Consider the following 72,089-nt stretch of genomic DNA (forward strand, 5'->3'; position numbering starts at 1 on the left):
AACAAAATGCAAATAATGAATGTAAAACAGACAAATTTTACAGCAACAGTGTCAGGCTACTACCTTGTTCAGGAATGTATCCATCAATATCCACGTAAAAGAAATCGTATTCCATTCATCTGCAGCTGGTAAATAATCCTGCTCTGTGTCGCGTGTCTTACAACTGTCTCATTTGCGAAAAAGTAACACATCGTTTCACGTCTTTCTTTGGTGAAAACTAGTTAAACCTCTCATTGGTCTCCCAAGATAGAACACCTGGCAACTAATTGTATGATGTCCACTATTCTAAGTAATTTAGTTAACCACTATTGAGCAATCAATCAATCAACGCAAGGGTGGTTAATTCTTTGAAGGGAGGATGTTGTATTTGCACTCACACTTTACGACAGGGTGTAGTCATCTACACACACTGCCTTTTGGCAAATCCGCTAGAAGATAAAAGTAATTAAACAATCATTGTGTTATCGATTAATCCTTTGATCGATGTTTGTTTTTGTAACTCAGCTGATAAACCCTCTTGCATCACTTACATGCACATATTACATAAGATACAATACATTTGCCATTACAGACCTTAATTTATAATGTTGAGTATTTACTCCAGACAGGAGAAATGCCAAATGGGAACCTTTGTTGAGTAACCGAAGTGGTGTTGCTACTAATTATACCTGTTTTAAATTCATGAATTGACCATCAAGAGAATGATGACAAATAACACGTGTAGGTTTACAGCAAGGAAGATCTAATCTCTGTGTCGCATGCAGCCTGAAAACACTTATGGGCCGAAACTGTTTTGAGGATACCAACGGAATTTCGTTACATAAGGAATACATACAGGCATTTGATGTGTACTTGGGTAAATAGGTGAAATAAGTTGTTTTTTTTACGTAAGACAATTTTCAGATTTCTCTACCAAAGGCAAAGTCATCGTATTTGTTCAAATAATTCAAATAAATCAACTGTGTGTTTTATTATCATAAATAATAAACCATTGTAGTTACTATAGCTACCCAAATTTACGTATGCTATTTGCTATCACAGCTCAACCAACACTCAAAACTACCTAAATATAAAGCTTTGCAATCATCCGTACTGAAACAAATGGCTTGCTACCTGCCTGTAAACATCACATTTGCATGTAACATGATTAAATATCGAGGTTAAAAACACAGAAATAGGATCAAATTGGATCAGTAAGTATACCATCCAAGCATCCGAAAAGAACTACACTGCTGGGATATTTGGTTACGATCAGACAAGGAATATCATGGATATTTTAAACAAATGGCATGTGATGGGCATCCGGCCTCCTGACTGTTTAGGTGAATAAATTGTGCTAATATGGACAGGAGCCCAGTTCCTTTGTCCGTCACGGTCGAAGGAGTGGGCACTGACCAATTTGCGGTCTGCTTTCGTAATTAGACCGTTGGCGAGAAGCATTATTCGCTCCGCATCAGTGCCCCTTTAAATTGTCCAGAAAGTGGGTTGTCGTCCAGTCCTAACGAATGCGTGTAGCTTCGCTTGTTCTGACACAATGTCATGCTTTGTCCTTGTGATTAAATGATAAGCTGAGGGTCCAACACATGTTTTTTCTTATTAATCTTCATAAACCCGTTACACTGCCATGTTTTTCTTTAGCGCCAAGCTCGTACCAGGGGAGACAACTCCTTCATATTCAAAAGTGTTCACTTTTATGAAACGAAAAAAATCATGTAACATGACAAACGCTACAGTTGTTACGGATTATCCCGCTCGTCACCACTCGCCTCTTTCTGTAGCCTCTAAGAAGACTCGTCTCGTCTTTCAATAGAAACCAACTAAAATGCACGTAATTATAGAGGTACTTTGATAGAAATAGTCCATGGCACTTTGTCTTTGTTTAGAAAATCATGAAAAATATATATAGTCTCATTAAATTTACAAAGTATGCAGCTAACAAACTTGTGCTGCCTCATCTGATGTTTATAATAAGGATAATACCATGGATCGTGCGTTCGTTAACGTGACGGCTCACGAGTTCCTTTTTTAAGATTCTACGTGCGCTTCAGATATTGTTTAGTTAATGCAATCATAACAAGCCATGAGCTGCAAAGCAATACATTTTCATAGCACTAACGAACTTAAAACACAACCACTGCGCTTCCATTTCATTTCATTGATATATTTTAAGTTTCCTGGATCCTTCATACTTTGCATAAATTCTATCTGGGGTTTTACTGCAAGGTCAATTACACGTTCAACCGTTTGACACCTCTTAGGTTAATTCAAGAAAAAAATCTCTAAAGATTTTCCAGTTCGAGATATATTTTTAAAGATTTTTAAGTGAACAGCTGGTAATAATTACATAACAACATAATTGTCTTATTTATTTAAAAATCTTTTAATTCTTTAAAACCTTCATTTTTTTTACTGCTTCTGTGTTTGCCACTGATTGAATTGAGATATGGTCCTTGAGAAGTCCTTCCATACATTCGCCACCACTCGCCACTTTCCGTAACCTAAAAGAAGACTCTTCCATCACTCGATGCTTGTGTGAAAATGCAACAAACGCGTAATCGATGCAGTGCTTTGATAAACATAATCCTGACTACTTAAGTCGTTTTTCTGCATTATGTCATTGTTTAAAAAATCATGAAACATACATCGTCATTGTGAAAGTACTAAGAATTTGCCTAAGAGAGTTGTGCTGTCTAATGTGAAGCATTTGATAATGATTAAGCGACTGAAGGTGAGATTCAAATACACCAACGTGTGTTTGTTGACATAACGGTTTTTACTAAACCGTGTATTTCTGACGATCCTGTGGGCTTGTAGTGATTCTACGATTCTTTTTAATTCTGACAATGTTACATATGTGCTTTTGTAGTTTTTTTTTAACGATTTACTGCTGACCTCACATTTTAAGCGAAGCTTTGAGCTGCACGCCAGTTTGATTGGGAGGCATTTTACATTGTGCGTCAGCGTAACATTGCCCTAATTTCATACATAGGTCTTATAGTCGTAATTTCTGACACGTTGATAACACCCACCCAGCGTGGAATTAGTACAAATCATATATAAGAGTGTTAAATGTTCCTCGCTGAAAGTCCCGTATTATCTCGTCCCGAATCAAAATTGTGGAGACTTTACACCAGTCTAACCGATGTACACACAAGCTGCTCCATTGATCAGATTATGAAAGAGCACGACTTCGAGTTACCTCCCTTAGACCACAGATCGTTGAACGTCATCGAACGACATCTTGACCAAATGAGGAGCAGATTTCATCCTCCATTCCCGTATATCCTTCTCACTGATCATTATTGTGTAACTATTTCTCTTAATATTTATGCGATGAAAGATTGACACAGAATATCGCTTTTGTTTGTATTTATCAAAATATATATATAGTCCGGTACCAAATGAGACTATGGATCGAATGGCTTTGCATTCTTTGGTACAATACCTGCAGAAAAAGAATTCACAGTTTGACATCCTGTCATCATCTAAAGTTTGTAAATATAAATTGATTATGTTATATAGGAAACACGGCAAATGTGTCGTTTCGTTTTCACTGCAAACAAGAGAAGAAGTCAGAAATACCGATAATGACATTGTTTTTCTGCATGCGTGAAAATTCAGCAGCACGGACAATTACAAACTTCGTTTTAATTTATTAAACTCGGGTATAGTGTGTACATTAGGTTTTGGTTTCCTATTTCTTGCTACAATACTCTTTCTACGTACATAATGCATAACGATGCAGACAGACAGGGTACGTTAGAAAACAAGAAAACACTACATTATGTAAAATCACATCTTTTTATATCTCAAACAAGAGCACAACCTTCGTTTTCAGTGATGAATTTGTCATAGCTGAATGTGAAATATATCTGATGTAATAGACGTCCGGTGTGCGCGAAACGAGATTTTGTAAACACAACCCATTAGAGTGTTCATATATATATATATATACATACATATATTCCAAGAAGATTCGTGATTTTGTAAACACAACCCATTAGAGTGTTCATATATATATATATATATATATATACATATATTCCAAGAAGATTCAAAGATATCACAGCACGCGCGCGCATCTGATGATATTGATATCATCCATTATCATCGAAGACAAAGGAAAGGTGCTGGCATCGTAACTATTTTATACATATTTGACTGATATTTGATACCCGGGGGACTGAATTTTAAAATGGTATCTTTTATAAAAAATAAAAGACGTCCGGTGTGCGCGAAACGTGATTTTGTAAACACAACCCATTAGAGTGTTCATATATATATATATATATATATGTATATATTCCAAGAATATTCGTGATTTTGTAAACACAACCCATTAGAGTGTTCATATATATATATATATACACACATATATTCCAAGAAGATTCAAAGATATCACAGCACGAATTCGAAGAGAAGGTTAATGCGGCGAATCATGCATGTCCCTCTGGCTTCTGACACGTTGATAACACCCACCCAGCGTGGAATTAGTACAAATCATATATAAGAGTGTTAAATGTTCCTCGCTGAAAGTCCCGTATTATCTCGTCCCGAATCAAAATTGTGGAGACTTTACACCAGTCTAACCGATGTACACACAAGCTGCTCCATTGATCAGATTATGAAAGAGCACGACTTCGAGTTACCTCCCTTAGACCACAGATCGTTGAACGTCATCGAACGACATCTTGACCAAATGAGGAGCAGATTTCATCCTCCATTCCCGTATATCCTTTTCACTGATCATTATTGTGTAACTATTTCTCTTAATATTTTTGCGATGAAAGATTGACACAGAATATCGCTTTTGTTTGTATTTATCAAAATATATATATAGTCCGGTACCAAATGAGACTATGGATCGAATGGCTTTGCATTCTTTGGTACAATACCTGCAGAAAAAGAATTCACAGTTTGACATCCTGTCATCATCTAAAGTTTGTAAATATAAATTGATTATGTTATATAGGAAACACGGCAAATGTGTCGTTTCGTTTTCACTGCAAACAAGAGAAGAAGTCAGAAATACCGATAATGACATTGTTTTTCTGCATGCGTGAAAATTCAGCAGCACGGACAATTACAAACTTCGTTTTAATTTATTAAACTCGGGTATAGTGTGTACATTAGGTTTTGGTTTCCTATTTCTTGCTACAATACTCTTTCTACGTACATAATGCATAACGATGCAGACAGACAGGGTACGTTAGAAAACAAGAAAACACTACATTATGTAAAATCACATCTTTTTATATCTCAAACAAGAGCACAACCTTCGTTTTCAGTGATGAATTTGTCATAGCTGAATGTGAAATATATCTGATGTAATAGACGTCCGGTGTGCGCGAAACGAGATTTTGTAAACACAACCCATTAGAGTGTTCATATATATATATATATACATACATATATTCCAAGAAGATTCGTGATTTTGTAAACACAACCCATTAGAGTGTTCATATATATATATATATATATATATATATATATATATATATATATATATATATATATATATATATATATATATATATATATATATTCCAAGAAGATTCAAAGATATCACAGCACGCGCGCGCATCTGATGATATTGATATCATCCATTATCATCGAAGACAAAGGAAAGGTGCTGGCATCGTAACTATTTTATACATATTTGACTGATATTTGATACCTGGGGGACTGAATTTTAAAATGGTATCTTTTATAAAAAATAAAAGACGTCCGGTGTGCGCGAAACGTGATTTTGTAAACACAACCCATTAGAGTGTTCATATATATATATATATATATATATATATATATATATATATATATATATATATATATATTCCAAGAAGATTCGTGATTTTGTAAACACAACCCATTAGAGTGTTCATATATATATATATATATATATATATATATATATATATATATATATATATATATATATATATATATATATATATACACACACACACACACATATATTCCAAGAAGATTCAAAGATATCACAGCACGAATTCGAAGAGAAGGTTAATGCGGCGAATCATGCATGTCCCTCTGGCATCCGAGAAGTTAAAACCTCTTCTAATGGCTGTAGTCCATTGGGATAAGCGAGAAAGCTTATCACATTTGCCTGCTACCCTAATTCCTTGCACAGCGAGTGAGTACGGCTTTACGCCACTCTTAGCAACATCTCAGTATTATCACCACGGAGGACACCCATAATGTGCTTCACACATTGTTCCCTTATGGGGAGTCGAACCTGGGTCTTTGGCGTGACGAGCTATAACATATCAACCAGTCGGTTTCCCCACTTGCCCAGCTTTAACATAGCCGGACAATAGTAACTCCGCCCATTGTGTTGAATTCAGAAAGTGTGAGTTAATATGGTAAGACCATCGGCTATTTCACGGTGTCATTTGAATTGTTCAATACCTTAACGTCAGCATTTTACTGAGCTCATTTGTAACATTGGTAGTATTAACTCGTTAGTGGAATAGTATGAACGGCGTTGGTGCTTGGCTCTATAAACACTATGAAGTGCTTCAGATAACGTTTTATTTTTGTTTCACCCACATCTAACCCACATCTGTGGTGTAGTGGCACTCGGAGAGCAGGTCACGGATTCGATCCCTGGCCGCATCACACCAAACGACATTAGAAAATGGTACTTGTTGTTCCCTGCCTGGCGCTCGACATTAATGTGTAAACAAGGACCAGTCGCCACCTAGTCAGTATAATGTGTCTAAGTAGAGTATTTGTGCTCAGCTGATATCTCAAAGAGTTAGTACTATAAACCAGCTTAAGTTGGGCTGTACAGGCAGGCACACGCGCGCGCACGCACACACACACACACGTCGTCATATGAGCGAACTATTCTGAAGTATGGCGTAAACCCCATGACACCTCACCTCACATGTTAACCTCATCGTATTTATAGAACATGGATCTTATTAACCACCTGGAAATTTGAGGCATATCGACGACTGTTTTATGGCCAGAAAGAGTCACACCATATCCGTCATATGGATAGTATTAAGCGTATCGGCCACGTGGATAGTACGAAACACTTCGTTTGGGTGATGTGTGTCATAACTGTGTGACTTTACGTCAGTTGGATATCCACATCAATGTTGATGTTTCTCGCTGAGTTGATCATCTCCGTTATTCATTCATAACATGCTATTTTCGACAAAAGCTATGGAATATCGACTACACATAAATATACAGCCCACAGAGCGTGAATTGTTGATCATTGAATATTTTATTCAGCTAAATCAAACAATAATAAGACTGAAACACATTAAGTACAATTGAATGATGAATTAGAATAATTTAGGAATAGTTTAGGAACAAACGTGTTCTTGTTTCTGCTAAGCTGGGGTAGTATTGCACCAGTGATCAGATCTCACATCGTCAAAATGAATAGTGTGGGTGAACTAGAACTGACGTGTCTTTGGCGGAAACAAATCGATTATCAGGCAAGTAACATAACCTTCTTACGATGATTCCTTTGATATGGATATATTTTTTCATGTACATAAATTTAGGTGTAGAGACGCCAATGCCTCTTAATGCTAAATGATAGCTTAGTTTAGTCGTGATCAGTTTGGGCAATACAGCACCGGCCTAGTTTTTACCAGTGAGGGTCCTACAATACAACAAAGGCTTAGTCGTGACCAGTGATGTCCCCACAATACAACACTGGCTTACAATGGACCGATGAGGTCACTACAATACAACACTGGCTTAGTCTGGACCATTGAGGCCCCTGGCTTAGTCTTAACAGTAACGTCAAGAGGTCCCCACAATACAACACTGGCTTAGTCCTGATCGGTTCGGTCCAAAAAATACAACACTGGGCTAGTTTATACCACCGAGCACCCCACAATACAACACTGACTTCATCGTGACCAGTGAGGACTTTGCGTCCTAGGGATTCGTCATTTCTACGTGAAGGAAAAAGACTGATGTAAAAAACATAATTGAATTATTAATTTTTTCATGCATTCTTGTAAAAAAAGACAGTTGAAGATACTCATTTTGACTATCAAGAACTAGAACGTGCGTGTGTGTGTACGTGTGTGAATATGTGTGTCGATGAGTTTCAAGTGTACAAACGCCTGTGCCTGCCCTCTCATATCTCGATGTAATAAGGCTCATCAGGTTGCAGTCTGAAGGAGGACTCCAGGCTGCCAACGATGATACTGAAGGCTGGGCGTTTGCTCGGAGACTCAGACCAACACTCCTCCATCAGTCGATAGTGACTGAAAAAATACCCAAACATCAACGAATGTTACAGATGCCCTTCACTGTTAGTTATTCAATATCTGTGGTTGACACCATAGCAGTTTGTGAACATGCAACCCATAGCTTCTGTGATATTGTGTGAAGCACGTGCTTTACATATGCATCCCACTGAGCTGGGCTGTGATTGTCTGTGTGGAACAATGTTTTCTTTTACAAATGTCCTTGGATTCAGATGGTGCTTAATTCATGTCCATGAGTATATGTAAAGAATTCCTTTACAAAAGTGAGTTTACATACATGTCTTCGGCATACTCCGGTCTTGACAGTCTATGCCCGCCCTTGACTCTCGTTGGGACGTCACGAAGTGTGATGTCAGAGTAGGGTGTCTCACCTTTGAAAGATAGAAACCGGGATACCAAATACATAATATTTTGAATTCCTGTTGGTAAAAACATCCAATGATATTTACTCTCGGATTTATAGACCAATATGCATGGCTGATATTAGAGTCGATCTTGGTATTGATACATAGATCCAGTTGTCGTGACATTCAAATCTTGAACAGTCAATAAAGCAAGACATTTCCTGTGACAACATATGTATTCCATTAATGTATTTTTGGTATGTCTCATTCTACCGTTGTCAAGCATGACAAACAATACAGGTAAGTCGGCATCAATACAACTGTTATTTTCGAGCCGTTATAATGTCAATGTTTAGATATCGTGAATGTTGTTTAAGGCTGTGAGACTCTAAACATGTTTACATTGAACAGTCCCCATGTTTTTTTTTCAGTTTGGGTATAAACAGATTTCTAAACATGTTTTCATCTAAGCTTATCTTGCATCTTTACATTCTAACTACATGTTTTCAGTGTAAAAACAGAGCAGTTAAACATGAATCATCGATAACATATTTACTACATTTACATTTCATTACGGTAATGAATGGATATATGACACTCGGTCTTTGGCGATTTTATTAAAACCAACAAGTGCATCCCCTCGAAAGGCCTGTGTACATGCCTCCCACACACATCGGAAATGTGGACAGAAGCTTCTGATACTCGTGGGACTTTTAAAATACGATACATTCAATGACGATATTGTCCTGTTTTCGATCACGTCGCCGTGATTTGGTGATGCACCTTTACAGGTTATATGGTAAGGGGGTTGGGTAGTAAGCCGGGAGTTAGTTTATCGATTTTCGGATCTGCGGTGGGCGCCTGTGGGCACATTAAGGTATACAGAATATTCATCTTGGATATCAAAACGGAGCGTTTGCGTGACCTAATTATGCTCAAATAATCACCCGAAATCAATCACCATTATTAATCGAGAGACCGAGTCAGTGAGTTTACTTTTGCTCCGCTTTTAGCAATATTCCAGACTGGGGACACAAAAATGGACGTTACACATTGTACCCATATGGGCATAATTAATCGAAGTAACGATAAAATGAGAAACGTAACGATAAAAGTTGAACAAACTCACTGACATGGCGACAATTGTTTCTCCGAAACTGCAGCATCAGGCTTTCGCATGAAACTCCCTGTTACTAACAAAATATTACACCAAATATACCATGGGATCTTTTCAAATACAACCTTTACTTAGGTTACCCTTAACTCTCATTCTTTAACATTGCACAAAGGTTGCCTTAGTGACTTACGATCATCTTAGTGCTTTTTGAAAGGAGGCCCAGATCATGCAGGCATGACCGAGTCCTTCAAGTCGCAACCAGGTGCGGAACCTACCCATACTGAAGATCTCCCAGATAGTCATGCCATAGGACCACACGTCACTCTTCTCGCTAGCATCCTTAAAGGACCTGAGGCACTCGGGGGCCGTCCATTTAATGAGGATGCGGTCCTGAGTCAGAAGCAAACATCATCATAGTAATTAGATTAGGGTTATGACAGAGGGCTGTTGAAATAATAGTATTAACGTCATAGTATGAAATTTGTATATTTCAGATAAGTTATGAAAAGAAAGTATTTCTTTTATATTAATGAATCGCTGGTACTGAGTTGATCAGATCGACACAGGCTGCACTCTTACTTCTTTGGCACCACCAGCAGATTCATCAGCCTTAATCGGGCCACACCCAGACACCTTGATCGTCAGGAGGCTGGTCAGCAAACAGTTCCTTGCAGCCAGTTTGTGGTGAACGATCTGAAAAAGCCACGATGTCTAAATTTAGGAAATTACCAGTTCGTAAGTATTCGACTCAAGTTAGGAACATGGGAACTATTTCGTCATTCACTGACTGTACTTATAAACCTTTGTCATACAACGGTAAAACCATTCTACGCATATACAACCGTTAATTACATTTGAATAAAAATATTGGATACCAAAGATCGACGGATATTTTTCATATACCCGTTTCACAGCTTTAATATTATGAAAATTATGTAAATTTAAAAACACAATTGTATCAAACTATCAAGTTAAAATCAGACACGTATATAGTTACAATTTACATACCGATCTCTCTCACGCAGATGATGAATCGATGCATACTTTCTCACGTAAACATATCTTTCATACTAAAGGCTTGATAATATGACTTGTCCAAACAATCAAACACTTCATCATACGAAGCAGTTAAGTGCTCCATTCCCATCGGTTTTAAGCAGAGTGGTGACGTCATCATTTCTTGGTTCACAACCCAAATAGGTGTGAGCAATTTTGTTTGAGCTAATGAGCTTTATTTCATACAGGGTGCGCACGGGCCTGGAAAAGACCTTAAATTTGACAGTTGCCTTGCAAAGTCTTTAAATTTAGCATTGACTTAAAAGGACCTTGAATATTAAAAGATTGCCTTGAAAAGGCCTTAAATTTGACCTTAAAAATATTTAAAAAATAGATCTATTACAATATGTTATCGAAACGTAAAAGATCGGAAGATAAACAAGAAAACCATAGTCTACTTCCTGCTTGTTACGCGACCCTACATCAGCATAAGTGAAGTCGGATCACAGTTTACATGTATGCATTGACTAATCACAGTTTGCTTCGTCACAGTTCGGGAAACCACGAGCATTCACGGAAATACATTATTCAAAATGCTCACGCACAACCGCCAATCATCGATGGTGACCTTCTTATCAACCAATCAGATGTAGGTAATTGCATAAAAATGGACGTTCACGTGGCATATTCATGATCAAGCAAGCTCAAGGGTAAATGTGGATTCCTGGCATCTAAAACTGTCTGTTCATGAAAATACTGTCAGTGTTTTCAAATTAGAAGATTCATGCAGAGTTACACAGCTTTTAAGTTACACTTTTTAAATAAATTTTGATAAATTGCATTCACTGATAGGATAGTGTTGAGAAACATTAGCATTTGTGTGCCACGAAACCGTCATTTACGAAACCGTTATTTACATACCAAAGTATTGGCATTACCTGACAAGAACATGGACCATTCCATTTTTTGACTTCATGACCTGTATTGGATCAAACTATTGCTGAATATAGGTAAGATGGGCAGCTTATGTACAAATTAAGAAAATATCTTGTAGTTAAATAATACTTCAATTAAATAAAACGTGAGCTGTTTTAAGTGGAACAATATGTATCCACAAAATGATTCCAGCAGAAAATTTTGATCTCTCTATTCAAGAATATACATATTGGGAATGCTTATAAATCTACTGCTCTATAACGGCCGTTCTAAAACTTGTCGCGTGTCCAGTTGGCATTGTCAGGCACTGCCATGTACAGGGGTCATAGGTTAATGCTATATATGGCAGCAAGGGTGCTTCGCGCATTAGGCCTAGTGACGACCACTGTTTTTAATGTCAACTTGAAGAAGAAATATTCTTGGGTAGATACATTCAAAGGGGATCGCCACAAGGCATTATGCAATGTCTGCTACAAGACAATCGATCTGAGGAAGATGGGCAAGTCAGCTTAAAAATCACACGCACGAAGTAATTCGCATCTGGTAAACGAAAGAGCACGTTGCTCAAGCGTACGGTCATCCATGTCTTTGTTCTTGCAAGTGCCAACAACGAGCAACGATGATAAATCGAGCGGTGAAATTAATTCTCCCAGTGAATTACTGACTCTCACTATTCCAGCCCCACCAAAATCGGAAAGTACAACTTCTGCAAAATCGGCAACAAACACGATCTAAACATTTGTAGCAGACAATGCCGTTCTGAAGGCAGAAATTTTATGGACGCTAAAAACGGTCACCGATCATAACTCTTATCGGTCGAATGGAAATACTGACAAAGTGTTCCAACACATGTTCCCTGACAGTGACATTGCGAAACGTTTTACATGTGGTCCCAAGAAGACTGCATATTTTTGCGTGTTTGGTGTTTCACAGCATTTCCAAGATTTATTGTTTGGGAATATTCGAGGACCAAACACTATTCTATTTCATGAAGGTTTGAATAAGAAATCTCAGGATAAACAAATGGATATTCATATCAGATACTTTAACAACAACATAGTTGTTACAAGATACTTTGGATCCACATTTTTAGGTAAGTATTAAATTCATAATATACCTGACAACATTAATGAGGGATCATGATTTTCAATATCACAATCTAGTCGATTAACACTTAAGTTTGTTTCCCATCGTTGGTAGGAAAATATTCCCGTATGCAACAGAGTTTTGGACATACTTGACAACATCAACAAGTATGTGAAAGCAGTCAAGGAAAAGAAAGTGTCAGCGCCCACATGCAAGTCATATGAAACTGTGTTTGAACTGACGACTGATATACTTCTGAAAGCAAAACTGTACTTCTTCAAGTATGTTTCAAATCATTTGCAACCATATACAGTGTGATAAACCTATGGTGTTTTTCTTGGCTCAGGATATAAACACATTAGTAACAAACATGATGAGGTGTTTCATAAAGGAAGAGGAACTGTCAAAGGCTCAGTCATGTGAGGAGCTAAAACAGCTCATTTCAGACAAACAAAATTTCATTAGCTACAGGAAGGTAGAGATTGGATTCCAAGCAGAAAAAGAGTTGAAAACTGCTGTACAGAGTGGAGTGAGTGACAAACAAGCAATGGAGTTCAGAATGAACTGCACAGATTTTCTATCTTCAACAGTTGGAAAGATTCTGACCAAGTGTCCTCTGTCGTACTCATTGGTACGATATTTATCCTGCTTCAGCCCAACAGATATGGAAGCAAATGCAAAGAATTGCAGGGTAAGATTCAAGACAGTAATGCCACAGCTGGTGAACAGTGGCAGATTGAATGATGAGAACTGTGATGCACTTCTTAACCAGTATGGGACATTTTTGGACTGTCATCATACCCCTTTTTGGGAGAAGCAAATTCTAAGAATTCAATCATAAAGATGAGTCTTCTAGAGTGGCTGAATTCCATTTGTCTTTGATGGAAGGGGCTGAATATGGTCAACTGAGAGATATTGTAAAGATGCTGTTGGTCCTTAGTCATGGACAGGCTGCAGTTGAGAGGGGATTTTCCGTCAATAAGGAACTTGAAGTGGAAAATCTAAAACAAAAGTCATTGATTGCCCAGAGGATAACTTGTGACCATGTTAACAGTGTGGATGGAATACTGAATGTTCCTATAGATAATCCATTGCTTGTCACGGCATCCATGTCCAGACAAAAATATTAGAAGTATATAGAAGACCAGAGAAAAGAAAAGAAAACACAACAAGAGCAACAGAAAAGAAAGCACGTACTTGACGAACTGAATGATCTGAAAGCAAGGAAGAAGAGACTTGTTGATGTGTTGATGATGCTCAAAGCATGAAGAAAACAGCAGATGAATTTGCAGAAAAGGCAGAACAATCTGGTCAGGTGACTTGACTTTCTAAGTCAAATGCTATGAGGCGGGCAGCAAAGGACAAAGAAGAACAACTTGGTGATGTAGAAAAAAGAATGCATTCTATTTTGGAAGAGTTAAGGGATTAGAAACTAGAAAGTGTGTGAAAAGACTAATTGTTTATGTACAGATTACAAGACAATGACAAGACATTGCTCAATTTTGTGACACAGATTTAATCATCACAAACAATATTTGAGACTAGCGTGCGTGTTTTAATGTTTGTTGTGTTCAAACATGTCAAATTCAATACAAATCTGTTATCCAGTACATGGTTATTAGTAACTGATCCTCAGTGTCCTTTAGATTTGGCTGAAGTGGCCTTAAAAAAGCCCTAAAAAGGCCTTAAATGTGATTGTCATATGGCTGTACATACCCTGTCATATTGTGAAGGTGTCCCACACATCACTATCGCTATACGGCTTTACAGTGAAAATTATGATTGCTGTTTTAGTGAGTGAGTGAGTGTGTTAATATTTTACGTCACATCGGCAATATCTCAGCCATATCGTGACGAGAACATTTAAATTAAATATATACATGTGGAAAAATCTGTCAACGAAGGACAGTAAAACAACTAGAATATCACAATTTTAATTAAAACTAGTATGGAAAGTTAAAACTAATAGCACTATTTAGACAATACAATATAAAAACAGACTATAGATCGCCAACAACTGAAGGTAGATCACCACACTAGGGACCATGGGGACTTACAGTACCTTTGCTACCTACATGGACCCTAGTTGGATTTACATCATCCCCTCAGCTGCTGGCGATTGTACGAAAGGTTAGCCAAAATTAAAAGAACATGAATACTACGATTAAAAACCTGGTAGACTTAAATTTACTGTGAATGTTTGTGGACTTACGTACCCTCTCAGGAGGACAATAATTTTACAATACTTCAACCCCCTTTGAGGGTACAGCCACCAACAATTCAAGTTACTAATTCAAACTACCAATCATTAAAATACATCTATTTACAGAAACATATTATTCAAAATTCAACCAAAAAATCAATTTCTTTTAAAAACCTATAATAAAATGAGAATTAACGTTGGTAAAAAGATCCTTCATTGTTTTAACTGTAAAATACTTATCCCTTGTGATGGAGAATTCAACACAGTCAAGCAGAATGTGCTTGACCGTGACTCTCTCATCACAAGGGATGCAAAATTGAGGATCCTCACCTTGCAACAGGTATGCATGAGTATATCTAGTGTGGCCAATACGACATCGTCGTAGTATGACCTCTTCAAATCTGGACTGACAGCCCCAGTGGGTATAACCAATGTAAGGTTTTATCTCATGTAATTTATTTATACCCACTTGGGTGTCCCACTTCTTTTGCATCAGATCACGGATATAAGATCTAATGGTGGCTTTGTAATCACTGTAGGGAATAAGAAGCGGTGTCACAGATTTGTTGAGTGCTGCCTTGGCAGCAAGATCGGCCATTGTGTTACCAGAAATGCCTATGTGGCTTGGTAACCAACAGAAGACGATGTCGTATTGGCCAGTAGCAAGATTATTATACATTTCAATAATATCAATTAAAAGTGGATGTTTACACGACAAATTTTTAATCGCCTGAAGACATGAAAGATAATCTGAATAGATTATATATTGTTTGCGTTTAGGGTGTCTTTGAATATATTTAAGAGCTGTTAATATGGCGTTAGCTTCAGCTGTAAAAATAGAACTATTATCTGGTAATCTAGAAGATATTGTTCTGGATCCAATGACAGTGGCACAAGCAACTGCGCCACCGTCCTTGGACCCATCTGTAAATAAGGATATATAATTGTTATATTTATGTTTTAATTGATTGTATTCTTGTTTATACTGTAATTCATTCGTTTCTGATTTTTTAAAAGTCGTTAATGTTAGGTCAACTTGTGGCCTAACCAACTGCCAAGGAGGAGAAGAAAGAAGACGGAAAGGAGCTATGTTTTCCAGCTCAATGCTGGCAGCAGAAATAAGTGGTTTTATTCTTAAACCAAGAGGCGGAACAAGAGAAGAGTTCTTATTGTATAAATCCTCATACAGGGGATTGAAAACACAGTTATATGCAGGGTTTGACTCATTTGAATATAGTTTTGTTACATACTGTAAAGCTAATTTTATACGTCGCTGCTCACGAGATGGTTCGTCAGCCTCGACATACAGGCTGTCAACAGGTGAAGTTCTAAAGGAGCTAAGACAAAGTCTTAGACCTTGATGATGGACTGAATCTAATAGTTTTAAGTTGCTTTTGCAGGCTCCACCATAGACAATGGAGCCATAATCGAGTTTCGAACGCACGAGAGATGGATATAGATGGAGAAGGGTAGCTTGATCCCCTCCCCATTTAGAATTTGAAACCACTTTCAATAAGTCAAGTGCTTTCAGGCATTTAGTTTTAAGTGATTTAATATGCGGTAAAAACGTTAAATGGGAGTCAAAAATGAGACCCAAGAACGTAGCTTCCTTCACAACTTTAATTGGTGTGCCATCTAGAGACAGATCAGGGTCTTTATGTGGTTTGTATTCACGACAAAAATGTATGCAGTTAGTTTTCGATTTCGAAAATTTAAAGCCGTTTTCAAGACACCATTTATTTATCTTGTTTAAACACAACTGCAGTTGTCGTTCAATGGTATGCATATTTTTCCCACGACAAGAAATATTAAAATCATCCACAAATAACGATCCATCAATTGAATCGTTTAAAACTTTTGATAAACTGTTGATCTTGATGCTAAAAGGTGTGACAGACAAAATACTGCCTTGTGGAACACCCTGATCCTGATTGTAATGATCAGACAGGGTAGAACCCACACGGACCTGAAATTGTCTGTTATTTAAACAGTTGGCAATAAATTTAGGCAAACGACCTCGCAACCCGAAGTCATGTAAATCTCTTAAACTGCCATATTTCCAAGTAGTGTCATATGCCTTCTCAAGATAAAAAAAGATAGACACAGCGTGTTGGTTGTTTATTAGTGCGTTTTTAACAAATGACTCCAGTCGCACGAGGTGATCAACAGTACTTCTGTTTTTACGGAAACCACATTGTATATCTGTTATGAGATTATTTGTTTCCAAGTACCAAACAAGTCGATTATTTATCATGCGTTCCATGGTCTTGCAAACACAGCTAGTTAATGAAATCGGACGATAATTGGATGGATCCGTATGATCACGTCCAGGTTTAGGTATTGGTACTACTATGGCGTCACGCCATGAGGGAGGAAAGTCACCCGATGTCCAAATATGATAAAAAATATTCAGGAGAGTTTCTAGGCAGGATTCTGGTAAATGTTTCAGGAGTTGATAATGTATGTTATCAGCTCCTGTAGCAGTGTCATGAGCTTGATCAAGAGCAGTATGGAGTTCATGAATAGAAAAAGTTTCATTATAATCTTCCCCATTATCAGAATTGAAATTAATAGTTTTCTTTAAATTTTCTTGTTGTTTTTGATATTGCTGGAATTTTGATACATAATTTGAAGAGGAAGAATGTTTAGCAAGGGTTTCACCTAGTTTATTAGCAATATCCGATTTATCAGTAAGCAATTGATCTCCCTGTTTAAGATGATGGACACTAGATGTAGTACCTTTACCTTTGATTTTCTGGACCATGTTCCATACCTTGGACATAGGTGTCCGAGAATTTATTTTGGATACATAATTTTGCTGAGATTGACGTTTGTTCTGTTTAAAAGTACGCCGTGCCTTAGCATTTAAAATCTTAAATTTATTTAAAATATGCACCATAGGATGGCGAAGGAAATAATGTTCTGCTTTTTTCCTTGCCTTCCTAACTTGTTTGCACTCATCGTTGAACCATGGTTTTCTTATGTGTGGAACTACAGAGGACTTTGGTATACACTCATCAGCTATGGAATCAGTTCATCAGAAAAGCATTTAATAGCGTCGGGAACGTCAATAAAACTTTCCGGTGTAAGTTTCTCCGTACACAGTGTTTCATATAAAGCCCAGTTAGCCTTTATAAATTCGTCTTGATGATGGAGGAACATCGGATGGAGTTACAGCTTTTAATACAGTAGGAAAATTGTCACTTCCACATAGGTCATCGTGGACTGACCATTCGAATTCATTTAATAGTTCAGAATTTGTCAATGACAAGTCGAAAGCAGAATAGGTCCCTGTGCCAGGATGTAAATATGTGCTTGAACCATCATTATAAATACATAAATCATTGTCAGAACAAAAGTCCTCCAACATTTTCCCTTTAGTGTTTATATTTACACTACCCCAGAGTGGGTTGTGCCCATTTAAATCTCCCATTATAATACATGGTTTCGGGAGTTGGTCATAGAGAGCTTGCAGATCATTTTTGGCAAACGTCGAAGACGGCGAAATATAGAGCGAGCATAGCGTAAACGCTACATGTAATGTAAGTCTCACAGCAACAGCTTGCATATTAGGATTTAGTGAAACAGGGCTTTGAATAACGTTTTGTCTGACTAGAATTGATGACCCACCAGTGGCTCTATCACCCGGAGGTGAAAAAGTATGATATGCATTAAAATGACGAAGGTCAAATGTATCTGTTTGTTTTAAATATGTCTCTTGGAGACATATCGCTGAAGGTGTAAAATCTTGGACTAATAGCTGTAATTCATGTAAATTAGTCGTCAGTCCTCTGCAGTTCCACTGTACAATATTATTGGAATAAACTATCTTTTAGGGGGATTTATTGGGGATCTACCCCGCACTCTTTTGGAGGGCGACAAGCTATGTGCCCTAGAATGGACGTTTTCAGAAACGTCCATGTCTTCAAGAGACCCATATCTGTTAAACAACTGAATTCTATTTTGTGACCCTTTAGGAGCTCTGCCACTTTGTTGTTTTGAAGCATCAGGCTTAGGCTTCGGTTTACCTTTCACAGTTTGTTGATTATCAGCTGTCGATTGAGATTTTGAGTGTGACTGAGATGATGATGATTTGTGATCAGAAGACGACTTTGATGTACTAGGAAGTGATTCCTCAGTCTGAGATGACATAGCAGGGTATAAAAGCTGTGGAGATCCAAGTCAAGGTAGTTTGGCATCCTGTGGATGATTTTGTTATTTTTGAGGTAGACTCCGATGATGTTTTTGCTACTGTAGCGTAACTTTCTGGAAGATCAGACGTTTTAACCAGGTTTTTTTTGCCTCAGAAAAGGAGATATTTTGAGTAAACTTTATTCTGTTTATCTCCATTTGTTCTTTCCAAATAGGACACTGTTTCGAAGAAGATGAATGGTTGCCTGAACAGTTGGTGCATTTTTTGAAATCACTGTCACAATCTTCTGTTGTGTGTGTTTTCTCACCACAGTGAGCACACACAACAGACAATGTGCAAGTATTCACGCCATGTCCATATTTCTGGCATTTAAAACACCTGAGCGGGTTGGGGATGTAGGTATCAACTTCTATGTTACAATAGCCTGCCTTCACTGATTTAGGAGCATTTGGACATGAAAAAGTAAACAGATAGATATTAGTTTGAAATGTTTCATTGTTTTTTCGGGTTGAAAAGCGCTTCACATATAGCACACGTTGATCTTTCATTTCACATGCTATATCAAGTTCGGTCACGATCTCTGATGATACTTTACTAGTGTTCAAGGTCTTGTGAGCAGAGACCGTGACCGGAATGCCCACAAAAGATTCAATACTCATCAGATTAGATGCTTGCTGTTTCTTGCTGCACTCAACTAGTAGCGCACCCGACCGTAAGCGCCGAATGTTCTTAACATCCCCAGCAATACCTTGAATGCCTTTAGATACTGTAAAAGGGTTCAGCTTTAATGGGGTCTTGTCCGGAGTCTCAATAACAAGGAAACGTGGCCAATACTCAATCGATAGAGACGGTCTGTGGTCAGTATCAACAGGATCAATTTCAAGTGGACCCTTTGTTTTTTTGTGGGGTACTTCATAAGCCATGGTTTGTGTCATATTGTTCATCATCCGAGCTCCCCACCCACCACGGAGTATCACAAGGACAATGCTAAAGCAAGCGGGCCTCCAGCTTGCAGCACCAAGGATACCCGGATGATATACTCCAGTAGAAGAATTATAAATAATTAAACTACCAGACTGGCCCATGAGCCATCGCCTTCTGGCATAAGACTCTAGGCAAAGTTCATATTAGAATTCACAATCAAAACTTACAGATCACCAGTAGTGCTAAAGCCGAAATTCAAAACAATTTCAAATCAAATTTGTGCCAAAGACACATACACAGTCCATGCACAGGGCTTGGCATGACCAGCCGATTGGTTGAATCGGGCCCATTCAACCACCCGTCTAGGTGAAGTAAGGGCCGAAGTGCCCTCAACCACCAGGATCCCGTCCTGCACCGACACGGGACGCAACCCACGGCAAACAGGTTGCCCAATTTAGTCGCCTCTTACGACAAGCAATGGGGTGCTGTGAACACATTCTGTCCCGGGTCCACACGGGAGAAGAGCACTTAGCGTTACCCAGCACCCACCACGAGGAGGTGGCTCTTCATGGGTGCCTTGCTGTTTTAGCTGCAGTATTGGCTTTGTGCTATACTCACGCGATCCGGAAAACTGGAAATGACGATGTCCTAATGACCACTGAATCATTGTGAAGTTCTAAACTTACTTTGAAATGATTGAAGCCAAGAAAATGAATGTGCTAAGATGAAGAATACTAACAGGAAAATGATCTGTGAATACCACAAAAGTTACATAAAGCAAAAGTTATCTAAAATGATAAAATAAACATAACTAACCATGTAGCAAATCATTGACATAAACTTTTATGTCACGTATCGACGTGTCCATTTTCCTGAATACTTTATGCATGGCAGTGAGAATGTTGCCCTGATCTTGGTCTATTCTAGTACCTTGGTAGGCATACAATCTTTGAATAATTATTGATCCTTGTGTTACGGTTAAGAATTCGCCGTGACAAACGATGTAAGAAATCCCCCGTGAACCAGCAAAACAGAACAAAGACAAGTCATAAACGTTCAAATTGTATTATTAATAATCCAAGAGAGCAAGGCATACAAAGTCACAAGTCAATTTAACAATACTGATTTCAAGTACAATACAAGAGACAAAATCTGTCAATGAGTCACAAAATATGATGTAGCAAACTCACCAAAGTCTTAGTGAGAAATAGAGAGAAACAATCATGTAGAATGTAAACACAGCGAGCGTTCTGACAGCAGTTAATGTTGATTCAGGCGTTGACGGATTTGTTGGCGATGATGAATATACTCCAGAATGTGTCCGTGTCGCAACACGGCAACCAGCTTTTTTATCACCCCGGGATGTAATGCGGGGGGATATTGTCGACCCCCTCGTCTGTCCGTCCGTCCGTCCGTAATCATTTTGTTTCCGGAGCATAACTCAACTACCGTTCTATATTTTTCTGCAAAACTTGGTAGATATATCAATCAGAACCTAAAGTGGTGCTTTTCGCTATATACAGATTTTTGTGATTTATTATTTTCTTGGTTTCCATGGAAACGTTTCGGACTTAGTCTCAAAAGTGAGAGGTGTGTTTCGTTTCCGGAGCAGAACTCTAAAACCGTTCAATATTTTTCTGCAAAACTTAGTAGATATATCAGTCAGAAGCTGAAGTTGTGCCTTTTGCTATGTACAGGTTTTTGTGATTTATTATTTTCTCGGTTTCCATGGAAACGTTTCATACTTAGTCTCAAAGGAGAGAGGTGTGTTTCGTTTCCGGAGCAGAACTCAAAAACTTCTTAAAGGACCACTAAACTCAATTTTTTGGTACTGTTTTTATCACTGCATATGAAAGACTTTTGGTTAGTCATAAACGAATCACCATTTTCTTTAAAAAAATACTTGTGGTTAATTAATACCAAGCGCTTAAAAGTTGCTAAAAAGCCGTCTGCCCCTCTCTCGCCCGCAAGAGAAACAGCAGACAGGTTACGTAACTCTGTCGCCAGAGCCCTACAGTGACGTCATAGAAGGACCGTTTTCCAGTTAAATGTATAGAAAATGTGTAGGAAGCTCGTCATTTTCCTGATTTCTCGACGTCACCAAAGACATGCCGAATTGTTGTGTTGGCGTCAATTGTTCCTTGGGGTCGGATGATGGCGTCACTATGCACAGATTTCCACCGGACCCCATAGTTTGTGCTTAAACAGGTTGTTTGTGTGTGCGGAGTGAGCTTTGTGGAAGCCTGTGGTGTATACTAAATCGGATGGTTCGCCCCCTACCACGCTTCCAGGATAGAAAATGGAGTTTCATCGAGTTTATAAAATCAAAACTGCTTACTACACATTGCTGACCAAAAGGATTTTGCATGGAAATAACGCTTTCTTCCTCGGAAACGAGGTTGTGGTCGAAGTGACAATATTATCGTATTATATTGACCCCTTATATTGACCGATTCCAAGAGTGAAATTGTTATGTAATAAGCAGTGTCATGTAAAATCCTAATGTCCATCAAGAAAATACATATTTTACTACCAGTAGAAAGCAATTTTGATTTTGTAAGTCGGTGAAAACAAACTTAAATAGCATTCAACCTCTGACAGGGCGCCGCCATTTTTGAAAATCGAAAGTCAGAAATTAGAAAATTTTGAAAGTCACGGGCTAAAGTCCGTTAGAATTATTGAGATTATGATTTGTTCTCATCAAGTTAGAAAATCAAAACTACTTTTTTCCTAGTAGTTAAGTATGCATCGGAATCATAGCCAAAAGGATTTTGCCTGACACAACTTTTAACATAAGGACTTCTTTCAAGGAAACAAGGTGGGGGTCGAAGTGACATTTATATTGCAAGCAATGTTATACTGACCTCCACCTCACTTCCAAGAGTGAAATTGTTATGTTATAAGCAATATCATGTAAACTCCTAATGTCCATCAAGAAAATACATATTTTACTACCAGTAGAAAGTAATTGTCATTTTGTAAGTCGGTGAAAACAAACTAGCATTCATCCCAAGATCGGGCGCCGCCATTTTTGAAAATCGTGAAGTCAAATCCATTTGAATTAATGAGATTATGTATGGTTTGTTCTCATCAAGTTAGAAAATCAAAACTACATAAATATGTATTTGAATCATTACCAGAAGGAGTTTGCATGACACAACCTGTGACATAACCTAAGCGAGGTCGGGGTCGAAGTGAAATTATTGCGCGATAAATTTCTTCACTTGCTAAATTTACTTGGTTTGTAACGTTCACTCACCATGTTGTAGACACTTGTCAATAAACGTCTTTATACTTGGTCTCATAATCCTAATTACTTTATAATCATACTTGTATGCATTTTCAAACTTAACAAAAAGAAGCGATTTGCGAATGTATAACCGGAATGTAATATGTAGACATTTCATAGTTTTCTTATATGAATCATAATTCGCACGCATGCCCTAGTGTATGTCGTCTACATCATTACACTCAACGACGAAAAGAATGGTTCTGTTGAAAGCTACGACAACTTATTAAAAACAAAAATGCAAATGTTAAAATTAAAGTTATAGGAACGATGTCAGGCTCTTACCTTCTTCGAGGAATGTATCCATCAATATCCACAAAAATAAGTGATGTATAATTCATCTGCAGATTTCCCAGATTTCCCTTTTAACAGTCTAATATACGAAAACGTGATGTATCGTTTCAGGTTTTTCACATTGCTGTATAGTTTCATTGGTTACCCAAGATAGCACACCTGGCAACTAATTGCATAATATGCGTCATTCTTTTTAAAAAGTTATTTAGTTAGCCAATAATGAGCAATCAATCAATGTATTGGTGGTTAATCCTTTGGAAGAAGAGCGTTGTTTTACATAGACACAGACACGACAGATTGTATTCAGTATAGATTAGTAAATGTACATACATAAACACTACCTTTTGACAAATCCCCCATTTTAATCCCCATAAAACTAATTAAACAATCAGCGTGTTATCAGCGTGTTATCCAGACAAAAGAAATGCCAAACGAGGGCCTTTGTCGGGTTATCTAAGTGGCGTTACCACTCATTATACCTGTTATAAATTCATTAACTGGGCATCAAGTGAATGATGGCAAATAACGTGTAGGTTTTTGTACCAACAAACACGGATTACAACCTAGCGACACAAAGTGATTTTGACAGAATCGTCTCTGAAAACAAGGGTTGTAACTCGAAAACTAGGCAAAGCAGGAGACAAAACTAAATGATAGTAGATTGTGAGAACATATAGCTTTCATTTTTCTCAACTGCTTTCGCGATTTAGGGTTTGTACAAACCTGTAAACGAAATAGTTCAACCCCTGAAATGTAGATGAATACTGCACAGACCCTCATTTCTATACCCACTATTACGTCACGGAGACGCGCCGCTCTGATTGGTTGAAATTTCGTTTGCGGGTGAGAATTGTGCACGGTTGACAAAAAGGTCGACTTAAGGTAATTAAAGATCGAAATTAGCATTTTTAATGACGGGGTTTCATTTATAACGATGTCAGCACGTGATTTTGCGTCTGTACCCTATTAGATTATATGTGACCTTTAATATCTGTCAGTGTTACTTGTCAGTGAGACCCCAAAGTGGTGCCTTTTGCTATTTACATGTTTTTCTGATTTATTATTTTCTCCGTTTCTATGGAAACGTTTCGGAGATAGTCTCAAAATGGAGGGATGTGCTTCGTTTCCGGAGCAGAACTTAAAAACCATTCAATATTTTTCTGCAACACATGGTAGATACATCAATCGGAACCTAAAGTGGTGCCTTTTGCTATTTACAGTTTTTTGTCATTTATTATTTTATCGGTTTCCATGGAAACGGTCTGACTTACTCTCAAAAGTGAGAGGTGTGTTCCCTTTCCGGAGCAGAACTAAAAAACTTCTTAATATCTGTCAGTAAAACTTGGTGTATATGTGTGGTAGACCCCAAAGTGGTGCCTTTTGCTATTAACAGGTTTTTATGATGTATTATTTTCTCGGTTCCATGAACACGTTGCTGACTTCCTTTCCGGATCACAACTCGAAAACCATTTCATATCTTTCAAAAGATCTTGGCAGATATATGAGACAGATCTTGAAATGGTGACTTTTTCTGATTACAACTATATGGCATTTATATTTTTCATGAATTCCATGCAAGCAATTGTGACTTGGTCTAAAACAGAATAAGTAACTGTCAGATGATTTGTCCTTTGAAATATGTGTGTGTGTGTGTGTGTGGGGGGGGGGGGTATGTCATCTTCTGATGACTCTTGTTATATATATTCAGTCATTTCCCGAAAGTTCGGGCACACATGACCATCGCCAACACCGTAGACATCGCTGGCAGCCTCCCGGAAGTACAAATAGAAAACAAAGGGCAGATAATTCCCTGACAGCCTGCTACCAAAATGCTGACAATCTATTATACGAAATGTGATCCATCATAATTATTATTCAAAACACTAAACGTTGTGACCCAATAATAAATATTACTTAATTAATAATAAAAATATACAGAAAATAGACAGTCATATGAATACCATGTTCAAATCCAACCTGACAGCAGCAGTTTGAAAGTCGGTGTTAACTGGTACAGGGCAATGAACAATGTACTACCTCTTGTAACTTTAATGCTTGAAGGAAAAGGGAACTCTACTGGGAGTTGTCAAGTTGATCAGTAAGTTATATATATTAAAGAGCACTGCAGTACTACTGAATAATATTCAGGTTAGGGTAGAATATATTTGTCCAACAGTTTGCTACATTTCCTACACACACTGACCTTTTTGGATGCCAGGTACTCCATGGCACGCGCGATCTCCAAGGCAAAGTTCTGTATCCTGTCGAGGGTGTCACTGGTGATGTTTAATCTTTGCTTGGTCAGCCACTTGTCCAGCTGACCAGTCTTGCAGTACTCCAGCACCATAACGGGACCCACTGACAGATATCACAGAAAAAAATCAGACGCATGTTATGCAACTAAATCAAACAGATAGATTTATCATAATGGTAGACACAGACATACATAGACCACCTTTCTTCTTCGTGAGTGCGACGTTAACAACGGTACAAAACGCTGTTCGCTTGACCTGCTTGACAACGTTACAAGAATCTGTATGGAAGACGTAGAATGATCTATGAAGGGAGGGTAGCGTGGACAACATAATGTAAGAAAGGAACCTTTGGCAGAGGGATATACACGTGGGCGAATATACAAATATTTCTACGGTTGGGAATTTGAACAAAGGAATACGTACTAGTGAGTGAGTGAGTGAGTTTTAGCTTTACGCCGCTTTTAGCAATATCCCGGTGGGGGACACCGGAAAAAGGGTTTCACACATTGTACCCATGTAGGGAATCGAAACCGGGTCTTCGGCGTGACCAGAGAACGCTTTACCACTAAGCTACCTCACCGCCAATATAGACGTTTGAGTGAGTGGCTAAGTGAGTGGCTACGGTCTGTAAATAATCGAGTCTGGACCAGACAATCCAGTGATCAACAACATGAGCATCGATCTGCACAAATGGGAACCGATGACATGTGTCAACCAAGTCAGAGAGCCTGACCACACGATCCCGTTAGTCGCCTCTTACGACAAGCATAGTCGCCTTTTATGGCAAGCATAGGTTGCTGAAGGTCTGTTCTACCCCGGGACCCTCACGGGTCATAGATGTTTAAACGCATGTATAGGCGAATGAATGAAAGTAACTGTACAGTAAAGGAAACTAAACTATGATGTTTAAACGCATGTATAGGCGAATGAATGAAAGTAACTGTATAGTAAAGGAAACTAAACTATGATCATGAGACTCGTATAGAAACATTAACGGAAGGAAAGGTGGTATAAATGATATACAGACGTAATGCATATACTGACAAAAACGTTAACTGAATGATAGACGAATCGTGGTGAGGAGGACAAAGAAATGGAAACATTGAGCGAAGGATATATATACATACGTTGAGAATAATGGAAAAGGGAGTAATTAAGCTCCATTCATTACAAGCCCTAGCGATGGTCAGCACCCAGTTGCGAAAACAGTGGTTTCAGAAATCGGTTCTGTCCTACTCCGTATAGAGTTAAGGGGCACTGATTTCATCTTACCGGAAAAAACAATAATGATCCAAATTTGTTGTTCCGGTTAGGGTTAGGGCATACTGAACACATATAGTCCTGTGGTCTGCCTAAATTGTTTTAGACCGCAATATTCATTCCACATAACACACAAGCATCCCTATGCTCTCTTAAGGAAATATTGTACAAACACACTGCTGGAATTTCAAAAGTAGACCGGAAGGTTGATAACATGAATCAAATGGTCCACTTGGAATAAAGCAGCAAAGACCACGTTATTTTATTTGGAATAATGATGACGATGATTTCAACTCACACGCCTCGTTCTCCATGACAGCTCCCAGGAAGCCCAACAGGTTCTTGTGTTTGCCCAGCTTTGTGGCAGCAAAGTTGATCTTCGCCAGCATCAGAACGATGTTGTCCTGACTCTCCCGCACTGGGGGAATAAGGATCTTCGTAACCAGCAATACTAACAAAACAAATTAGATAACACAATTTCAAAGGTGTTTTGTACGTTTACCTTTCAGAACCTTAGCCACAACTTGTTTGACCTTAGGAGTTTCCATCCATTTGGCCTGGTAAATGGTAGCAAACTTCCCGGTTGCGATGACCTCTGACAGGGTGATGTCCTCTGGAGAGACGTACCACGGTTCCCCAAGATCCATGCTGCCGTAGATATAGACGTCGTCGTCCTTCGTGTATGTTGTGTTCTGTAGCATAAATGGAGCGTTTTAATAATACATTTTCGTTTAAAGTTAACGTATAGCAATTTCATAATACAGACACCATCTGTTTACGCCGAATCTCGTAACTGATATCGATCTAATAATATTCTGGCAATATTCTGGTAGAAGACATTCAAATCTCCAACTGAAGGTTGTGCAACGGCGTATATCTAATACTAAATCGTACGTCAAATGCCCATCGTCTAAGGTCGTTCAGTGTAACGCCCGTTGTCTGTCCAAACGAGGCCGCAGCATGTGGTTGTTCTCTGTAATTCTTTCGACGCCCGAAGATTCCAGCCAACCGTCCAGATTTGAATAGAACCAGCGCCACAACAACTAGTATTAGAGCTACTAGCAACACCGTTCCTTGACAAAATAAAATCGACCATTAACGTTTAACTGCTTATGTAGCAAATGCGTGATTCATCAAACGTTAACTACCCTAATTATCAAACAATCATTAATGTAGAAATACCTTCAACTTTAACTTCTTTATTCTCATAAACAGATAAACTTGATTTTTGTTGAACAAAGTCATTTCAAAGGAGATAGTATATACCTATCGAAATAATTAAGCAACACCCGTATTTTCTCAGACTGAGTACCTTTAATGAACTCGGACCCATTTCACATAGCTCCTGTAAGCTTAAGGTCTTATAACTATTCCATTCCATTCGTTACAGTACAGGGGTCCTGGTGCATCAAATGTGTAAAAGGTTTCCATACCATATGCGATCGTGAATGGAATGGTTGGGGAGACGCAACCAACATAACCATGACATAATAATGGTTTATTTGAAGATAATGCAGGAAAAAAACCCAGCCACATTTACTATGTTCACTTTCTTGCATTATTCATAAAAATGCTAACTAATATTAACATCCACTGAATAATAGGTCTATGAATTAGGTGTTGCATGATAGTTTACCATGTATTTGTGTATATATGTTTGGAAGTTGTCATGATATGAACAATCAGTCCCCTACCTATAAAAATGCCAACAATGCCAGCAGTGGCTCCAGGTAAAAGTCCATCAGAAATTGGAACCGGAGAATCTGCAGAATCAGTCACATGACATTATAAATCAGGAACTGGTTCACATCTTATTCCACATCTCCCTCAGTCATAACAATAAAGTCTTCCGCACAACAGTGAAATAATCTGTGGTCTTTACATACAGGTTTGGTAAGTATTTGCTAATTAAAAGTACTCAAACGTATGTGCAATGTATATCCAATGCTCTTGTGCCACCCCGGGTGCTTAGAAAGTGAATAAATGACTGATTGATTGTGATCCGACGAGGGCGGTGGGGTAGTCTAGTAGTTAAAGCGTTCGCTCGTCACGCCGTGGACACGGGTTCGATTCCTCACATGGGTACAATGTGTGAAGCCCATTTTCTGGTGTCCCCCGCCGTGATATTGCTGGAATATTGCTAAAAACCTAACCTGCGTTAAACTAACCTCAGTTACTGTGATACGACGATCGTAGTCCGTGAGAATGTAACCGTGTCACTGCCTGAACATTTTTTGTAACTATTTTTGCCTCTGATTGCTTTATTCGTAAACAAGCTAGATCTATGACGGCTATCTGTAGGTACTATGAGCCTACGACTCCTACTCCTTCTCTTCCTACAACTACAACTACAACTACAACTACAACAACAACAACAACTACTACTACTACTACTACTACTACTGAAGTTGATCTTCAGCAACCTATGTTTATAGAGCTTACTATAGGGATCGGGTGATCAGGCGTACTGATTTAGTTGATGAATCACATCATCACATCCCAAATGCGTAGGCTGATGTTGATATTAAACACTGGACTGTCTGGTCCCGACTAGATTATATGTTTTTTATTATCTTGTTCTTATATACTCAAAACCATTAAAAGCGCATTTTGACGTTCATGCTTTCTTTACTCACACAAATGGAAGATATGTTTTAAATAAACATCTGTGGATAACTAAATCGGAAGATGTCCAAAAGACAACAACGTCAGAGACGCAACATCGACATCAGACAAAGGAGGGGTCACTGGCAGTCAATATCGTGTGTGTCCACAGTGCACTGCAAGAGTCTCCGATGGCATTGGAAGACACAGATGTCACAGAAACAGCTGTAGAGTGGTCTGCCAGTGATGGTGAAGGACCTGTGTCAATTCAGCACTTATCCTTGGTCATGGCACCAGCCCCTCCAAAACGACCGTGTTCAAAAACCCAGTTTGGTGCAAGTCTTTCTTCTCGACGTCGATAAATCCGTTGACGTCCATCTGCTTAGGGTACGTTAAACCTGCGTTTGGGCGCAGACATGACGGTGTCTTGTCCCATTTTCCTCTTTGTAGTATTAGCTGCTGTTTTTAAGCCGATTTCGCAAGTGTGAGACTTGGATATTGCGGTCCTGTCGAGCTGTCGTCAAAGGTGATGCAACAGGTCACGGACAAATGCATCACTTCCGGTGGTCCGAAAACGTTGTCTAACCATGGCGAGAACCTGATTCTTTTGGTATTGTGTCAAGCGTGACATTTTCTCAACGTGATTCAGTTTCACAATTTCCTGTGCTTTTAAGGGGCCTGAGTGCAGGTAATGCGCGTGCGCCGTGTGGTTCATGAGTGCGGTTGTGTTTGGGAGAAATGTTCAAAGGTTCAGTTTTAAACATCGAAGTTCATGAAAAAGGAATGTTCTGGGACGCCAACACGAAATGGACAAGAATATCAGCTTTTTATCCCTATCATCTGTAAAAAGTCTTCAGTGGGCGATCTTTTCAATTTATCTTCCCTTCACTAATCCGCTAGGTGCGCTGATCCGGACGGTCCAACCTTAAACTGACAGCGCATGTGAGCCGTACGTGTTACCATCACACTTAAGGACAGTTAACCAGTATAGCTTTCACTTTCACCGGTAACGTTCACGCCGGTGCATGGACAGAATATATTTTCCCTTTTACGATGACGTATCAAGTCTTATGTCCTAAAATATTCATTCCGTGATTCCATGATACACCCGGGATAGGCATGACAGCTTACATTGCAAGTATGAATCGCGAAATGGCAGTTCCAAGCGAGGCGGTGGGATCACCTGATCGTTTTCAGGGCATGTTTTGTTGTTTTGTTGACGTTTGCAATCAGTTATTTAAGTCTGGCACTTGATGTCTCAGTATCACACATTTAAAAGTGCAGTGTATTTTCAGTGTATATGTACTCAAATCATTTTAGTATTACGACCGACATGGCTGCATTCATGAAATTCACAAGGAGTTGATGCGGTGCGCGAAATGTGAAACACTGAAAGTCTTTTCATGTAAATTTCATCGGGTCGTTCATGATGGGATTAAGATTTTGGACAACACAGATATTTAGCAGGTACAGAGGAAAGTGAGACACAATGGTCAAGTCATTATAAAAGAACAGTAGCGGAAGAATTATGTCAATCATCGCTTACAGGTAGCAAAATTTCAAATGCGATAAACATGGGCATAACTAAAAGCTATTTTTTTTTATGTCTGTAACGGTTTGTGATGCATGAAATATTAATTCACTGTATAGCCAAATAATACATAAAGATATTGCAAATTTCTACAATTCTGCATTTTAATTATCACCAATTAAGGGTATAATTAAAATGTTTTTTTTTTCTTAAGTTTTATAAATGAAATAATATTAAAATAATAATTTATTAAATATACTATTTCACACACAGAAGAAGCAAAACTACCATTAGGTTAAGTACATATTCAAGGACACTTTCCAAATTCTTTTTTCATTACACAACTAAACAATACATATATTCATATTGGTAATAAATTTCAGTCTCTAATATAATAAATGGTACTGTTAAGTGTTGTCAGCATCAAATGGTTTACATTTTTCTGCAGTGTCTACATACATCTTGTCTTCACAATGATCAGATTATTTTAATAGTCATGAAAAAGTTCTTTACATTGTATCTGCACTGTACAATGTTGGAATTCCATCTCATGCTTTGTATGCTGGTGCGTGTGTACTTTAATATTACATTACACATGCATGACTTTATTCAGTCATTGTGCATTGTACTGTTATATTAGTAGTAATACATATAAATGCATAAACATATCTTCATATAAGAATTGTGGGGTTAAATTCGATTTAATATCATCTAAAACATATATTTAATACTGAACACATTTTCTGTGTTAATCCCTAACAAACAGGCATAACCTAAAATTTTCTTTAAGAACTGTTGAATGAAAATCAGAAAGTTAGATAGTTAAATTTAGATAGTAAATTGTCTGTCATGGGAAATATTTTGTCAGCTGAATGTTACCAAAACAGGAAACATATGAAATATATTTCTATCATACACCTCCGCTTGGGCTGTCAGAATTATATGTTGTTCGTTAAGAGAAATCTGTGTGAAAGACTATTTATATTAAGAGCTTGAAATTGTGTTAAACTTTGTAAGAAATGAACCAATAAATATCTATATATAACATGACTCACAATACTGACTGGTGGACATATTTTTCAAGGGAAAATATTATATTTCAAGCTATGATGACTGGTGTTTCTGATGCAACCGACTAATTGCTTGGATAATAGGTGTATGGCACTTGTATATGTAAACATAAAAATACACAACACTGTCAGAATTTAAAAACAAAATGGATTCAGATGAGTGAGGAACTGCTGCTCAAAACGTAATATATATGTTTCTAAGCAACTGTTACATTCTATACAGAATTTCTTCAATTATCAGAGATGTGTAATAATCATAAATTCTCGATAAAGAACTTCCAGGGGATGCTCGTTCGCCGGAGGTGTAGCCCCGAATTTTTTACATTGAGTCGGTTGTTGAATAGGAACTATTTGTAAGTTTTTTTTTGTGACAATAGTTAGAGAATTACCGCTGGGAACAAAAAAACGGCTGATAACATATAAAAAAGAATTTTCATTACTTCAAAGATGCTACGACACACGAGACTTGCTCTGTCTCGTGTTCTGTAGTAGGAAATGCCATGACAATATACCGACTTTTCATGGCGTTTTCCCTGTCATCTTCTTTCGTGTAAATTCGTGCTGCATTTGGAAATTTAACAACGGATGCCTTTCTAAACTAAAAATCAAAGCAAAACATGCGTCAGTTAATGACTTTTCGTCGCAAACGATCATTTTTCCAGTTAGGGTGAAACACGGCAACGCGTAAGCTGGATTCTATCTTTATATGTAGCAAGTTATCGCAGCGCACTTTGACTCGGGAACCAGACTGGAGGCGAGAAGTTGGACCATCGCTTATACCATTATAGAAGGAGAGTTATCGCCCCTCGCAACAAAAAGATCGCCCACAGAAGTTGTGTTCATAAATAGCATGAATAGGACGACACTACCAATTGCGTTTTTAATGGCTTTCAGTATATTGTTTACATACCGCCGTCATATCTTCTAAAAACCGCCGTCATATGGCTGGAATATTGTGTTAAACATCAAGCAAGCAAACATACAAACAAACAAATTAACCTGTTTTGACCATCAGTGGGACAGCCGTGCTCATATAATCCACATACTGGGAGATGACCACAATGGTGTAGGATGTACCCGGCTGGAGGCCAACCAGAGTGTGGGTGGTGGCTGTCTTGTGCAGGAGGGTCATCTCTGTCCGTCCATTCGCCTCATAACTGATCCACATCTCTGTCCGCTGGTAGCAGCTGGGGGCGTGTTTCCACGCCAGGGTCACTTGGTTGGTGTCCTTGCTCGTGACAGTCACGTTTACAGGTGCAAGCGCTGATGTAAACAAAGTTGTAACAACTTGAGTATGGCGATTTGTGTGGGCGTCTATTGCGCACGAAGTCTTATATTATTGCAGTGCAAATACTGCGTTTGACATCCCTTTTACCTGATGATGGGGCTACAGAAAGACCCGAAACGTTGTGATCCAGAATAAACACAATGCATGTTCTAAAATGCCAATCAAACATCTAATCCGTTTTGTAGGCAGCGTGGGTACGAATGGTTTGGCACGTTTATGAGACAATGGTTCCAAAAATAAAAATGATATACTTACATCCCTGTGTTCCAGTCAGTGTGTCTGGATCGGCCACCTATTATAATGAAAAAATAACGTTAAAATGACGTAGAACACATCATACATTGTATAAATTGACTCTTATTAACACTGTTTAATACATATCCCCGATAGGAAAATTTAATCCTCTTCATGTTTGCATAATCACACAAACTTTTTCTGCGTCTTAAAAATTAGTCTTTAGTAGCAGTATGAAGGTGATGTCCATACTCACAGTGAAACTCCTTGTGGTACGAAGTCCCGCCATGTTCACGAAGTGCATTTCCATTGTCACCGTCTTCCCTTCCAACATTGGGTGCTTCAGCCAGCAGTTTTTAATGGGCAGGATCTGTCTCCTGTTGAAGCAGACTGGACTGACGGTGGTACAGTAACACGTTGAAAAACCGGAACAGGACTGTGGGGAAGGGTGAAAACATAGATGAAAATGAACAAAGAAACAAAAATTCACTGCATTCACTCGAATTCACTGGATGTAGTCACTTACGGATATGGTCCTGAGAGGCAGTGTTTCATTAACGATCGCCATGTTGCTGTCGGTTTTCCAGATGAAAAGGTCCACACGTTTCAGACCACTCTGCATGTCTCGAATATTTACTTCAACACTAGGATCAAAGAATTAAGACGGTGTTAAGGCAACAAGGCAACATCAAGGTAAATTATCCTATTCATCTATTATCAACATGAGCTCCGTGGAATATAAAATGAGAACTGAACCAGTACCACGTATTTTCACCGGAATGGGAAAGAATATTTACACTCTGTTACATTACATTAAAAAGTTGTTTCCGATTCCCAGATAACCAAATATCCATCAAGTGAGAAGAAGAGCTAAGATTTTCGAAGCTGAAGTTCAACCCGATAACCAGAAAAACAAAACAACAACAACACATCCCCACCCCCACCTCCGCCAAAGCACTAGCGATCTGTCAAATTAACAGGCGTGTGTTTTAATAAACTGAAATACTAAGGGAAATGTAAACGACCTCTTACGTTGAACTGAATGGAACATTGTTCGTTTCGACATTCTTCCTGAACGTGGGCTGCTCCACTTCTGGTGGTGTATCATCAAAGTGAACTCTGGTCGAATCTACCCTGGTGTTGCCTAGGATATCTGTAGCTCTCACCCACACTGTCACCGTGTGTTGTTTTGTGAGTGGACCAAGACGTAAACCTATCAACACAAATGAATATTTAGGAGATAAACGGGAATCGTAAACAAAAGAGTAAACCGCCGGCTAACGCAAATGTATTCCCGTGCTTCATATACTCAATCATGCCCGGAAACTGACCAACAAATGATGTTTATCGACATCGTAAACATAAAAGTAAAGCAAAAGCTTTTACTGTCTACACTCGTGTACATCGAGGACGGGTACCGCAGTGAAGTTTCCATGTTTGCATCTGGAGCTGCACATTTGTGACGTCATTCTGACTTTACGTCACAATATGATTTGAATGATGTCACCACTGATGATGACACAACAGAAAAATTGTTTGCGATGTTTCTACGTGTCAATACGCAGCGAACGGTTTCGCAGTTTCCGGGGATCAAATACCATTGGATCATGTTTTTCAACCAGACGGATTACAGAACACATGCACAGTGACTTTTGGTGTACAATCATTATTCAAATTATCTTTGTATGGACCTGTTAGATACAAACAATAATTAGCTCTTTCAGAACAAAAAGGGTAGTCACGAGATATAGATAAATAGATTTACTGAGACAGTACATCCAGTGGTTACTACTTAACAGTAGATACCAATATGTCGAGGTTGTTTTGGTACAATAGCACATATCAGAGAGTATAATTGCGAATATAACGTGGCATAATGTTACCTTGAGGTATGGTATATGTTTCACTGAGACCGACATCAGTCCAGCCTGTGGTTGGTTCCGCCTGATTCACACCGGCGTTGCTGTCCTTTGCATAAGCTAGCTCAAACTTGACCACACCTCTCCTGTTTGGTATTGCCTCTACTGTTCTGTTTCCTTCGTGGTCATCCTGTTTGGACTCTCTGGGGATGTTCTTCAAGAAGTCCTCGAGTTGTGGCGGGTAGGCAAGGACTTGATTCAGCCACTTGCCCTGCTCGTGCATCAGGTTGACAAAGTGATTGGTCCACGTAACCTTGATATCTCTAGATGGATCATCTTGCCAGTTGTACCCGCCATTAGGATAAGCCGAAGATATGTACAGGCGGTTATCTGCCCCTGTATCTATGGTAACACTGGACACGGGGTCATATAAGGCGATCCTCCTGACAAAGACAGAGTTATTGGCCTTGTCCGAGGCTTCCAGGATGAAAGAGTACACTCCAGGATCAGTTGGTGTGTAGGTGGTTTGGAAGGAGTTGGAGGCAGATGACGACTGATTGACCTCAATAGGTCCATATATGGGCTTTAAGGGTTCATACTCCTTCAAAACCTGGTTCCCATCCACCTGTAGTTTGAACACTTCCCAGGCGTAGCGATACATGCCAGAAAGAAAATCATTCCAGTTGGACCAGCGAAGATCGATTGGATTCTGTGAATGCAATACATAACACATGTACCTGTGTCCAAAAAGGTAACTTTAGATATTCAACGAGCTTACCATTTTATATCCATTTAAACTTCCATGTTGAGTTGTTTTTAGAATATTTCATATAAAACATATATAAATATTTCTATCGGCATTTGTAAAGACACATTTTTACAATTGCAGTTTAAAAGTGTAAAATGCTATAATTGTTTTGTAATTATATCTCATTACATTGTTTGTCTATCTCACGTGCACATACAACTAAGTATGCCATTAACCACCTATTTTCATTTCCCACACATGTATTTTCAGTTTCAATAATAATCTGTCCGGGCCGGATGATGCAATTTTACACAACACCTGTATGTCGTTTCTCGTAAAATTGTTAACGTTTATACAATCTCACTCAAGGCTAAACCTACACCTGCTCTAGCTCTTTTCACATGTGCAGTCATACTTATACGCATGTCTATGAATAAGTAATTTAGTAAGCAAACTCAAAACGTTTACGAGCGTTCATCAAATTCCACGAAAGGATTTTTAGTATGCCTGTTGACGTTATATCATGTTACATGTACAGCTATTAAAATTCTAACCAAATCGTACGTTTTACATATTCAGTGCCGCTCAATATTATGTTTGATGACAAAGAGAGTAATGGCAATTATATTTTTACAGCGTGATATGTTACTTTTCTGTGTACATACTTCCTGTGGTGCCTGGGTCAAGTGTAATGTTTACCTTTGTCACATCTTGCGTCACTGAAAACGGTACATCTGAACAGGATGACCCTTGACTTAGGCAGCTGTGCGTTGGTTTCTTGAAGTCAAAACGGAACTGCATAGACTGGTCAATCATATGTCCAGAGTACGATTGGTTCCCTCTGTCCCTCAGGCCAGCAGTAGTTAATTCCTGGAGTTCCCGGTAGCCCCCGTTCCAGGTCTTGAATGTCAGAGTCAGCCTGAGGTTGGATAAACGAGGTACGTATGTAGCGATTGTTCGCAAAAAATGTTCATTTCTTCTAAATATATTTTAGCAGGAATCAATAACAGGAAATAGAACCATGTTGACTGAGCACACCTATCACAATGTCATTTCTGTCAAGATACATGCAGTTTGCGCACTGAGCATCAGATCTTGACCCATCGTCATTACAGATTGTTGATCAGAATTCATTTCTCTTAGCTCGTTCTGAAACCTGACCCTCTATGTACAGAGTGAATCACTACAATATTGGCATTTGTTACACATTTTACACACTTCTACCGCACATAATCACAAAGAAGCGCGTGCAGGTATGGTCTAATTAACACAGCATAACCCACACGTGTACTGCTAAGAACCGCCCAAAGACTTGATTGAACCATGCATGTTCAAGCATGTCTGAATGTGCATACGAGTGTGGGTCTGTAAGTAGTTGGACTCGCCTAGAAAATTAATAAATGCAGCTGGTTTCATGTTTTGGTTTTTAATATGTTATCTCAACCTCGAGCAAATTGGTGTTGTTAGGTTCCAACCTCACGATCCCCATTTTATTTGACCTTTCATCTTGGAATTCCACCCAAAACGGAAAATCAGCAATAAATGCATCACAAACTTCAAATCAAAATGTGCAAGGAACAGAATGGGTGGCGGTCAGGTAGAATCATGTTTTAGATATTAAAGTGCATAAAAATACAGTTTGTAAACCTAACTCCTACATAGGAGATAGTATGTCCTACGTAGGAGATAGTAAGTCATACGTAGGAGATAGTGACACCAAAAAAGTTTTTCACCGTAGCCCTAATACGCTTCCGTAGCTGATCCTATTCAGGTAACCCTCTGACGTTTTAAATGTAATTGCTGACGCATACCAAGATTCTCTACAACTCCACATGTACGAAAGCCATGGTTTACGACAGACTGTAAAAATGCTAGAAAAGCAAGGAAAAAAGCAGAGAACTATTTCCGCTATCACCCAACTGTCCATAACTTAAACAGATTTAAAATACTGAATGCAAACGCGAGTCGTGCTTTAAACAAAGCATGCGACAATCTTGGAGGAACTATATCTCCAAAATTAATTTACGCACGCCAATGTCCAAAGTATGAAACATGGTTCAAAGAATTAAAGGCAAAAGTTCAAAATCTGCCGTTCACCATCTCAAAGATGGTGATAACTTAATTACTGACAAATCTCAAATTGCAAATAAAATTGGCGAAACACTCGCCAAAAATGCAGATCCTGCTTGACTGTGTTGAATTCTCCATCACAAAGGATAAATATTTCAACGTCAAAACTATCAAGTATCTTTTTACAACTGTTCTCATTTAATCATTGGATTTTGAAAGGAAATCGATTTCATGGTTGAATTTTGAGCACTATGCTTCTGTAAATAGATGTATTTTAATAATTAGTAGTTTAGATTAGTAACTAGAATTGTTAGTGGCTGTACCCTCAAAGGGGATTGAAGTACTGTAAACATATTGTCCTCGTGAGAGGGTACATAAGTCCACAAACTTTCAAAGTAAATTCTAAATTTCTAGGTTTTTAATCGTAGAATACGAGGTGATATCAAATAGTTTTGAGCCTCGCCCTGAAAAAGCAAGATTTTGGAATTCATACTGCTTTATGTTTCAACATAGTCCCATTCCAACTCCACACACTTCTCCCATCTGTTAATTTTTGCCAATGGCTGAATCCTGATTTGAAGAACTCCACATCTTGGTCCCCTACAAAACCCTCCACATCAGCGATAAGCTCATCATCATCCTGAAATTTCTGGCCCCGGATGTGTTTTTTCAGTGGAGGAAAGAGGTGGAAGTCGCGAGGGGCTAGGCCTGCTGAATAGGGAGGGGGAGGTAAAATTTCGTGCCCGTACTCGCGCGCAGATTCCATTGCAGCTCGACTGGTGTGGACTGGCGTATTGTCCTGGTGGAGAAGAATCCCTCGCCAGAACTCTCTTCGCCGCTTCTCTTAAATGGACTGGCGTAGCTGCTTCAGAATGTAAGCATAGTACTCTCCACTCTTTGCCGTACCATGAGGCAAGTAGTCGATGTGGATAACGCCTTTACTGTCCCAAAAAAAACCAACAGTTGCCATAACCTTCTTTGGGGACTTGGTCGATTCAAACCTCTTTTTTCTTAGAGAGGTGACATATTTCCATTTCATTGACTCCTGCTTGCTCTCAGGGCCATAACGATGAAGCCAGGTTTCATCACCGGTTCTAAAGTGAAAATCTACTGGGTTGGCATGGTAACGAGGCATCATCGCGCCACCGATATTGACCCGAGAAAGCTTCATGTCATCAGAAAGCATTCTTGCGGCCTATCTTGCACAACCCTTGGACATGTGGAGATTGTCATGGAGTACGCTGTGAATGGATCCATATGAGAGCCCGGTTGCATCTTCTAACTCGTGCAGGGTGATACGACGATGATTTCCCATCACTTGTTGATGGACAAGGTCAAGCGACTTGCTTGGGTGGTACTGGTTGAGGGTCGTCCTGGACGGGGGGTCATCATCTAAGCTCTCTCTTCCTCGCTAACTCTTTCACCCAACGTTTTTGATGGTTGCAGCATAAGGGGAAGACTCATTGTATACAGCAGGGAGTCGCTCTTCAACCTGCTTGGTCTTGGTGCCCTCCAGGACAAGAAACCTTATCACTGCTCTGTATTCAACCTTGTCCATTTTTCACATTCACTAGGGGGTATATCTCTTCTACAAGGTACTGCCATTGAAGAAATGCATCCAGCTATGTGATCCGATCAGGAATATGTAGCTAGGACACTAATATACGTTAGGTGCCCTGCCCATTACTATTTGTATAATATAAAGTATAAATATGCAAGGCTCAAAACGTGTTGATATCCCCTCGTCAGTGTCTTTTTATTGTATGGGTAGATTTCCCAAATTGCTGACGGCTGAGGGGATGATGTAAATCCAGCTAGGGTCCATGTAGGTAGCAAAAATACTGTAAGTCCCCATGGTTCTTAGTATGGTGATCTACCTTCAGTTGTTATCAATCTATAGCCCATTTTCATATTGTATAGTCCTCTATAGATAAATTGTTTTAGGTATGGTTACTAGTTATTTTACGTTCTGTTCTGTGATATTCTAGTTGTTTTACTGTCCTTTGTTGACAGGTTTTTATAAAACACATGTAATCCATTTCAGTGTTTTGTTCCCGTCACGATATGGCTGAAATATTGCCGATGTGACGTTAAATATTAACTCACTCACTCACGTCAAAGTACAGTGGAAGGTGTCTAAACCGACCTTCAGTGGGACTGAATAAATAATCCGGTTTAGACAAAGTGCTGAATTGTAGAGCTGATGGTAAATGTACAATCCATGGATGTAGGGGCTGAGATTTTATGCCGGGGTTGATAACACGCCGGATTGGACAAATGTCGGTTCTGACAGATTCTGCTTCATGTTACAAGAAGGGATATTAGATATCTGCTGCTGATGTCACTGAGCCAGCTACATGTACTTCCATAATGAACATTCGTACTGTTCTCAACAAGGTCTTGTTGTTTACTTGACATGTTCACACAAAGCAAAATTATCAGTGAGTGAATATGTTTTAAGCCGCAACATCACGGTGGGAGATACCAGCAATGGACTCTAAAGGTATCCGATACAATGTAGTTGCGTATATATTTTTTGTAATATTTAATTCAAAAGGTGTTCGTTGGAAAATACAAATTGATAAATTGACACGATATGTTCGGCTTTCATAGTGGACAAACATGATTAATGAACGATTCCTAAATATGGTTAATACTCGTACAATACTCAGTCGCTCACATCTCTAGTAAACTCTGTGCAAAACATCTGTTTTCACATTTTCTGTAAACCTTCCAAATTTGAAACAGAACATCTTACTTATCTCCATTTTCCAGAGATCTGTCATAGTCTCGTTTGGTTATGTCACAGTAGTAGGTGTCGGAGGTGGGGTTGAGGTAAGACACAGTCGGTGTGCAGGGCAGAGTTATGTCAAGACTGACAACAGGGGTTGAACCTAGAAGATAAAATAGTGAGGTGTTAAACAGGGGTGTTCCAATCAGAAACAATGTAAACGAGCAGAGATTTTAAACAGTGCCTTAAACGTTTCAAGTTAACTTAGTTCTGATCATCATAATATATGGTTATAGGTACAATAACGATATTACTTCTAATGATGTCTTTTTGCACACACGAAGACATGAGGACATGAAGAAATAAAATATTGGCGTTTTGTTATCAGCCCCCAACTTGTCTGTCACAAACACGTTTTGAATGTAACACTGATATTTCTGATTCGAAATGAGTTGTCCAATCTAAATAGCGTACTATGCCAATATGGTGAAAACACAGGTGTGAATCAATGTCCTACAGTGGAACTTCACATTGCTGATATGAGGATACATACTAATACTCATCTGTTATGTTATTGTTTTGTTTAGTGAAGAAGAAAAATAGATACCAAATGTAATGTATAAACGGATGTCGTTCTCACCTGTTAAAGGTAGCTTCTCTTGGTGAATGTCAACTTCAGCTTTAGCAATACCGATGCCATAGCTCTTGATGAAGGCGGGTGCTTCAGGTAAATTTTCAGCCATGTAATGTGCGGACGCCGTGACGTTCAGCCAGTTGAAACTTTTCCTGTTTGTCCACACGACATCGGAAGCATTGGACATGGTGGAGTCTGCGTACAACGAATACTTCTCCATGGTTGGCATCCCCGTGCCCCGCTGCCAGAACGACAGTCTGGCAGCTATCTCATAAATGTCTGGCTTCTGGGTTGGTTCCACTGCAGCAAAAATTAAGAGGGTCATGAAGGGTTATTAAATGTATCATGAAGTCGTTTCTGTTTTAAAAAAAACGGAATATCTCCATAGTAATTATTTCTGTCTGGCGAAAGATTATTAAGAAAGCAAATCTTGCTTGAGAGGACGCAAGTGCAAAAGATTTTCCTTTGATGTTTCAAGGGATAGGATGCTGGTTTTAGGAGATAAACGCACTGTTTGGAAATTAGATCAATGTTAGACCAAATTGATAGTCTCTAAATTAACCATTTGAGACCTGACACTACGCATTGGATTAACAGTAGCTTGTGTGTTCCTGCACTGTTACGGAAGTAGTGCGGCAGTGTTGTGTACGTGATTGAACATGGTGAAGCGATGGTGATGTAAGATGCATTTTCAATCTAAACTTATAGGGATGCCTTTTCAGTCTAAACTTATAGCGTCTATTTTTTGCTGATTATCCAACCGAATTCGACTATTTCACATAGTCATGGTAGAATCTCAGTTGACTTTGTAATTGCGCTACAAGCAAAGAACCAGTACATTGTCTACAATAGTCGGTCGGACGTGTTGACGGAGACGTGAAGAATGATGAACAGTCACAGTTGACACTGGTGCCTGGTGTGCAGATACCGGGGAAGCAGGGCCTCAAGTAGTTACACACCACTGAAACATTATAAAACAAACACTAAAAATAGGTCAGGCAAAATTATATCCTTCTCGGTTTTTTCGATTTCCCCAAAGTGTAGATATATCTGTGCCTGTAAGAAGTAAGAATTCAGTGAACCAACGTACAAATTGTTCTTTACTATTTCACTATTGTACGATTGTACCATTATACTATTACTGTAATATTATGAAATATGCTCGAAATGGATGTTACCCTCTCAGGATGTTAAAGTACGGAATCAACAATACGTACACGTGTTACACGTTGGTCCTACAGCCCCATCGTTACACTGACAGGTGTTGGGTCGCACACAGGTACCCCCGTTCTTACAAGAAGGGTTGCAGACAGCTGAAAATACAATCACAAATTACTTTTGGATATTTCTCAAATTTAGACACGAATTAACTGATAAATTATTCGTTCTTCCTGTAAAAGTGTAGGTAAACCTTAAGGATATACGTTGGTCACACACTCCATATCTAATTTCGTGTAATGGTTTCGTTATTTTAGCGGAGTTTCAAAATTAATTTCTCTTTCCTCCGATTTAAATTTTGATTATTGTTTTGTAATTTGTGCTAAAAGTTTGACGTTTGTTTCAATTATTTTACCACAACTCCAATTAAGTTCTTGGTATTTCTTTTTTTACAGTTACAGATTGCTATCATTGCTTCAGTTATCTTTATATCTGTTCTAATTTCTTTCAAGAACACGAAATTCGGGTATCTTCACATCACTTTGGTGATTATTTCGATTTCTGTAAGTTTTGAAAACCTAGTTAGAAAGAAAACAAAAATCGAAATCACTAGAAAATATTTGTCAAATACCAAGAAAAAACATCAGTAGCATTTCGTGAAAACAACAGAAAAATGCTTGAGCTCTTTTAAGAAAATTGTGTTATTTTAAAACATAATCTAAAAAATTGAAATAACGAGAAATTTGTGCTAAAGGAGTAATTAGTGTCACCATTTGGCTTGCTTAATGATGTACAGACAAGTGTCTTACGTCGGTTACAGTTCCGGTAGGATGAGGTTGTCCAGCCAGAGCAGCAGACATATACAGTCTCATAAACCGGCTTCCAGTACCACTCGTAGCGGCAGCATCTGAACAGATAATAACATCTCACTTATCACGGCATACAAAGCTGCAAGTGGGTTTAATCAAAATTGCCTCTGTTCACCCTGCAGAAAATGGGTACCAAGTGGGAAATGTTATGTGTCTGTTATCCCCCTTGCGCTTCAGAGGCAGCTTTCTTTATATGGAGTAATAATGTCCATTAATAATGTTTGCGCCTAGAGCATGTCCGTGCGCTATATAAGTGGTCTTTTTACTAGTAGACTCTTGAAACATGCCACTAATCACATGAATTATAATAAACCTTCGTCTTTCTGAGCATGTGGTCCATTCTTCAGACCACGCATGAAGTCGAATACTACAGAGCTGTGCAACAAGTATTTCATTCTATTACTAATCATGTACATTACTGCCATCAATGGATCCACGTACCCTTGCCAGGTCCTGTATGCACATCGTCTCACGCGTACGTATCTGCAGATAGTCCGAGAACAAACATTCCTGCAAAACATACACATATAAATAACCATACGGGCAAGAGTGACGTCATGAAACGTTTGTGAATAACACAAGAGAGCATATATTTTTCAATCAAAGCATTTTCAATCTGAAGAATATCACGTTTCCGTAGTTGTAATATGAAAGAGAAAGTCGAGTGATCTGTCAGTGTGCGGAAAGAAAACCGAATGATAAAATCGCCATTTGTGACCTTTCACAACCAGAGTTGACTGTTTGGGTCGGCGACTCAGAGAAAGTGAGTGATGGACGTTTCCCGTAGCTTTAAGCACTATTCCAGCACTATTCCAGCACTATTCCAGCAACATCACTGCTGGAGACACCAGAAGAAGGTACCTATGTGGAGAATCGACACCGAGATGTGGGAGTGACGAACGAAGGCTTTAACCAGCAGTTTTCACACAACCTTCGTGAGCCAAAGATCTCGTAACGTTTCTCGTAGCATTCGTACCTCCTATGTTACAGTACAAGAGGTGATATATTTCCTCGTTGAACAGTCTGAAGAAACAAAGTGGCTTTGATCCATGTAGCGAACAACGTTGGAGTCAAGTTTCATGTGCGTTTGTATCTTTATCATGTTTATTAGCACATGTTTGACCGAACATTTTCTTCACCTACCAAGTGTATGTAGGCCTGTATGGGATTAGATCTAAGTAATTGACTTAGACATTCATTTCATTTCAGATAGCTTCAGACCGAATTGTACAACAGCCAGACAAGGACGATAAATGTTGTGTCACTTGCACAGAGAGCCATTCTGAAGATGAATGCTTGTCAAACAACATTCCACTCACTAGCTCAGACGATTTTCCACCTGAAAATATTTCTCTGTCCTTACATGACTACTGCAAAGTTGTACAGCAAACACCTTTGCGAACACTTAATAAATGTGAGCAGGTTAGTGTAACCGTCACAAATATCAGTACACAAACCATGGAAACAGTTCAGTTAAGAACAACTGCCAGCCAAACTGAGAGCACTGACACTGTAGTCAATGTGAAACTTTCAAGAAGTTGGTATTCAGGTGGAAAGGCCAGATATAGCATATGAAGATGTCATTCAGATGATGAAAAATGCATTTTCTATACTGGAATTCCAAAAGCAACTATCTTCAATCTACTTTTTGATGAAATGACTGATGCTACGGAACATACAAATCGCAAAGGTAGTGGAGGGAATGCTGGACGACCAAGAAGTCTGAGATTAGTTGATGAATTTGTTCTTGTCATGATGCGTCTGCGACTCGGACTACTGCTTGAGGACTTGTCATATCGATTCAAGGTTTCTGTGTCTACATGTAGTGCCATATCAAACCACTGGATATGTTACCTTTCACATAAGCTCTCTTTTTTGATACACTGGCCATCAAAATCTGCAATAATGGACTCGATGCCACAGAAATTCAAACGGGTGCATCCTGACTGTCGTGTAATAATGGACTGCACAGAAATATTTACTGAGACTCCACAATCAAATATTAATAAATCCCTGTTGTATTCACATTATAAAACTCATATGATGCACAAGGCATAAGTCCTGCAGGTGTTATAACATTCGTCTCCGATTTGTGGTCAGGAGCTATTAACTAAACAATTAACTGTAAAATGTAATATTTTTTATTTGTGTCAACCAGGTGATGCAATAATGGCGGACAAGGGGTTTCTTATCACTGACCTAACTGCACCTAGATGTCTTAAACTTATCATACCCCCTCTGCAAAGAAAAAGGCAGTTGAACAGAACACAAGTGGAGGTAACAAGGAGGATTGCTAATCTTAGGATTGATGTGGAAAGAGCAATTTCAAGAGTTAAGAATTTTCGCATTCTTCAAGGAGTTATGCCAATAACTACAGCTCATCTTGTAACACATATATGGAAAATTTGTGCTGTCTTGACAAATTTGCATCCACCACTTACACATGACGGAGAAGATTAATTTTAACTATATTTAGAAAATAAATAGATTCAATTGTTAAATTTCCAGGATTTCATTCTCTTTCAACACACGCAAATGATTTGAAACCAAAGGCGTCAGCGAGGTTTCAAATAGAACATTTGCACATGTTGAATAAGAATGAAATCCCGGAAATGTAACAACTGAAAGTATTTATCAATATTGTAAACCGATCGCACAATAATTAGCGTATTTCTTTACTTTTTTCACTAGTGATGTGAACTGAGAAATTTATATCAGAATTGGTCATTGCTGAAAATGGGGGACTAAAGGTTGTAAATAACATCACAAGTAAACAGATCGAGAGAATATATGACAAATCCTGAAGTTAACAGACAACTTTACAAAGCAGATAAGATTAATTTGTTTGTTAAAAACATCATTCAGATTATTTGATCCCAGAAATTGACCAATCGAATTGCTGAACACTCTAACTATTAGTTTACAATACCTTATGAGCAGAAAGGAAATTTAAATAATTTTTAAAACTTACATATTTCAATCATAATTCTGCAAAGTGTGGCACCCGTGGCAAGCCACCTCCTCGTGGTGGGTGCTGGGTAACGCTAAGAGCTCGCCGACACCCCCGTAATGGACCCGGGGGGTATTTGGTCCACCAACCCGTTTGCCATGGGTTGCGGCCCTGTGTCGGTGGAAGAGGGGATCCTGGTGGTTGAGGGCAATGGGAGCAGGATCAGTTTTCCTATTGCTCAACACACCACTTCGGCCATGACTTAACCTAGACGGGTGGTTGAATGGGCCCGGTTCAACCAATCGGCTGGTCAAGCCAAGCCCTTTACACGGATTTTTTGTCATTGCACAGAATTTGATTTTAGTCTTGGCTCCCTTTGTTCATAGAATATTATTTGACTTGATGTTTTGATTACATGAACTTTGCCGGGAGTCTTATGCCCAGAAGGCGGTGGCTCATGGGCCAATCTGGTGGAACTGTTAATATTTTTAATGTTTCTGCTGGAGTATATCAACCGAGTATCCTTTGTGTTGTAAGCTGGAGGCCCGCTTGCTTTAGCATTGTCCTTGCGATACTCCGTGGTGGGTGGGTAGCTCGGATGACGAACCAATATACCAATAATCGTGGATTACAGAACCCCTAGCAAAAAGACCAAACGTCAACTGGACAATGATAATCAACAACGACCCTCTATACAAATTGATCACTGGCCACGTTGTTTTGTTTGTTTTTTTTGTTATTGAGACCCTTGACAAGACTCCTTTGAAATTAAATCCCTTTGCAATTTAAAAAGGTATCTCTGGCATTGCAGGTGAGGTAAAAGATATCAAACGCTTACGATCAGGTTCACTGCTGATTGAATGTAGCAGAAAACAACAAGCTACCAACCTGTTATCAACCGATGTTTGTCGGAGTCCCGGTATTAGTTTCTGCCCACAGAACACTGAATACAAACAAGGGTATAGTTCGAGACCGTGAGCGTCTTCTAGCAGACATGACTGAGCTTGATATAATGTCGGAGATGAAAGATCAAGGAGTATCTTTCGTCAAACGTTTCACAACACGGAAAAATAATGAGACTGTCCAAACCAACACATATCTGTTTTCATTTTCAGCTCCAACACCTTCGAAGTCAATCAAAGCAGGTTACTGCAATCTGAATGTTGACTTATATATTCCAAATCCTCTGCGCTGCTTCAAGTGCCAAAGTACGGCCATGGTGTTAATGCGTGCACATTGTCTGTTACATGTCCTCACTGTGCTGAGAATACACATGTAACCGAAGATTGTGACAGTATTCACAAAAAATGTGCAAACTGTTCAGGAAATCATTCATCCTTTTCGAAAGAATGCCCCATTTGGAAAAGGCAAATGGAAATTAGCAGAATCAAATTTTCTAGGAACGTCAATTTTGCTGAAACAAGAAAGATTGTACAGTCTACTGAGCACACTGAAACTTACGCCTCTTTCACAAAAACATCTGAAACCTTATCAACTGACTACGCCAGTCCTAACTTCGTCAAGCTCATGTCAGACTGACCTGACATGGGTAAATTCAGATATTCCTCAGTCTATCTCTCCTGATCTTCCACAGTCTATCTCAGAACAGTCTACTCAGACAGATACAGCTCAGTCTACACAAAAGATCGTATCTCCTTCATCAAAGTCTTCTTCCGATCACAAATCATCATCATCACCATCTCAGTCACACTCAAAGTCTCAATCGACAGCTGATAGTCAGCCACCTGTAAGTAAACCGAAGCCTAATCTGTATTTCATTCCCATGAAATGAAAGATCAGGGTGTGCTTTATGTAAAGCGTTTTTCAACACGGAAAACTAATGAAACAATCCAAACAAACACCTATGTGTTTTCCTTCTCTTCTCCAAATGCTCCCAAGTCAGCGAAGGCAGGTTACTGTAACATCCAAGTTGAGACATACATCCCCAACCCGCTCAGGTATTTTAAATGCCAGAAATAGACACGGTGTATCTACCTGTACATTGTCTGTTGTGTGTGGTCACTGTGGTGAGAAGACACACACAACAGAAGATTGTGACAGTGATTTTAAAAAATGCACCACCTGCTCAGGGGACCATTCATCTTCATCGAAACAGTGTCCAATCTGGAGAGAGCAAATGGAAATAAATAGAATAAAGTATACCCAAAACATCTCTTTTTCTGAAGCAAAAAACTGGTGAAGAGATCTGACTTTACAGAAAGTTATGCTACAGTAGCAAACGCATCATCTGTGCGTAGCTCTAAAATAACAAAATCATCTACAAGCTGCCAAACTACCTTGACTTGGGTCAACAGCGCCTCTCCACAACTTCTATACCCAGCTATGTCATCACAGACTGAGGAATCACTTTCCGGAACATCAAAGTCTGCTTCTGATCATAAATCATCTTCGCAGTCACGCACTGAATCTCACTCTACAGCTGATAGACGACAAACTGCTAAAGGTAAATCTAAGCTTGATGCTTCAAAACAGCAAAGTGGGAGAGCTCCTAAAGGGTCACAAAATAAAATTCAGTTGTTCAATAAATATGGGTCTCTTGAAGACATGGACGTTTCTGAAAACGTCCATTCCAGGGCACATAGCTTGTCGCCCTCCCAAAGAGTGCGGGGTAGATCCCCACTAAATCCCCCCAAAAGATAGTTCATTCCAATAATATTGTACAGTGGAACTGCAGAGGACTGAGGATTAATTTACATGAATTACAGCTATTAGTCCAAGATTTTACACCCTCAGCGATATGTCTCCAAGAGACATATTTAAAACAAACAGATACATTTGACCTTCGTCAATTTAATGCATTTAATTGTTTTGCACCTCCGGGTGATAGGTTCACTGGCGGATCATCCATTCTAGTCAGACAAAACGTTATTCAAAGCCCTGTTTTACTTAAAACTAATGTGCAGGTTGTAGCAGTGAGAATTACTTTACATGCAGCATTTACACTATGCTCTCTTTATATTTCGCCGTCTTCGACGTTCACTAAAAATGATCTGCAAGCTCTCTATGACCAACTCCCGAAACCATGTATTATAATGGGAGATTTAAATGGGCACAACCCACTCTGGGGTAGTGTAAATATAAACACTAAAGGGAAATTGTTGGAGGACTTTTGTTCTGACAACGATTTATGTATTTATAATGATGCTCCAACACATATTTACACCCTGGTACAGGGACCTATTCTGCTCTCGACTTGTCACTCACAAATTCAGAACTACTAAATGAATTTGAATGGTCAGTCCACGATGACCTCTGTGGAAGTGACCATTTTCCTACTATACTAAAATCTGTAACTCCATCTGATGTTCCTCCATCATCAAGACGAAATTTTAAAAAGGCTAACTGGGATTTATATGAAACACTGTGTACGGAGAAACTTAAACCTGAACGTTTTATTGACGTTCCTGAAGCTATTAAATGCTTTTCTGATGAATTGAATTCCAGAGCTGATGAGTATATACCAAAGTCTTCTGCAGTTCCACATATTCGAAAACCATGGTTCAGCGATGAATGCAAACAAGCTAGGAAGGCAAGGAAAAAAGCACAACATTATTTCCGTCGCCAACCTATGGTGCATAGTTTAAATAAATGTAAAATTTTAAATGCTATAGCACGGCGTACTTTTAAACCGAACAAACGCCAATCTTGGCAAGATTATGTATCCAAAATAAATTCTCGGACACCCATGTCAAAGGTAAAGGTACTAAATCTACTGTCCATCATCTTAAACACGGAGATCAATTACTTACTGATAAATCAGATATTGCTAATAAACTGGGCGAAACTCTCGCTCAACATTCTTCCTCTTCTAATTATGCACCTAAATTTCAGCAATATCAAGAACGACAAGAAAAGAAAATTATTAATTTCAATTCTGATAATGGGGAAAATTATAATGAAACATTTTCTCTTCATGAACTCCATACTGGTCTTGATCAAGCTCATGACACTGCTACAGGAGCTGATAACATACATTATCAACTCCTGAAGCACTTACCAGAATCCTGTTTAGAGATGCTCTTATCAATTTTTGATGATATTTGGACTTCAGGGAAATTTCCTTCTTCATGGCGTGATGCCATAGTAGTACCAATACCTAACCCTGGACGTGATCATACGGATCCATCCAATTATCGTCCGATTTCATTAACGAGCTGTGTTTGCAAGACCATGGAACGCATGATTAATAATCGACTTGTTTGGTACTTGGAAACTAATACCCTTATGACAGATATACAATGTGGTTTCCGTAAAAACAGAAGTACTGTCGATCACTTAGTGCGTTTAGAATCATTTGTGAAAAACGCACTGATTAATAAAGAACATGCTGTGTCTATCTTTTTCGATCTTGAAAAGGCATATGACACTACTTGGAAATATGGCATTTTACGAGATTTACATGACTTCGGGTTACGAGGTCGTTTGCCTGAATTTATAGGCAAGTTTTTTAAATGACATACAATTCCAGGTCCGTGTGGGTTCTACCCTGTCTGATCATTACAATCAGGATCAGGGTGTTCCACAAGGCAGTATTTTGTCTGTCACTTTTTTTAGCATCAAGATAAACAGTTTATCTAAAGTTTTAAACGATTCAATTGATCGATCGTTATTTGTGGATGATTTTAATATTTCTTGTCGTGGGAAAAATATGCATAACTTTGAACGGCAACTGCAGTTGTGTTTAAACAGGATAAATAAATGGTGTCTCAAAAATGGCTTTAAATTTTCTAAATCAAAAACTAATTGTATACATTTTTGTCGTAAATACAAACCACATAAAGACCCTGAACTATATCTAGATGGCACGCCGATTAAAGTTGTGAAGGAAGCCAAGTTCTTGGGTCTAATCTTTGATTCACACTTAACGTTTTTACCACATATTAAATCACATAAAACTAATGCCTGAAAGCTCTTGACTTATTGAAAGTGGTGTCAAATTCAAAATGGGGAGGGGATCAAGCGACCCTTCTCCATCTATATTGATCACTTGTACGTTCTAAACTTGATTATGGCTCCATCGTATATGGTGGAGCCTGTAAAAGCAACCTTAAACTTCTTGATTCTGTCCACCACCAAGGTTTAAGACTTTGTCTTGGGTCTTTCCGAACTTCACCTAATGACAGTCTTTACGTTGAGGCCGATGAACCATCTCTTGCACAACGCAGTATCAAATTATCTTTACATTATATCACAAAACTCTACTCTACGCAATGCAATCCTGCGTATAACTGTGTCTTCAGTCCTCTTTATGAGGATTTGTATAGCAAAAGGTCTTCTCTTGTCCCACCTCTTGGGCTCAGAATAAAGCCATTTAATGCTGCTGCTGGTATTGAGCTGGACAATATAGCTCCTTTCCGTCTTCTTTCGTCTCGACCTTGGCAGTTGGTTAGACCACAGGTTGACCTAACAGTAACTATATTTAAAAAATCAGAGGCGAATGAATTACAGTATAAACAAGAATATAATCAATTGAATCATGCATATAATAATTACAAATCCTTATTTACAGATGGGTCCAAGGACGGTGGCACAGTTGCTTGTGCCACTGTCATTGGATCCAGAACAATATCTTCTAGATTACCAGATAATAGTTCTATTTTTACAGCTGAAGCTAACGCCATATTAACAGCTCTTAAATGTATTCAAAGACACCCGAAACGTAAACAGTATATAATATATTCCGACTCTCTTTCTTGCCTTCAGGCTATTAAAAATATTTCTTTAAACATCCACTTTTAATTGAAATTACTGAACTGTATAATAATCTTGCTACTGGCCAATACGACATCGTCTTCTGTTGGTTACCCAGTCACGTAGGTATTTCTGGGAATGTGACGGCCGATCTTGCTGCAAAAGCAGCACTCAACAAATCTGTGACACCACTTCTTATTCCATATTCAGATTACAAAGCTTGCATTAGAACGTATATCCGTGATCTGATGCAGAAGAAGAAGTGGGACACCCAAGTAGGTATCAATAAATTACATGAAATAAAACCGTATATTGGTTACACCTACTTGGGTTGTCTGTCCAGATTTGAAGAGGTCATCATTGGTCACACAAGATATACACATAAATATTTGCTTAAAGGTGAGGATCCTCCGTTTTGTATCCCTTGTGATGGAAGAATCACAGTCAAGCATATCCTGCTTGACTGTGTTGAGTATTCCATCACAAGGGATCAGTATTTTAATTCACGAACTCTGAAGGATCTTTTTAATAACACAAGCTCTCATTTAATCATTGCATTTAAAAAAGAATTGGATTTATTGACTTAATTGTAAATAGATATATATTTCATTCTTGGAAGTTTAAATTCATAACTGTGCTTGTTAGTGGCTGCATCCTCAAAAGGGGTTGAAGTACTGTAAAACTATTGTCCCCTCTGAGAGGGTACGTAAGTCCACAAACATTCAAAGTAAAGTCTAAATGTCCACGTTTTTAAACGTAGCATAAGTGTCTTTTTATTTGCATGGCTAGATGTGCCCAAATTGCTGACGGCTGAGGGGATGATGTAAATCCGGCTAGGGTCCATGCAGGTAGCAAAGGTACTGTATGTCCCCATGGTGATCTACCTTCAGTTGTTAGCAATCTATAGCCCATTTTTATCTTGTATTGTCCTCTGTAGATGATATGACCCGGATGATATGCTCCAGTAGAAGAATTATAAATAATTAGTCTACCAGATTGGCCCATGAGCCATCGCCTTCTGGCACAAGACTCTAGGCAAAGTGCATATAATCATAATTTGGATAATTCACAATCGAAAAAGTTACAGATCAACAATAGAGCCAAGACTAAAATTCACAACAATAATTGTTGGATACTCAGATGATATACTCTAGCAGAAAAATAAAAATAACTAATCCACCAGATTGACCTATGAGCCATCGCCTTCTGGCATAAGACTCTTGGCAAAGTTCATATGATCATACTAAGAAAGGGTACAGATCAACAGTAGTGCCAAGACCGAAATTCAGACAATTCCAAATCAACTTTGTGCAATGACACATACACAGTCCATGCACAGCCCTTGGCATGACCAGCCGATTGGTTGAATCGGGCCAATTCAACCACCCGTCTAGGTGAAGTAAGGGCCGAAGTGGTGTGTTGGGCAAATGGAACGCAGTTAAAAGCCCAACTGCCCCCAACCACCACGATCCCGTCCTCCACCGACACGGGACGCAACTCACGGCAAACAGGTTGCCCAATTTAGTCGCCTCTTACGACAAGCAATGGGGTGCAGTGGACACATTCTGTCCCGGGTCCACACGGGAGAAGAGCACTTAGCGTTACCCAGCACCCACCACGAGGAGGTGGCTCTTCATGGTTGCCCATTAAATATTAAATAATAACAAAAGTTTATGTTTCTTTACATTACAACAGCAATGTTTGTCGTGGAATAGTTGGATATAAGAAAGAAAAATTGAAACAACAGCAACAACAGCTTAGTATTTGTAGTGTTTGGGCTTGGTTCATTTTATACATTGATGATAGTCGAATTTACAAGCTGATTCCCCAATGGGACTTTCAGTGACATGTCACAAAAATTATGCTTTGTTGATTAAATCACAGTATCTCGAATAATGTGGATTGGATTCTAGTTTGAAATTACATAGATTCAGGTGAGGTGGCTTTCTACACTCGTGCCGAATTTTATGAAAATTTGACAAACATTGATAGATTCAGAATTTGTATAGTTATATATGCTAGATCTACATCATCATGATCATGTACACTGAAATGACATGGGAGCCTATGATTGGAAAACAAAATAAAATGTTACCCATTTTCAGCCTAATTATGTCGTAACATGTCATTTTCGGCCAAACATTTTTTGTGAGAAAATGACTTCTGTTTAATTTTAATCAGAAACATCAACATTGATCTACCTGTTCAACTTTGTCCTCTGTCTGCTCAATGTCAGTGTTGGAGAACTGCCTTTCAGACAGAAACCTCAATCCCATAGCACGCTTTAAGAGCTCGGCCTTTGTCCCTGATATATGACAGCCTCGTTCCCGCTGGTGTGCCTTCAAATCACGCACTGTATAACCTTGAAAGCCATTTGATCCGGTCTGTTTACTATCTATTATTTGCACTGTGGCAACCATGTTTGGTGAGGATTGCTCGCCAGTGGCAAGGGAGGTAATTCAACCAAGGGAGGTAAGACCCTTATCATAAAGGACTATATGTGTGGCCATACACACGAACCAATGAAGCTTCTACATACATGCTATCCACACAGAGACCAGTATTTGAGACCAGTCATACCTTATCCACACACAGACCAATACATATTAGAAGTGTGTGTTCGTATTCACACATAGTCCAGTGCTTTCTCATGCGTGTGTGTCATCCACTCACTGGCCAATACTTGTCGCAAGTATTTCCTCATTCGCATACTAACCAACGCTTATTGCACCGTCATTCACACATTCACCAACACTGACCCATTTGTGTGTTTCCATTCATGCAATATACAGTAGAGATCAAGAACATTGCAATTCCAGATGGAACAATCACGTGATCGTGTACAGACTTTTGAAGAAATATTAGACACATTTCTACAAGTCGTACATCAAAATCGTTATATCCAATAATGCTTACTGTGTTGTGTAATGTATACAGTAAACATGAAATAACAGTCAACATAAACCATCAGCGTGTCTTTTCTTTTCAAAACTGTTACGACTTTGAAACAACAGTGTTCAAATACAACTCTACCTTTCTCTGACATTATGTTGTTATATTCCAGTTTTCCAAGAAAAGAATATTCTGGGTTTGGAAGAAACCTGAAAGTGTTCATATATTAACTGATAACCTACCCAGTCCACTGGATACTGAAGTCAAGCAAACCGACCAGAATTAGCAGCTGCAGGATGTACTTTATCCTCATTCTGGACACAAAGTAGAGCCAGCACCAGCTCTGTTCCTTAATCCAGGATGTAAATTGCACAGCAGGTACACTCCGACTGTAGACTTCTAATGGTGCACAGACAAGCTATACGCAACAACGAGGAAGTAATATTAAGTTACATCCCACCACCCTCCCCTCACCGCTCTCCCATCTGTACTAAATGAGTCACGCTTCAGTGCCAGTGGTAAAGGCGTAGATGTCTGATGTCACACGACTTACACACATATCTATTTTAGAGTTGGGTAGAGATTGGAATGAGGGTGTCGTCGGATGTTTGTATCTTTTCTTAACGCCGCACACATATCCATGTCAACCAAGTCTCAACCAAGTCAGCCGATCCCGTTTGTTACCTACCATCACATGTCGTTTCTTCGAATTAATTAGTCGTGTAGTGTGGACGGGCTAGTATTCTTGTTCTGCTCCCTAGCTCTTTTCAACATGGAGTTTCACAAAATTAAACTTTGCAGGGACATTCACAATACTCTATACACAATGAGGTATGCTATACTACACTTTCATGGATCTACAATCAACTGCACTTACATGGACACAAATAATTAATCAATGCATAATAAGATATGCAAAGTAATTAAGTCTTCATACAAATTACTTTCATGTAATTATGTCTTTTATAGGATTCCCCCATAAATCCCACTGGAGCAGTTACAGTTGACTACTGAGATACCTTAGGTAATGCCTCAGTGTTTCGGCTTGTGGTGCCACGTTTCCCGGCGAATGGTGAGCAGCAGACATTTTAAAAAGATGTGAAAATACCTGAACCCTGTTTGGCCAAGCCAACCTATTTCTAGGAAACAGTTTTATCTAACGTGTAGCAGAATTTCTGCACATGTATCGATACAAAAATAATTAAAATCTCTGTTATAATGTTAAGACAATCAGTGAATGCTCCACCTTGTCATTTGATTTTGTGGTTTCCTAGCACCTAAGGCACCCGTGGCGAGCCACCTCCTCGTGGTGGGTGCTGGGTAACGCTAAGAGCTCGCCGACACCCCCGTTGTGGACCCGAGGGGATATTTGGTCCACCAACCCGTTTGCCGTGGGTTGCGGCCCTGTGTCGGTGGAGGACGGGAGTCTGGGGGTTGAGAGCACTGGGGGCCTGTAACCGCGTTCCCTTTGCTCAACACACCTTCGACCCTTACTTCACCTAGACGGGAGGTTGAATGGACCCGGTTCAACCAATCGGCTGGTCATGCCAAGCCCTGTGCACAGATTATAAATACATGTATCATTGCACAAATATGATTTGAAATTGATGTAATTTTGGTCTTGGATTTATTGGCTTCTGCAACACGTTTGATTTTGAATTATGTTGTTTTGTAATTTGCCTAGAGTCCTATGCCCAGAAGGCGGTGGCTCATGGGCCAATCTGGTAGAGTAATTACTTTGTGATTATTCTAATTCAGTATATCATCCGACTATCCTTGGTGTTGCAAGCTGGAGGCCCGCTTGCTTCAGCATTGTCCTTTGTGATACTCCGTGGTGGGTGGGGAGCTCGGATGATGAATCATATGACACCAACCATGGGTTATGACATACCCCCCCAAAAAAACCCCAAAACGTCCACTTGAAATTGATCCTGTTGATACTGAAAATAGACCGTCTGTATCGATTGAATATTGGCCACGTTTCCTTGTAATTGAGACTCCTGACAAGATACCATTAAAATTGAACCCTTTTGCAGTATCTAAGGGTATTCAACCTATTGCTGGAGATGTGAAGAATCTTAGACGCTTACGTTCGGATGCCCTGCTCGTTGAGTGTGGGAAAAAGCAGCAAGCAACCAATCTGATGGGTATCGATTCTTTTGTAGGCATTCCGGTCACGGTCTCTGCTCACAAGACCCTGAACACAAGTAAAGGTATTGTCAGAGATCGTGATCGGTTGCTTGCTGATATGTCAGAACTTGACATAGCATGAAATGAAAGATCAGGGTGTGCTTTATGTAAAGCGTTTTTCAACACGGAAAACTAATGAAACAATCCAAACAAACACCTATCTGTTTTCCTTCTCTTCTCCAAATGCTCCCAAGTCAGCGAAGGCAGGTTACTGTAACATCCAAGTTGAGACATACATCCCCAACCCGCTCAGGTGTTTTAAATGCCAGAAATATGGACACGGTGTATCTACCTGTACATTGTCTGTTGTGTGTGGTCACTGTGGTGAGAAGACACACACACCAGAAGATTGTGACAGTGATTTTAAAAAATGCACCACCTGATCAGGGGACCATTCATCTTCATCGAAACAGTGTCCAATCTGGAGAGAGCAAATGGAAATAAATAGAATAAAGTATACCCAAAACATCTCTTTTTCTGAAGCAAAAAAACTGGTGAAGAGATCTGACTTTACAGAAAGTTATGCTACAGCAGCAAACGCATCATCTGTGCGTAGCTCTAAAATAACAAAATCATCTACAAGCTACCAAACTACCTTGACTTGGGTCAACAGCGACTCTCTACAACTTCTATACCCAGCTATGTCATCACAGACTGAGGAATCACTTCCTGGAACATCAAAGTCTGCTTCTCTTATAAATCATCTTCGCAGTCACGCACTGAATCTCACTCTACAGCTGATAGACAACAAACTGCTAAAGGTAAATCTAAGCTTGATGCTTCAAAACAGCAAAGTGGGAGAGCTCCTAAAGGGTCACAAAATAAAATTCAGTTGCTCAATAAAAATGGGTCTCTTGAAGACATGGACGTTTCTGAAAACGTCCATTCCAGGGCACATAGCTTGTCGCCCCCCAAAAGTGAGTGAGTGAGTTATCATTTAACGTCACGCCGGCAATATTGCAGCCATATTGTGAGGTGAACATACGTGACAAAAGGAATATATAGGCATATTATGAAGAACCTGTCGACGAAGGACAGTAAACCCACTAGACTATCACAGTTAGTATTTAAAACTAGCGTAGAAACTTAAAAGCTAATATTATCACTATTTGGACAGTGCAATATAAAAACAGGCCATAGATCGCCAACAACCGAAGGTAGATCACCATACTAGGGACCATGGGGACTTACAGTACCTCAGCTACCTGCATGGTTCCTAGTTGGATTTACACCATCCCCTCAGCTGCTGGCGATTGTATGCAAGATTAGCCACAATTTAAAATTACGCATATTCTACGACTAAAAAAGTGAAAGATTAAATATGACTTCAACTGTTTTGGACTTACGTACCCTCTCAGGAGGACAATAATTTTACGGTACTTCAACCCCCTTCGAGGATACAACCACTAACAATCTTAGTTGCTAATTCAACTTCCAATCATAAAAAAGTTATCTATATGTATTTACAAGTAATGTAACAAGTCTAATTCCCTCAAAAACGCAATGATTAAATGATAACTAACATTAGTAAAAAGATCCTTCATATTTCTTGATTTAAAAAAGTTATCCCTTGTGATGGAATATTCAACACAGTCAAGCAAGACATGCTTGACCGTGATGATTTCATCACAAGGGATACAAAATGGAGGATCTTCACCTTTAAGCAAATATTCATGTGTATATCGTGTGTGGCCAATACGACATCGTCGCATGATGACCTCTTCAAATCTGGACTGACAACCCAAGTAGGTGTAACCAATATAGGGTTTTATTTCATGTAATTTGTTGATACCTACTTGAGTGTCCCACCTCTTCTGCATCAGATCACGGATGTAAGACCTAATGATAGCTTTATAGTCAGTGTATGGAATAAGAAGTGGTGGCACAGATTTGTTGAGTGCTGCTTTAGCAGCAAGGTCTGCCATTGTGTTACCAGAAATGCCAACGTGGCTGGGTAACCAACAAAAGACAATGTCGTATTGGCCAGTAGCAAGATTATTATACAATTCAATAATATCAATTAAAAGTGGATGTTTTCAAGAAATATTTTTAATAGCCTGAAGACAAGAAAGAGAGTCGGAATAGATTATATACTGTTTATGTTTAGGGTGTCTTTGAATATATTTAAGAGCTGTCAATATGGCGTTAGCTTCAGCTGTAAAAAGAGAACTATTATCTGGTAATCTAGAAGATATTGTTCTGGATCCAATGACAGTGGCACAAGCCACTGCGCCACCATTTTTGGACCCATCTGTAAATAAGGATTTATATAATTGCTATATCTATGTTTCAATTGATTATATTCTTGTTTATATTGTAATTCATTCGTTTCTGATTTTTTAAATGTAGTTAATGTTAGGTCGACCTGTGGCCTAACCAATTGCCAAGGAGGAGAAGAAAGAAGACGGGAGGGAGCTATATATCCAGCTCAATGCCGGCAGCAGAAAGAAGTGATTTTATTCTTAAACCAAGAGGCGGAACAAGGGAAGATTTCTTATTGTATAAATCCTCATAGAGAGGATTGAAGACACAGTCATATGCAGGGTTTTCACTCATGGGAACATAGTTTTGTGATATACTGTAAAGCTAATTTTATACGTCGCTGCTCAAGAGTTGGTTCATCAGCCTCGACATAAAGGCTGTCAACAGGTGAAGTTCTGAAAGATCCAAGACAAAGTCTTAGACCTTGGTGGTGGACAGAATCTAAAAGTTTTAGGTTGCTTTCACAGGCTCCACCATAAACGATGGAACCATAATCAAGTTTAGACCGTATCAATGATCTATATAAGTGAAGGAGGGTAGCTTGATCACCTCCCCACTTTGAATTACAAACGACCTTTAATAAATCCAGCGCCTTCAGGCATTTATTTTTTAGGGACTTGATATGGGGGAGAAACATTAAATGTGAGTCGAAAATCAGACCCAAGAACTTTGCCTCCTTAACAACTTTGATGGGAGTGCTATTTAGAAACAATTCTGGATCTTTATGCGGTTTGTATTTTCTACAGAAAAGTATACAATTGGTTTTCGTTTTACAAAATTTAAAGCCGTTTTCTAGACACCATTTGTTAATTTTGTTTAAACACAACTGCAGTTGCCGTTCAATAGTATGCATATTTTTTTCCACTACAAGAAATATTAAAATCATCCACGAAAAGTGATCCATCGATTGAATCATTTAAAACCTTGGATAAACTGTTTATCTTGATACTAAAGAGTGTTACAGACAAAATACTGCCTTGTGGAACACCCTGATCCTGATTATAATGGTCAGACAGGGTTGATCCCACTCGGACTTGAAATTGCCTGTCTTTTAAAAACTCTGATATAAAAAGAGGTAAACGGCCTCTCAAACCAAACTCATGTAAATCTTTTAAAATGCCATGCTTCCAGGTCGTATCATAAGCTTTCTCAAGATCAAAGAAAATTGATACAGCATGTTGTTTATTGACTATAGCATTTTTAACGAAGGATTCCAAACGTACCAAATGATCAATGGTACTGCGATTTTTCCTGAAAACACATTGAATATTTGTTATTAGGTTTTTGGTTTCAAGATACCCAACTAATCTATTATTCACCATACGTTCCATGGTTTTACAGACACAACTCGTTCAAGAGATTGGTCTGTAGTTAGACGGATCAGTATGATCCCGGCCAGGTTTTGGTATAGGGACTACAACGGCATTATGCCGCGAAGGTGGGAAACTCCCTGTAGTCCATATCATATCAAATATATTTAGCAGTGTTTCCAAACACGATTCGGGCAAATGCTTCAGGAGCTGATAGTGGATATCATCAGCTCCTGTTGCTGTATCATCAGCTTGCTCAAGGGCAGTTTGGAGCTCATGTAACGAAAATAATTCGTTATAATCTTCACCATTGTCCGAGGTAAAATTTAATCTCTTCTTCTCCTGTTGCCTCTGGTATTTTTGAAACTCAGGGAGGTAATTGGATGAGGATGAATGTTTTGCAAGAGTTTCACCAAGTTTATTTGCAATGTCAGTTTTATTAGTTAAGACAATTTCACCATCCTTTAGATGGTGAACTGTTGATTTAGAACCTTTGCCCTTTATTCTTTGAATCATGTTCCATACCTTTGAGACAGGCGTGCGTGAATTGATTTTAGCAACATAATGTCGGCAAGACTGCCGCTTATTTTGCTTAAAAGTGCGTCTAGCTTTGGCATTGGAAATTTTAACTCTGTCTAGATTATGTACCGTAGGGTGTCGGCGAAAATACTTTTCTGCTTTTTTCCTACACTTTCTGGCCTGTTTACATTCGTTATTGAACCATGGCTTACGAATATGTGGAACTGCAGAGGCCTGGGTTATAGTTCGGTCAGCAATATCATTCAATAAATCAGAAAATAATTGTATTGGATCATCGCTGTTCGCAAAACCGTCATGTTTTAAAAGATCAGTACATAATGTTGTATATAATATCCAATCAGCCTTGGCAAAATTCCTTCTAGATAAAGGTGGATCATCACCAGGGTCGATTGTTTTGAGAATGGTAGGGAAGTGATCACTCCCACATAGATCATCATGGACATGTCATTCAAATTCATTATATAAGTTGGAATCGGTTAGTGATAAATCCAGGGAAGAATATGATCCCGTAGCTGGATGTAGGTAAGTGGTAGAGTCGTCATTGAAAATACACAAATTGTTATCTGAAATGAATTCTTCAAGTAGTTTTCCTTTAGTATTTGTGTGAGGACTACCCTAAAGCGGGCTGTGTCCGTTAAGATCGCCCGTGATGACACAAGGCTTCGGAAGTTGATCATACAGATTTTGAAGATCCGATTGTTGAATATTTGAAGAAGGAGGTAAATACAAGCTGCACAATGTCAATGCATTGTGCAAGGTCAGACGAACAGCAACAGCTTGAAGATCCGTAGTTAGAGTAACAGGGCTATGGATGACACTCTGGTGTACCAAAATAGAAGCACCTCCAGTAGCCTTATCACCTGGAGGGGCAAAAGAGTGATAATCACTATACCGCCTTAAGTTAAAGTTATCGGTGTTTTTTAGATATGTCACTTGTAGACACAATGCTGACGGTTTAAGATCGTGTATGAGTAATTGTATTTCACTTAAGTTACTCCTCAGTCCTCTGCAATTCCACCGAATTAGATTTGTCAAGTGATTCGTGGTGGCTTAATTGGAGTCAGGCCACGTGAATGTGAGGAGGGATTATTCCACCGTGTGTCCTGTGAGGACAGAGGAACCTCCATATCTAGAGGTGCAAATGTATTCTGTGTTAAAACGTTATGAGAGGAAGGGACAGTAGATTGTTTGTCTCTGTTTAATCTCTTTCCTTTCTTCTGTTTTGAACTGTCATTGACTGGTTTAGAAACAGACGTTTCAGATTGTTGCTCATGGTGATTTTCTGTTTGAGAAGCAGACGTAGAATGTGTGACCTGCAGAGTACTCCGAAGGGCTGAAGTTGAAGGAATGGGTTTATTGGATGTTACCCATGTCACGTCAGTCTGACATGAAACGGAGGAAGTTGCTACAGAGCGAGTGACTGCAGACGAGTAGTTCCGGTTTGATGGAGTTTGAGTTGATGGAGTCAACAATTTATTGGCCTCGAGGTATGAAATATTGTTTAGGCATTTGATTTTCATTATCTGAGATTCCCGCTGATACATGGGGCAGGACCTTGATGAAGCAGAATGGGGACCATTACAGTTTGCACACTTATATTCTCGCTCACAGTCGGAACCCTCATGTCGATCACCACAGCGGTGGCATACTGATCGGTTTCGACATGATTGCAATCCATGCCCGAAATGTTGACAGTTATAACAACGGAGAGGACTGGGGACATACACATCCACTCTGATGTTAAAATAACCAGCTTTGATAGACTTTGGAAGAGATGAACGGTCAAAAGTCAGTAAATAGGTGTTTGTTTTCACGATTAGTCCTTCTTTCTTGATCGTAAAACGTTTCACTGAAGATATACCTTGATCTGCCAACTCTGAAGCAATCTCCTCCTCTGACATATCAGCGAGACAGCGTGCTCTGTCACGGATACTGCCACGACAAGAATTAAGGGTTCTATGCACAGATACCACAACCTCTATATTTGCAAATGTCTTGATTGATAAAAGATTTAGAGATTGCAGTCTCCGTGCACACTCGACAAGGAGTGAGCCACTGCGAAGACGAGTAACATTTTTAACTTCTCCACAAATTCCTGAGATGGCCTTCGAGATTCCAAAGGGATTAAGTTTAATTGGAAGGAAGTCTGAAGACTCAATGACAACAAATCTAGCCCATGAATCACTGTTAGAACACACATTTCCAGTAGAGAGATCTAAATCCTCCAAGCGTCTCTTTTTTTCGTTTCTAGAAGAACCAGAAGGTGTAAGTGCCTTGATGAAAGGAACAATATTCAGCACCCCTGCTCCCCACCCACCACGGAGTGTCAACAAGAACAGTGTCAAATAGCACCGGATATCCTAGATGACAACACTAGGGATACAGGGATGTTATACTCCAGAGAAAACGACACAAACAGCTGCATTTGCCTACAAATTTCATGACCGACTGGTTCGGCCCAAGCCAAGAAATTAAAGACATACATTATTTGGAGGTCATCATCTCCAGATTGGCCCATGAGCCACCGCCTTCTGGCATAGGACTCTAGGCAGACATATACGATAGAATTTCAAACACAAACATTCAGTGTCAAAAATGTACAAACATGTACAATAACTGCATAAAATTGTTGTCCATGCACAGGGCATGGCGTGACCAGCCGATTGATAGAATCGGACCAATTCTACCACCCGTCTAGGTGAAGTCAGGGCCGAAGTGGTGTGTTGAGCAATAGGAACACTGGTCCTGCTCCCATGCCCTCAACCACCAGGATCCCCTCCTCCACCGAAACAGGACCGCAACCCACGGCAAACGGGTTGGTGGACCAAATATCCCCCCGGGTCCACTACGGGGGGTGAACGGCTCTTAGCATGACCCAGCACCCACCACGAGGAGGTGGCCGTTCACGGGTGCCGCCCTCCAAAAGAGTGCGGGGTAGATCCCCAATAAATTCCCCCAAAAGATAGTATATTCCAATAACATTGTACAGTGGAACTGCAGAGGATTGAGGAATAATTTACCTGAATTACAGCTATTAGTCCACGATTTTACACCTTCAGCGATATGTTTCCAAGAGACATATTTAAAACAAACAGATACATTTAACCTTCGTCATTTTAATGCATATCATTGTTTCACTTAATACTAATATGCAGGCTGTTGCTGTGAGAATTACTTTACATGTAGCGTTTACGCTATGCTCTCTCCATATTTCGCCGTTTTCGACAATTGCCAAAACTGATCTTCAAGCCCTGTATGACAAACTCCCGAAGCCCTGTATTGTAATGGGAGATTTAAATGGGCACAACCCTTTCTGGGGTAGTGTAACTACAAACACTAAAGGCAAATTGTTGGAGGACTTTTGTAGTGACAATGATTTATGTATTTATAATGATGGTTCCAACAGATATTAACACCCTGGTACAGGGACCTATTCTGCTCTTGATTTTTCATTGACAAATTCAGAACTACTAAATGAATTTGAATGGTCAGTCCACGATGACCTCTGTGGAAGTGACAATTTTCCTACTGTATTAAAAGCTGTAACTCCATCCGATGTTCCTCCGTCATCAAGACGAAATCTTAAAAAGGCTAACTGGGCTTTATATGAAACACTGTGTGATGAAAAATTCCTCTGCAGTTCCACACATAAGAAAACCATGGTTCAACGATGAATGCAAACAAGATAGGAAGGCAAGGAAAAAGGCAGAACATTATTACCGTCGCCATCCCATGGTGCATAATTTAAAAAATTTAAAATTTTAAATGCTATAGCACGGCGTACTTTTAAACCGAACAAACGCCAATCTTGGCAAAATTATGTATCCAAAATAAATTCTCGGACACCCATGTCCAAGGTAGGGAACATGGTTCAGAAAATCAAAGGTAAAGGTACTAAATCTACTGTCCAACATGGAGAGCAACTGCTTACTGATAAATCAGATAAACTAGGTGAAACCCTTGCTAAACACTCTTCCTCTTCTAATTATGTACCAAAATTCCAGCAATATCACAAACAAGTAGAAAACTATTAATTTCAATTCTGATAATGGGGAAGATTATAATGAAACGTTTTCTATTCATGAACTCCATACTGCTCTTGATCAAGCTCATGACACTGCTACTGGAGCTGATAACATACATTATCAACTCCTGAAGCACTTACCAGAATCATGTCTTGAAACTCTCCTCAATATTTTTGATGATATTTGGACATTGGGTGACTTTCCTCCACCATGGCGTGACGCCATAGTAGTACCCATACCTAAACCTGGACGTGATCATACGGATCCATCCAATTATCGTCCGATTTCATTAACTACCTGTGTTTGCAAGACCATGGAACGCATGATAAATAATCGACTTGTTTGGTATTTGGAAACAAATAACCTTATAACTAATATACAGTGTCGTTTCCGTGAAAACAGAAGTACTGTCAACCACTTAGTGCGTTTAGAATCATTTGTTTAAAATGCATTTCTTAATAAACAGCATGCTGTGTCTATCTTTTTTTTATCTCGAAAAAGCATATGACACAACCTGGAAATATGGTATTTTAAGAGACTTACATGACTTCGGCTTGTAAGGTCGTTTACCTCAATTTATAGCCAACTTTTTAAATGACAGACAGTTTCAAGTTCGAGTGGGTTCTACCCTGTCTGATCGTTACAATCAGGATCAGGGTGTTCCACAAGGCAGTATTTTGTCTGTCACACTTTTTAGCATAAAGATAAATAGTTTAGCAAATGTTTTAAACGATTCAATTGATGAATCATTATTTGAGGATGATTTTAATATTTCTTGTCGTGGTAAAAATATGCATACTGTTGAACGGCAACTGCAGATTTGTTTAAACAAACGTCTTGAAAACGGCTTTAAATTTTCTAAATCCAAAACTAATTGTATACATTTTTGCAGAAATTATAAACCACATAAGGACCCTGAACTATCTCTAGATGGCACTCCCATCAAAGTTGTAAAGGAGGCCAAGTTTTTGGGCCTAATCTTTGACTCCCATTTAACATTTCTGCCTCATATCAACTCCCTTAAACATAAATGCCTGAAGGGTCTTGACTTGTTGAAAGTTGTTTCCAACTCAAAGTGGGGAGGGGATCAAGCAACCCACTTACACCTATATCGATCACTGGTCCGTTCGAAACTCGATTGGCACCCATGGCGAGCCACCTCCTCGTGGTGGGTGCTGGGTAACTCTAAGTGCTCGCCAACCCCCCATTGTGGACCCGGGGGCATATTTGGTCCACCAATCCGTTAGCCGTGGGTTGCGGCACGCCACTTTGGCCCTAACTTCACCTAGACGGGAGGTTGAATAGGCCCAATTCAATCAATCGGCTGGTCACGCCAAGCCCTGTGCATGGTGAATACTTTTGCACATAGTACTTTGATTATATGATCTTGGCTTTTGTGGCGTTCAATGTACAATTTTTTGTGTACTAATTTGCCTAGAGTCCCATGCCAGAAGGCGGTGGCTCATGGGCCAATCTGGCTATATTAACCTCTGAATTCTGTGTTTCTTCAGAAATGTGTCGAGGGCGAACCAGCCTGGCATTTGTTCTGTTTCATTCAACAGCTTTTCAAGTTTTTATTGGCTGGAGTATAACATCCCTGTAGCCCTGGTGGAACAGACTGGTTTCCGCTGTGACACCGTCCTCGTTGACACTCCATGGTGGGTGGGGAGCAGGGTTGTCGAACACTTTTCCTACATAATGGCTACCTCCATTCCTTCTGGTTCATCGAAGAATAAACGCTGGTATGTTGAATCTTCGTCATCTGATGAAGGCTCATCTGACTTAGTTGACTCGTGGCCGAGATTTATTGTCATCTCATCTGCTGATGAAAACCCTCTCAAGCTGAACCCCTTTGCTATTTTCAAGGGCATTCACGGTGTCTGTGGAGAAGTTAAGGATGTAACGCGACTTCGAAATGGCTCTCTGTTGGTGGAATGTGCGCGTAAGCAACAATCGGACAATCTGTTGAAATTAAAACAGTTTGTGAATACACCAGTTGTTGCCTCTGTACACAGAACTCTGAATTCCTGTAGAGGCATTGTCAGAGATACGGCTCATTGTCTTTCTGACATGACTGAGGAGGACATTGTTACTGAGCTTCACAATCAAGGGGTCATCGCTGTAAAGCGATTTTCCAAAAAGAAAGACGATGGCACAACAATCAAGCTCAATACGTATTTGTTCACGTTTTCACATTCCGTCCTTCCAAAATCTGTAAAAATCTGTTTGGTCATGGGGCCAAGTTCTGCCGCAACAACTCGATATGTTCCCGTTGTGGTAGTGCACACGAACTTTCTGAGTGTATGAATGGCATTAACTGTGCTAACTGTGATGGAGACCACTTAGCCTCATCTAAATCCTGTCCCTTTTATGAACGCGAGACGAAAATTCAACATATCAAACACACTAACAATATCTCATATGCCACTACAAGAAAGTTGCTACCCCTTTCTACCACTTCATCAAATTTATACTCAAATGCAGTCTCTTCTCGAGCTCTTGTTTCCAGACCTCCTATGACATCAAAATCATGTCAAACATCCTTATCTTGGTTCAGTCAACAAGTCATAATCAGTCACACTATTCAGACTTCTCAGGTTCTGATTGATGTATCTACATCAACTTCTCAGACAGAGGCTGTATCATCACTGCCGTCGGTAGATTTATCTTCAGCAGCACAATGTATCGCAGAGGAGAGATCACAGAGTCAGAGTAAATCTTCAAAAAATGGCAAAAAGGAAAAGAAACAATCCAAAAGGACCAGAACCATCCAGCATTTGGAGGTGCCCAGCATTTGGAGTCTTCCCCTATCACGGTTCACAACCAATTTGAACCTTTAGAGATGGAGGTCAATCCGTCACTCCCAGTTAGTGGAGCTAGACCCCACTCCAAATCATGAACTCCAGTTGAACCTCCATGAGCCGCTCAACTAACATCATCCAGTGGAATTGTAGAGGACTAAGGAACAATTTAAATGATTTTCAGTTACTGATACAGGACTTTAAGGCACCCGTGGCGAGCCACCTCCTCGTGGTGGGTGCTGGGTAATGCTAAGAGCTCGCCGACACCCCTGTTGTGGACCCGGGGGGATATTTGGTCCACCAACCCGTTTGCCGTGGGTTGCGGTCCTGTGTCGGTGGAGGAGGGGATCCTGGTGGTTGAGGGCAATGGGAGCAGGACCAGTGTTCCTATTGCTCAACACACCACTTTGGCCCTGACTTCACCTAGACGGGTGGTAGGATGGGCCCGGTTCTACCAATCGGCTGGTCATGCCAAGCACTGTGCATAGTGGGTATTATTGCACATATTTGATACGTTATTTGATCTTGACTTTTAGAAACTCCAATTATTTAAAGATATTATATTGCCTAGATTCTTATGCCAGCAGGCGGTGGCTCATGGGCCAATCTAGTGATGTTGACCGCTGAATTCTATATGTTTTTAAGTTATTGTTATGGGCAGAACCAGCCTGACAATACACTTAATAAACGAATATAGCTATTCATGTCATCTTTGCTGGAGTATAGCATCCCTGTATCCCTGGTGTGTGCATTCTGGAGACCCGATGCAATTAGATGCCGTCCTTGTTGACACTCCATGGTGGGTGGGGAGCAGGGTTGTCGAATCTCTTTGATATAATCATGGCTCGCAATCATTCTGGTTCTACTCGAAATGAAAAAAAGAGACGTTTGGACGCCGAGATGTTGTCGTCTGATGATGATGTTTCTCTTGCAACAAATTCTAACGCTTGGGCACGATTTATTGTTGTTGAATCTAAGAATGGTCTTCCTTTAAAAATCAACCCGTTTGCTATTTCCTAAGCAATCGAAGGTATTTGTGGTGAGGTGATGAATGTTTCACGTCTCCGAGGCGGCTCCCTTTTAATTGAGTGTGCGCGGAGACAGCAAACTATCAACCTTTTGAAATGTTCTACATTTGCAAACACTGAAGTTGCAGTCTCTGAGCACAGAAGTCTAAATTCTAGTCGAGGGATCATCCGCGACAGAGCCCGTTGTCTAGCGGAAATGACAGAGGAAGAAATCTTGAGAGAACTTTCTGGACAGCATGTCACCTCAGTGAAACGTTTCCTGAGAAACTATTCTATTCCAACAAATACCTATTTGTTCACATTTTCACTGGCTGATATACCTAAATCCATTAAAGCTGGCTATTTGAACATCGGAGTGGATGTGTATGTACCCAATCCACTCCGGTGTTACAATTGTCAGAAATTTGGACATGGTTCTAAATTCTGCAATCGTCCTTCTGCGTGCTCTCGATGTGGAGGTCATCATGAAAACACTGGTTGTACCGCTGAACTGAACTGTGTAAATTGCAATGGTGCACATGACGCTTCTTCTAAATCTTGTCCTTCGTGGATCCATGAAAAAGATATTTTGACAGTAAAATATCAAAACAACATTTCCTTTCAGGAAGCTAAAAAAGTTGTTGCAAGCCGTTCGCCTCCATCACCACAAACTTATGCTGCAGTTGTCTCCCGCACATCTTTTACTAGATCCGTAGAATGTCAAACTGACTTGACATGGACAAACTCGGAACACCCTCAGTCTGTTTCTAAATCATAAGAAAGTCAAACAACGTCGACAGATAGTCAACAACATGACATCCCTTCAGCATCTCAGTGTGCCCCAACTCCTGAGCCGTCAGGTACAACAAAACCAACAAATGATGTGCCCAATCCTCACAAGAAGAAACAACATAGGAAAATCAAAACTAAGATTGCCACTCCTACTGAAACACCGGTGGACTTACATAACTTTTTTGACCCTCTCGAGATGGATATCACCCCATCCTGTGAACGTCTTGGTAGTACTAACTACTCCTCGCGTTCACGTGAACGATCACCTATAGATCCCTCATGAGCCATTCGAATCTTCTTCAGTGGAACTGCAGAGGACTTAAACATAACTCTCTTGAACTGCAGCTCTTAACTCAGGATATAAATCCATCAGCAAATTTGTTTGCAAGAAACCTACCTTAAACATACCGATAAATTTGACTTCAGACGCTATAATTCCTTTCATTCTTATTCTCCCCCGGGTGATAAAGCTACTGGTGGAGCTTCTGTTTGGTACGACAGGGCGTCATCCATAGTCCTGTTTCCCTTAACACAAACCTGCAAGCAGTAGCCGTTCGTATTACCTTGCAGATTACCTTTACACCTTGTTCCTTGTACCTTCCTCCTCTCTAAATCTTCAAAAGCTTGAACTTCAACAATTATGCGATCAGCTCCCTAAGCCCTTTATCATTATGGGTGATCTAAATGGGCACAATCCTTTATGGGGAAGTTCAACCATGAATCAAAAAGGAAAAGTGATTGAAGATTTCATATCTGATAATGACCTGTGCATCCTTAATGATGACTCTGAAACCTACCTGCACCCTGCTACAGGTACATATTCATGTTTAGATCTGTCTCTTACAGATTCAACATTATTGAGTGAATTCACATGGTCAGTCCATGATGATCTATGTGGAACTGACCATTTTCCGACTATTTTGAAACCTGTGTCCCCATCTGATGTCCGTCCATCGTCACGGTGGAATTTTAAAAAAGCTGACTGGCAATTGTATGCCACTCTTTGTGCTAACAAATTGAAATCAGAGCTGTTCTTGGGCACTCCTGATCCCATAAAATGTTCCTCGGATGAAATGAATATAATTGCTGATGAGTGTATCCCTAAGTCCTCTGCTGTTCCTCACATACGAAAACCATGGTTTGATGATCACTGCAAACAAGCAAGGAAGGAAAGGAAAAAAGCTGAGTACTATTTCCGTCGCCATCCTATGGTCCATAATCTCAATAAATTTAAGATTTTAAATGCAAAAGCTCGGCGTACTTTTAAGCAAAGTAAACGTCAGTCTTGGAAAAATTATGTATCAAATATCAATTCACGTATGCCCATGTCCAAGGTATGGAATATGGTAAAAAAAATCAAAGGTAAAGGCTCTCAACCTGGCATCCACCACCTTAAGAAGGAAAATGAAGTATTAACAGCTCCTTTAGATATTGCTAATAAATTAGGTGAAACTTTGGCTAAGCACTCTTCCTCCTCTAACTATGTACCTAAATTTCCAAAATATCAACAACAAGAAGAAAGGAAACCTATTCATTTCAACACGGATAATGGGGAAGACTATAATGAGTTATTTTCTATTCACGAGCTTCATGAAGCTGATAACATACATTATGAACTCCTCAAACACTTGCCAGAATCCTGTTTAGAGACACTTTTAAACATCTTCGATACTATTTGGACATCTGGTGAATCT

At 39.3% G+C, this 72,089-nt stretch overlaps 1 protein-coding gene and 2 pseudogenes across 1 annotated transcript; 2 read left to right on the top strand and 1 right to left on the bottom strand.

Annotated features, from left to right (window-relative positions):
• Positions 1–6,010: 6,010 nt before the first annotated feature.
• Positions 6,011–55,898, bottom strand: LOC137256080 (uncharacterized). Its single transcript, XM_067793778.1, has 23 exons — positions 55,711–55,898; positions 44,356–44,424; positions 43,855–43,952; positions 43,105–43,200; positions 42,726–42,848; positions 41,894–42,187; positions 41,281–41,416; positions 37,152–37,371; positions 35,729–36,413; positions 34,878–35,058; positions 34,372–34,489; positions 34,102–34,281; positions 33,867–33,903; positions 33,323–33,586; positions 28,813–28,881; positions 28,013–28,191; positions 27,621–27,810; positions 27,417–27,536; positions 25,807–25,961; positions 10,302–10,415; positions 9,998–10,112; positions 8,539–8,632; positions 6,011–8,258 (listed from the first exon to the last, which is right to left on the bottom strand). The coding sequence occupies exons 1-23, from the start codon at positions 55,779–55,781 to the stop codon at positions 8,129–8,131; spliced, it is 3,738 nt and encodes a 1,245-aa protein (XP_067649879.1). The 5' UTR covers positions 55,782–55,898; the 3' UTR covers positions 6,011–8,128.
• LOC137256386 (uncharacterized) lies at positions 13,622–14,169 on the top strand (annotated as a pseudogene).
• On the top strand, positions 45,029–45,972 carry LOC137256390 (uncharacterized; annotated as a pseudogene).
• Positions 55,899–72,089: the final 16,191 nt, after the last annotated feature.

Source organism: Haliotis asinina, chromosome 11 (assembly GCF_037392515.1).
Source record: "Haliotis asinina isolate JCU_RB_2024 chromosome 11, JCU_Hal_asi_v2, whole genome shotgun sequence".
Taxonomy (NCBI): Eukaryota; Metazoa; Mollusca; class Gastropoda; order Lepetellida; family Haliotidae; genus Haliotis; species Haliotis asinina.

Coding starts and splice junctions, on each gene's coding strand:
- LOC137256080 (XM_067793778.1), bottom strand. CDS start 55,781: ATGAGGATAAAGTACATCCTGCAGCTGCTAATTCTGGTCGGTTTGCTT. Junction 27,537..27,620: donor TGTGGCTAAGGTTCTGAAAG/GTAAACGTACAA, acceptor TTATTCCCCCAG/TGCGGGAGAGTCAGGACAAC. Junction 10,113..10,301: donor CTGCTGGTGGTGCCAAAGAA/GTAAGAGTGCAG, acceptor CTTCTGACTCAG/GACCGCATCCTCATTAAATG.